This window comes from Sabethes cyaneus, chromosome 3, assembly GCF_943734655.1.
Source record: "Sabethes cyaneus chromosome 3, idSabCyanKW18_F2, whole genome shotgun sequence".
In the NCBI taxonomy this organism is placed as follows: Eukaryota; Metazoa; Arthropoda; class Insecta; order Diptera; family Culicidae; genus Sabethes; species Sabethes cyaneus.
Window position 1 is genome coordinate 244132656 of NC_071355.1, and position 72089 is coordinate 244204744.

General features: G+C 39.1%; 8 protein-coding genes across 8 annotated transcripts; 3 read left to right on the forward strand and 5 right to left on the reverse strand.

The window, feature by feature from the left end:
• Window positions 1-4109: 4109 nt before the first annotated feature.
• On the reverse strand, window positions 4110-4740 carry LOC128740990 (mantle protein-like). Its single transcript, XM_053836566.1, has 2 exons — window positions 4735-4740; window positions 4110-4655 (listed from the first exon to the last, which is right to left on the reverse strand). Exons 1-2 carry the CDS (start codon window positions 4738-4740, stop codon window positions 4110-4112), a joined length of 552 nt encoding a protein of 183 aa, XP_053692541.1.
• A 1198-nt stretch (window positions 4741-5938) lies between these two features.
• On the forward strand, window positions 5939-6552 carry LOC128740991 (mantle protein-like). Its single transcript, XM_053836567.1, has 2 exons — window positions 5939-5944; window positions 6016-6552. Exons 1-2 carry the CDS (start codon window positions 5939-5941, stop codon window positions 6550-6552), a joined length of 543 nt encoding a protein of 180 aa, XP_053692542.1.
• A 10886-nt stretch (window positions 6553-17438) lies between these two features.
• LOC128740992 (mantle protein-like) lies at window positions 17439-18157 on the reverse strand. Its single transcript, XM_053836568.1, has 2 exons — window positions 18080-18157; window positions 17439-18011 (listed from the first exon to the last, which is right to left on the reverse strand). Exons 1-2 carry the CDS (start codon window positions 18155-18157, stop codon window positions 17439-17441), a joined length of 651 nt encoding a protein of 216 aa, XP_053692543.1.
• Window positions 18158-26339: 8182 nt separating this feature from the next.
• On the forward strand, window positions 26340-26955 carry LOC128740993 (mantle protein-like). The gene is made up of 2 exons (XM_053836569.1): window positions 26340-26345; window positions 26422-26955. Exons 1-2 carry the CDS (start codon window positions 26340-26342, stop codon window positions 26953-26955), a joined length of 540 nt encoding a protein of 179 aa, XP_053692544.1.
• Window positions 26956-31766: 4811 nt separating this feature from the next.
• On the forward strand, window positions 31767-32379 carry LOC128740996 (mantle protein-like). The gene is made up of 2 exons (XM_053836570.1): window positions 31767-31772; window positions 31834-32379. The coding sequence occupies exons 1-2, from the start codon at window positions 31767-31769 to the stop codon at window positions 32377-32379; spliced, it is 552 nt and encodes a 183-aa protein (XP_053692545.1).
• Window positions 32380-33811: 1432 nt separating this feature from the next.
• Window positions 33812-34368, reverse strand: LOC128740997 (mantle protein-like). Its single transcript, XM_053836571.1, has 2 exons — window positions 34363-34368; window positions 33812-34303 (listed from the first exon to the last, which is right to left on the reverse strand). The coding sequence occupies exons 1-2, from the start codon at window positions 34366-34368 to the stop codon at window positions 33812-33814; spliced, it is 498 nt and encodes a 165-aa protein (XP_053692546.1).
• A 929-nt stretch (window positions 34369-35297) lies between these two features.
• On the reverse strand, window positions 35298-35910 carry LOC128740998 (mantle protein-like). Its single transcript, XM_053836572.1, has 2 exons — window positions 35905-35910; window positions 35298-35843 (listed from the first exon to the last, which is right to left on the reverse strand). Exons 1-2 carry the CDS (start codon window positions 35908-35910, stop codon window positions 35298-35300), a joined length of 552 nt encoding a protein of 183 aa, XP_053692547.1.
• A 7008-nt stretch (window positions 35911-42918) lies between these two features.
• Window positions 42919-43531, reverse strand: LOC128740999 (mantle protein-like). Its single transcript, XM_053836574.1, has 2 exons — window positions 43526-43531; window positions 42919-43464 (listed from the first exon to the last, which is right to left on the reverse strand). Exons 1-2 carry the CDS (start codon window positions 43529-43531, stop codon window positions 42919-42921), a joined length of 552 nt encoding a protein of 183 aa, XP_053692549.1.
• Window positions 43532-72089: the final 28558 nt, after the last annotated feature.

Genomic DNA, 72089 nt, shown 5'->3' on the forward strand with positions numbered 1-72089 from the left:
CCGTTAATACGATTATATCGAAGTATCATTATATCAACTATAGCAATAAAGAGTCATCAATTTTGGTTCAAAGTCCGCACACGTTCTGGTAGTAAATCAGCATTGGAGAATTGGAGTTGAGCTGCGAGTCACACAGAGAACTGAAAACGGGAACGGCGTCATCGAAGAAATTATTGCACTTAGCTGGAGGGATTTTGGGAGCCCCGTTCTGTACACTGTAATTGGACATTAAAGTGGGTATGAAATTTGACCATTGGCTTGAAATTTGGTTCGTTATTAAGCTTAAATTAGACTTAAATTAGTGTTAAACTAGTACAAGTAGTTCGTCATAGAAGTGGCCTTGAAATCCAACATGAAATTGGACTGAAGTTGGACTTGATTGGGACTTCAAATAAGATCAATTTGTAATTACCGCATTAGTTCAGTTTGAACTGGAAATTAGACTTGAAACCAGAATTGAATTACACTTGAATTTAAAAGAATTAGAAATTTCAAAAATTTGAAATGCCAGTGCCCCAGGCTGAGCACGTCAGTGATCATAAACACAGTATTTCTTTCTCAATTCGTTGTGAATGCGAATTACCGCTCTGATTCAAACTTAGAACAGTCTCAAACTTCGAACACTTCAGAATAAAATACTCGTTAGTATCGCTAATATGATAAAATATTATACTTATTGTATTCCCACTTCGCGATTATTAGGTGAGTGCAAGATATATATGTACTAAAGCATAGTTCAAATACAATATTTCATGCATTATTTCAAAGATATTAGATAAATAAAAAGTGTTCGAAGTTTGAATCACGTTTTGAGGTGTGATTCAAACTTCGAACACCCACGGATAATATCCGGGTTTTCCGGATTTTCCTACGGGAAAATGAATTATCTGAATTGTAAAGCTGTACAAAGTTAACTTGCTTTAGATGTGGTACATAGAGTTTGAAAATATTAACAATTGACTACAGAAATACGGATTGACTCTAATTATTGAAAATTTTAAATCATACTGTTAGGTGGATTTAAAAAAACAGTGTTTAGAAAAATGTTGAAATTTCACTTATTTAAGTTGAATGACACTAAAAACATTAATTCTTTTCAGAGTAATACAAGTGTTCGATGTCTGAGACTGAAATATTCGAGCTTTGAATGTCGACCATGAAAGTGTTCGAAGTTTGAATCAAAACCGAACAGCAGTTTTTTAGTGTTTTTCAATGTAAATTAACATCCTCATTTTTAAAATTTTAACACGAAAATAATTAAATTGTCATGCTATTAAACCATTTATGGGAGTAGAATATAGATGTTATCGAACATTTTTCTTTGAAGAAAGTTTCAGCATAGCTTAAGCGTTCCAAGTTTGAATCAGAACGGTATTTCCCATTTATTAGTTCGATTGGAAAACATTCCATCCTCTGCCAACCACACAGACCAATCTGTAAACTAAAATAACTCTTCCAGGCACGGCCTGCTGCGGTTTACAGTAAGCAGCATCCCGAAAGCAACACCACGCTCAATATTTGACGTATCCGGAAAACCCGGAACAGGTGATGTGTTGTAACCTCTGGTTTGAATTTTCCACATGAAAGCTTCCCATTTTCCTAACGCAAGGAATGCGTATACGAAAATTCATCCACTCACGATGCGATGCTGATGGTTCGGTTGAGAAAGGACGCTAATTTTCGAGTCAGAAATTCCTCCAGCAGCCCGTGACTGTCGAAACGGAGCCGTAGCTTTCCTCGCGTTGGGAGGTGGGAGTGGGGGGAAAGATTGAATCGGAAATAAATTTTGCGGAAACTGACCACAATATGTGCCAGTGCTAGTGTTTTGGTTTTAAGAACTCTTGAAGGTGGAATTTTAAGCCAAAGCCATAACCATAGATTGGGTGGATTGTTTCCGAAGAACATTGAACCTACCATACCGTTCCATATTGCATGAGCTGGTGGCCTGGCGTCCGAATGAAATTACATACTATACAGTTTGGTTGGCGTTTTTGGTGTTAAACATCCATAAAATATTTATAGACGGTCGCCAGGAGGCGGACAAATTCTGTGCATTATTCAGATTAAGTGTGTTTTAATGGACACTAGTGTGTGTGGACGTGAAAGCGAAAGTCAAACCGGCAGCTCGAGCATTTGGTATCGAATTCCGAGCTGAATTCGAGCGACAGATTTGATTTACGAGTGGGGTGCTAGAATGTATCATTTCCTTACCATTTCCCACTTGACATATTCATCATACATATTCAGGACCGTTGGATGTTGGTTGGGTGGTTGGTTGGAATGGATGGGTCGAGATTTCTTTCCTAAAGCTAAAGGTGGAACTGGAGCTTTGTTTCGCATCTGTTTCGCTGTGGCCAAAGAGCCAAACCTCTCGCTGGCTGGTGAAAAATATCTCCAGCCGGGCGGAAAGCAGTAAAAGTGCACCACACCGCCTCCGCCGCCGCGCCGGGGGATGGAATTTGTCGGTGCAGAGAGTTTTATGATTTATATAAAAATGTCACTATTGCTGAGCAAAGTGCTTGTTTGTGATGGCACGGGGAAAAATGGTGGAAAAATTCTGTTATTTTATGAAGCTGGGCATGCAGCAGGAAGTCACGTGCTTGGTTCAGTTCATCTTCAAGGAAGAAGATAGAATACCTTGTAGTGAAAATGCTTCAACAACTATATCTTTAAAAAATGTTCCACTTTCCAACTCAGACTGATTCAATTTGCCTTGAAAAAGTGAGCTAAATATTATTGTAGATGAAAAAAAAAATCGGTTATGATATTTTTAAATACAACAAATTGGGGTACATATTGGCAGAATACCCGCAAAACAACCCACAGCGGGTCGAATAGCGCCAAAACTTTCTACCGTGCACTCGTGCTCGTCTATCTTCGACTTTTCGGCTAACAACAAACCACCACTACATCGTGATAACAGATCTAATAAAGCCTACATTAGCGCAAATGTTTACGACTTTTCCCCGACTGCCAGTTCCGGTTTCCCAAATAAACACACACTGAAAAAGCCACCACTAAACTCAAACAAACCCAAACACACACACACACTCACACAAAGACAGCCGACTGCGTCGGACGGAAACGGGAAACTATGCCATTCCCGGTCGCACACATTCACCGCACTTCCGAGGATGCCGAGGGAAATGTTGGCAGTAAAAAATTGCCCCCCAGAGTGGATTGTTTGCCGCAAAGAAGGTCCTTCCGTGGGTTTATTACTAATGCGTGGTTTTAAGGCTTAGGATTAATGATTGGCTGCCTTACCATTCGACTCCCGTAAATCCGATCCAGGGGCCGCCGCGCCGTAGCCGTTCCAGGCCAGTTCCCGCTGGCGTGACGGCGTATGATAAATGTAATTCATTACAACTATGATTTCGGGTTGCGTTTGACTTTCGCTTTCACCTTCAGCCTTGCAGGCGATTCGGCGGATGAAGATAAGTTTTATGGCGACAAATTTGTTTCTTGTGATAGCGTCCTTATTCGGAGTAGATGGCAGAGGGGGATGAATGATTATAACCTCTTGAAGTACGTATTTACGAGCGGAGTTAAGAAAATGAGCCCCAACTGAAAGGAAACTCATTTCTCCACCCGGAGTGGGACACACGTTGGAGAGACGACCGACTTTATCAAACGACTAGCAGAGCAGTGCTGATTTGCATATCAAAGTTCTAAGGAAAGTTTCCCTATCCATCCGGAACGGAAAAACATAGCCATCTTCATGGGCGAATGTCTCAATTCTACAATTTGATATGGTAAACAGCGGAATGAGAGTTTAAAACTGCTTAGCTTATTAAATATTTAAACTTTTCTTGCTTGCTTTTACCGAACACAGCAAGAGCACGACACATATCCAAACCCTTCTCACGAACGAAAAAGGGTATGCTGTAAATGAACATAAAATGTGTAAACATTTAACATTGAGCTTTTTTCCGAGCAGATGGGGCTGTGAAAAGTTTCCCCATAGTTAGTACGTGCTGCAAGTATATGTTCACTGAAGGTCGTGGCGTTTCACCCCCTTTTAACCACAAATCGTAAAACGCTGTGAAATAGGTAACTCCTTGTTTTGCATTTATTTTTTCAACAAATCATCACATTATTAGACAAGCATCTCAGAATAGACCCCAGTGTTTCTTGTGTTCCTTGATGTGCACAGTCACTGGGACGTGCTTCTCGACGTACACTGGCTTCTGGACGTACACTGGAACTGGTTTTTCAACATGAACTGCGTACGGTTTCGGGACCTCGACGTATTCCTTCTGGACAACTGGAACTTTCACTTCCACTGGGTATGGGACTGGACGGTCAACATGAACTGGGACCTTCTTTTCGACGTAAACCGGGACGTTCTTCTCGACAACCACGGGGACCTTCTTTTCAACATGAACCGGGTATGGAACCTTCACTGGAACTGGGACGTGCTTTTCAACTTCGACCGGGAATGGAACCGGGACTTTCTTGGTGATGGTGGTAGATACATGCTTCAGCTCGTGGTGGTAATCATCGTGGTCGTAGAGTCCGTGATGGTTGCTGTCATATCCGAAATCGTCATGATCGTTGCTCAACTCCCAGAGACCGCGTTTCTCCTTCTTGCCGTTGGAATCGTCGACTGCCGCACAGGAAACGAGGGCCAAAGCCATTGAAAAAACAATAAACGCCTGTAAGTTGAAGTCGAAAGAATTAATAATTTGGCCGATAAATTTCACGATTCAGTGATTATTTGTTGCACTTTATTACCTTCATGTTGGAAGCTACAGTTTCGATGGTACTGCACTCTTAACCGATGAGATGATTGCAAGCGAATGATATTTTTTGACTGCACGGCAGGTGCTTTTATATGTGTTTCTATAATTATTTTAACGGGAGAGTTAGGTTTTTAAACTCAGACGAAAACTTATGCAATTAAATGCCTCTGCTGCTTTGCCAGAGCCTCATCACTGTGTGATGAATTCAATAAAGGAATTTCGTTAATCCTTCACAGTTCACTTAACCTGCCAACAGCCGGCTTCGTTGGATTTTCATTATCAGGTGAAGGTCGAACCTATTTTGGCGGATGCACAAGGTGTTACGTGTTCAGATAATAAGGTCACTTTTATCTTCTATGCTATGTAAGATAATAAATTATATTAGAATTACAATATAAATGATCTTTTCTAGATTGTCAAACACAAAACTGTTCGGATTTTTTGTTATGTCAGTGAAGATTTTAATTTCAATTTCGAAATATTTAGTGAGTGCTCTATGAGAGCACTCTCCCTCCCATGAACAAAACAAATATGTCTCCATAGAAATGTAAGCAGATTTTTTCAACAATCTAGAAAAAAATAAGAAGTGTTCATCAAATTTTCTATACAAAAAAAAACGTTTCAAAGAAAAGTCAGAAAATCTATGTTCTAAATCAAGAAAAAATTCTAAAATATTTTTCTGTTATTCGATAATCTTTTCACATGAAGAAAATTTTATCATTAAATTTGCCAATTACTGAAGTTTTCTACTGCAGAGGGAAACTGCATCCAGATCATATTTTTGTTTATAATTTCATAGATAAAGGTTCTGTTTTACGATGTTTCATTCATGAATTATTGAAAAAGAACTAAAAATCAATCTAGAAATATAAGAGATCAACGAATTTATTATATACTGTATTCGTTCATAAGTCCACGAACCATATCCGTGCACTTTGACAGCAATCAAAATAAAACAAGGTAATATTTGAATATAATACTTTTGTGGGGAAAACATACTCTTAATAGATAGTACTTTAAATTAAATCTATGGTTGTTGTTCTAATGTTGCCAACACACTCTTACACTTATCTTACATCTTGAATTCATCAAAGAGACACATATAAAAGTGCCATCGATGCAGCCAAAAGGCATCATTCGTTTGCGATCATCTCATCGGTTCAGAGTGCAGTACAATCAAAACTGTAGCTTCCAACATGAAGGTAACAAAGTGCAATCAACCTCCACTGAATCATGAACTGTATCTATCAATAATTAATTCTTTCAACTCCAGGCGTTTATTGTGCTATCTATGGCTTTAGCCCTCGTTTCCTGTGCGGCAGTCGACGATTCTAACAGCAAAAAGGAGAAACGTGGCCTGTGGGAATTGAGCAACGATCATGACGATTTCGGATATGACAGCCACCACCACGGCCTCTACAACCATGATGAGCACCACCACGAGATTAAAACCATTACCAAGAAAGTGCCGGTTCCATTCCCAGTTGAGGTTGAAAAGCACGTTCCCGTTCCAGTGAAGGTCCCATATCCAGTGCATGTCGAGAAGAAGGTCCCAGTCGTTGTGGAGAAGAAGGTCCCGGTCTACGTCGAGAAGAAGGTCCCAGTTCATGTTGACCGTCCAGTTCCATACCCAGTCGAGGTGAAAGTTCCCGTTGTCCAGAAGGAATACGTCGAGGTCCCGAAACCGTACGCAGTTCATGTTGAGAAGCCAGTTCCAGTGTACGTGCAGAAGCCGGTGTACGTCGAGAAGCCAGTTCCGGTGACCGTGCACATTAAGGAGCACAAGAAGCAGCACTGGGGTCTGTTTTAAGATGGTTATGTTTAGGCGTGACGGTTTGTTGAGAGGGTAAATAAAAAACGGATGTAAATATTTAATTGAATAGTCTTGTTTATGTAACGTGTTACGTGTTAATTCTCATTATCACATGACCATTTTGTATTTTGTATAATATTATTAAGATTTGCATTAATGAAGTCTACGTAGCATATGAGAGATGGCTCAATTGGGTCCAAGGTTAATGTCTTCGACAAAGTTGTTCAGTAAATCAAGGATTTTTCATTGGATATTTTGGAATTTTCTCACTATGAGTCACTAGCATACATTTAATTTTTTTATATAAGCTGTATCTTGCTGTTGCGGAGGCTACATACGAAACAGTTTCTAAATTAATAGCTTGCATACTTAGTACCAAAGTTAAAATATTCTGGCAAATACATTTGTGAATCAATTTATGGTTAGGTGTCATTAGACCATTGTCTTAGTCACTAGCATCTGCACCTACGTCCAGCACTGCTAGGCGAACTGCAAGGCGATTGTATATTCCTGCAGTTGTCTGCACCATCACGGATCAGACTTGACCAAACTTGGATACCTTTGTCTGAATTACCCTGCCTTTATACCAACAATTCCTTGGAAAACTTAGGTCAACAAAAATCACAATGCTTCCTATCTGTATCTAACAACTGCTGGCAAACCATTTACGATTTACTCCTTCTGGTAAGGTCAGGGATATACTTAGCCAACAATTGCTTCTAAAAGAAGTTGACCAGCGCTTGCGATGACTTCCAGGCACTCCTCCGGAGGTGATTTTTTGTTTTGCTTGATTAAAGTCACTAACAGCTTGGATCATTCGTGACTTCTGCGGGGTTGCGATTTGAACCCGGGTTCTCGGCGTGAGAGGCATGAATGCTAACCACTATGCCGGGACTGACCCCTCCGGAGGCTGATGTTATCATGTAATATGTTTCGTGCCATCTTTATCTCAACTCTGGTGTGCCCCAAGGCAATAATATGGGGCCTTTGCTATTTACACTGTTCTTTAATGACGTAACCTTATTGCTGGGTGTAGGTGTAAAGCTAGTATATGCCGATGATCTGAAACTGTATTTTGTTGTAAGATCGATCGATGCTTGCCGCCGATTGCAAGAGCTGTTGGATATATTTGTAAGCTGGTGCCGTCGAAACTGGTTACTCATTAGCATCGCTAATTTCTCCGATATTATTAGAGAAGCAAAACAAAAATATTTTTCGTTGGGGGCAATATAGTTGCCACTGTCTTATAAAGGGTTAAATGTATAGTTTTGAGTGTTGAATTAGTATCAGAAAATTGCACGAAGTCATACATCACGCATAGCATAATAGATCATCGCATGCGACGGACACGGTCTGTCCCATATAGAAAACAATAACGAAACAGATATTTCGGGTCTCTCTGGGACGTTGTTGAAAACGATTACAGTATTAAAATGTATTCCCCGGTAGAACTCGCGGATATTTACCTTTGTTATGGCTTCGCTAATTATGAAGCGACGACAGCCCAGCAGGAATATCGTTGTAGATTTTCTTATAGTCGGCTACCTAATGCAAGTAAGTGAATACAAATCCAGAAGTGTTTGTTATGTTAAGTGTAACAAAACGTTTAACGTAACGTAATGGTCTCAAGGCAAGCACAAGGTGAACTTCGGCACAGCCCCATATCATGCTGGAGGTGTGGAGCATGCTAAACTGGGTAAAAATGCATTCTTTCTACATTACAGGTTTAAGAGCTGCTACCTGCGAATAAACCTAAGTGGCTTGAGATTTACAGGATTACGCAAGAAAAAGTGGAGGTGAACCCTAAATTTATTGCCGTTGTTGTTTTTCATACGTGGCAGATTGTGCTCGTCGCATGCGGTGATCTAGTGTGTTATGCGTGATGTATGAGTTCATGCAGTTTTCCGATACTAATTCAACACCCAACACGATACGTTTAAAATTAAATTGCAACGAAACTAAAAGAGATAGGCGCACGAAGCTACCTAACATTCTGTATGTTCTTAAATGGCGTGAAATATAACTTTCGTTCAAATATGATGTCGTATATCTCAGTTGCAAATGAGATATTCAAATCAAATTGATTACTGGGGAAAAGATTTGTACGGTTTTCATACGAGACTTGCCTTGCCTTGGAAAATGTCGTAAAATGACATTTGTCTTGTGGGCCCGCAAAACGGTTGCATTCTTGAAAATATCATTGATTGGTGATGATAAGTCAATTTATGACACATTTATATTTAATTTCTCCGGATCAAAGAAGGGTCTCTATTTTGACACGGTTTCGATTTTGACAATGTATACGACTCTAATTTGTTCCCAAATTCGAAATCCTACCGTGTTCTCAAAATTTGTATACGTAAGATCCGATATTGTTTTTAGTCCATTCAACAAGCCAACTCTAATCAAGCTTAAGTCATAATAACTGTCAATTCAATTCACAACATCCGGTTGATTGAAATGATTGAATGAAGCAAATGGAAAAACAATAACGAAAGTCCATTTACTTCAGACTTCGGATTGCGTTTCACTGCTCAATCAATATTAGTAGCACTCCAGTCGTTTTCCCCACGTCCACCGGTAAACTCCCCTCTGGTTTCCAAAAACAACGCAATAAACAAATGTATGTTTCTTGCCCCGTGCCATCCAAATCATTAGGCCCAGAGGCCCAAGCGAGAAAACATCACGTTCAATCTCGTTGTCAAGGATCACTACACGGCAGGACGCATACGAGAAAGCTGGAAACGAATAAAAAAACAAGGAACTTGTTTCCCCTGGGGGATTTTCTTTAGTCCTGATTCAAGACTGTGCTTGTAGGGCTAAAGTTCAGACGGTTAAGATCAACACACCGAAGCAAAAAAAAAAACAACATAAGCAAATCTTTCATTCAATATTTACGCTCTAATGCCGAATTGTGCTCCCCGAATGTGCAACAGTTTCTCTATGGAAGCGATTGTGGCAGAAAATTATTACCGTTGATAAGGGCCATAATCCGAAGGACCGCTCACTGCTAAAGCAGCAAGGAATGAGTCCAGCCAACAGAGCGGAAGTGAAAGGAAACAAATAGCCCCGAGCGAAGCGCGCCGAAGAATCGCCTGAAAAAAAATGGACGCAGTGTCCACCCGGAAGTTTATCTTCGACCAACCGACCGACCGTCCGCCCGTCTGCCTGTCAACTTGCTGGCAACACAAGCATAAAGGAAAAGTAAAATAACTTTGCGTTGCACCCGCCGGAACCGGGGAATGGAAAATCGAAACAAATATCAACACCTTGAGTGTCGTCCGACCGACACAACCGGTCCGGTGGAAGACGATATTGTTTTTCGAGCAAATATGCAGTACATTTCCAAAACTCAAAAGAATGGCACTGTATTGAGTTCGAGTTTCCACGGGACTTCCGATATGGCGAAACGAGTTATTTATGGCCTTCAACTTTTCAGCGTACCGACTTTTCCACTTGATTTGACACGTTTTACTCCTTCCCCCGAGGACCGAACCGAACCCGGGGAAATGGTTTAACTTTTCACACTCATTCTTAACGGTAGGTATCACTGCAATGATGGGGAAAACTTTTTCCCGGGCGTTTTTCTCATTTGTGCATCCCGTTCTACGTGTCTTTCACGTCTCGGGTGTGTGTGAATGCACGCGGAGACGGGATCGAGCAAATGAAACAGAGGCAACATAATTAATTACCTTCACTTGTTTGGGTGCTTCTTTATGAGCTTTTTTCTTCAAACCATTTTCCCTTGTTCTTTAGCTCTTTCCGGCGGATCTGGCTGGCGGAATGACGTCTTAATAGGTGTCATGTTTGGGTCGGCTTGGTTTGTTTGGCTTTAGCTTATCCTCGTGTTCACTCACATGAAATAGTTCCGACAAACAAAATTTAGATTTTTCACTATTTCAGAATCGATTTGACTTTTTCCTTTGCAAACACAATAAAAATTAGACAGACTAAACCGGGCAGAAACGTCAAAGTGATGAAAACTGCAAGGCCTACTGCGCAGTTCTTCAACATCATAGGAAGGAAGAAGCAACCACCAGGGCATAAAATAAACATGTTTTAATCAACATCAGCCCGATGCTTGGCACGTCATTCGAATAACTGCACATGAAAAAGGTCAGCTGTTGTCGATTGTGTGTGTTGGGTCTGTAGAGAGCGGTTTCCAGGTGAACCGATGACAGATCTTCTGGCTGGATGGACCAGGCCAAGGCTGCGTACGATAGGTCGGTGGTTTCCGTAACCGCACATAACCTTCGCTTTATTCTGTCGGCTCGTATTTCGCAGCCTGTGTCACATGTGGAACGGGCGGAAATGGTGTCATTAGCATTTATTTGTTCCGCTCCTGGAGGGAGACACAACAGACAGTTCTGATGGTGGGTCAAATGGGGTGCGTCTGAGCGACCGATGCATATCGGAGCCAAATTAAACACATTTTGTGAAAGTGTCATGTGGTCAGAATTTTGGCTCCATGCAAGGCCAAAAGACAATGAGGCTTCCGGATGCGGTAATTTGGACAACGATTAGTTTTCGGGGGAGTGGGCGTGCATTGTAATACCAAATTAAGCCACAGACCAGAGCTCTGTAATATGTATGTAATGACAGACTGATGAATGATAATGTAATCAGATATTTTGGGGTTAGAGGCCGATGCAGGATATGAAATCAGCGCAAATCGAAAGCCCATAGTTTTGATTATTAAATCTGTATAATAATTCAATTTCAATGATTCGATTTAACAGTTATGTTATTTCGGTAATTGGTTTTCAAACCACTGTCTGCTAAAAATAGTAATCTAGTCTCAGTGATGGAGCAATTACCTCATGCCATGGCACTTATAAAAACTTTCCCAGTCTTAATTGAACATCTCATTTCTGTAGAACAGTTCTTCTGTTGTTTGTACTTCAAACTCCCTTAAAATGGTTCCATTATTTAAACTCTGCCCACCATTATTCACTAGCATTCAGTTACCCAAAAGTTTCTCGACAGAACAATAAACACTCTTAGTATTATTGATAAACTCCTAACGCAACTGCAATTCGCATCCTTCAAAGGGTTCCGATTAGCAAGAGGCTATACCGTCTAACCTTCAGATTGAAATTCATCACGTTCCATGCCAACCCCTACCCGACCCGACCCGACCAACAAACAACCATCAACGACCAAGCGAGTGATGGACAAACTTTGGACCATATTCATAAATTAGTCACAGTGGTGACATTGAAGCCGCCCGAAAACATCGGGGCATCCCGGGCTCCCGGAAAAACCGGAACAGTATTTTCTCTTTCCGGTTACGACAGTGAACTTGGCCGCATCCTGCCGGCCTGACTGCCTGCCTGCTTGAGTGAGATATTCGGTCAGTTTATGTGTATAGCCTGCTCCTGCGGGCGCCATCGCATCGCATCGGACGGGAATCGTTCGCCGTACAGGACCAGATGGCCGTTGTTGTAACACACGTCGCCGTGAGCTTGCTTGGTTTGCGAGGAGCAGGGGAATAATTTAGGTTTAGCTGCTGTTTTAATGTTTGTTTGCCAGTATCTTCCGCACTCCGATGGTTAACCTTCGATCCAGCAACAGAGAGAAAGAGAGAGCAAAGCGAAAGTCCTGGGGCTAAAAACCGCACGCAGACGGTTGCACTTCATTGTTCGTGTGCTCATATCGAAGTACCACCCGGATTGGACCGGTGAGGAGGAGAAGCCAGCGGACAAACATAAACAACGTCCTTTTGCGGCGAGTAGTGTTTGGGGTTTCGACGATATGAAGTAGATTCCCCCGGAGCTAACTAGGTGTTCCATCAGTATCACTAGAACTGTTGGCCAAGTTCGTGACACGGTCGGTTGAAAGGTTTAAATCTCTGACTCCTGTGCTGTTTATTTTGTTGTTAGCTCTGTGGACAGTGGCAGTACTTTCGACGAAGTGAGCATCGTTTCGGAACATCGGAGAAAACGAATAAATTTTCATCCGGTTATTCTTCAGTAAATAAAATTCTGGGACGGGTTAGAACTATTCAGCAGTATCTCCATTAAAATGATGAAAAATTATATCACGTTGAAGTTTGGTAAAGCCGTTTTCTTTCAGTAAACTGTTGTCAAATACTTTACCATGAGAAAAACAATTCCTCAAGCGATTGTTTCACTGAGTTTTCTTTCCCCAGTTAACTAAATGAAAGCAACTAATGTGGAAAATTTTGGGAAGTGCTTTTTCCAAATAATATCATTCCTAAATTGTTACGTTCAAAAGTTATGAATTTTTGAGATAAGCAATGCCCAAGAAAATCGGAAAATTTCGTTCGCTTGTTCCATTGGTTTTAGCTGCACAATAATAGAAGAAGCGAATCTCAAGCATAGGTAAATGCTTGTTTGATGCATCGCTGGCCGTTATCGTTCGTATCAGCGTGCAGACTATTAAGCCCGATCACTGGTCTATCCATCGTATCCTTGCCGATCTAGGCGTTCATATTCCAGATGACGATCTTGATGTCCAGCGACGAACAGCTGTCGTACGTTTCCTCCAGCTGCGCTTATAACACTTCCATCTCATCATCGGTTCTACCTTCATGTGGGACAGTACATGTTTATGATGGTGTAGATGAAGAAACGACCATTTGTCCTCAACATATACATTCTCTCGTTGATCGCTTTCAAGTCCGACACGCGACTCTGCAATCTGCATTCTACCTCTAGAAAGCCCGTTCCTAGCTTGTTGGTCTCTCCACCGCTCTGGTAAAATTGGCACTAACCGCCACGGATATTCTACACCTTCTCGCCTTCGCGCAGTGCCACGATGGAAAGCTTTCGGGATTCTAACTGATCGAGCAGCAAATTCCTCTTCTGTAGGATACCCTTACCACTGCACTCTTCCATTGTTTCAGCTCACCCTTCAGCACACAGTCAGAGATTCGGCAGGTTTAATCTAGACCCGTGAATGGAGAGTTAGAACCACATCCCCGTCTATCGACTTACAACGAGTCAGCGTGTTAAAGATAGACGAGGAACAGGACTGGACTTCTGCTAGCGCATCATTCAGCTCCTGTTCCTCTCCTTTTCTCATCTCCGCCTCATCGTTTCTTTGTTTTCCGGCAGAGAGAGGCTGCTCGATAAGAAATGGTCCACTGCATCAGTGACCGGCTTAATGCAGTAAGGGAAAATTACTGTGGAGGGCGCCCTGGTGCTCTACAGGCTCCGTTGCGTTGCGTTAAGTGTTTATAGAACCCCCTCTTCGGTACGGGTCGCATCACACCTTGGATTAGGGGTTTATCCATTCAGGTCTTTACATAATAGCAATGGATAACAGCTATTAAAACCATCCTAATTTTGGTGGTTTGGGACCCTCTGCTCTGGTTGACAGTAGCTTCAGGTTCGTCTGAACATGCCTCTACCGCCACCCGCGAAATTCAGCGATCTGCAGTTTTAGGTACCAAGCATCCGTTTCACGTCCTTATTTCATCGCCTTTGTCCATGTCGGATATTTCGAGTCGATTTTTTTTTGACTTTTCGTAGCAGAAATATTTACGTATGTTGCCCTACTAGGGCCACGCTACTGAGTCTCGAGTTGGAGCTCCTTCTTAGGTTTAGTGCCAAGGCAAACTATTTCCTAATTTAGCCGCCCGCTCCGGATCAGACGCGGTCGTGAGCCGCTCGTAACCTAGAGTACAACCGCGCACTTGGTTAAGGAATCGTCAAGCCACAAAGAGCCTCTCTGCCATAGTAAGAGACGCTCAAGGCTGACAAAGGAAGAAGAAGCGCTAAGGTTGCACGTATTACGGCTAGTACCCAAGCAACAGAATGTAGGTTCTTCTTGTTTATAACGAGAATTTGTCATATAATTGCCTATTCGCGTCCTATTCAACTCAAATTATTAACAATATCAGCGATTTTTATGACACACAATGCAAAATTATTTATTCCCTAATATTTCAATTTGTTGACTATCATACGCGATCAACCAATTTGAGCTAAGATCTATTTAAATGCTTTTTTTCATCAAAGAATTTCTAGCAGCCAAATTTCTTACGTTTTTTCGTGCGACGAAGAAGAAAATGTCGACTAATCGTAACTCACGCAAGGCATTGTCGTTATTCTACAGCCAGGAAAACTTGCCTGACCTGCAGAAATCTTGCAGAAAAATATTTGTCATGCCGTCATACACCAATACATGCACGTTAGCTTCGTAAACATTGTTGTGATTTTTAGTTCGGACGATGAAAAATTTTGATGGACGGATTTTAAAACAATACGACGAATTTAAGAAATAAAGTCAGTTGCGTAATTTCAATAAAATGCTTTACTAATCGCTTTTTAGTGAAGAATTCAAAGTGCACGGATCGGAAGGTAAGTGTGTTTGAGTCAAATCAACACAAGAACTTTTCGAGTATTCAATACATCCACCTTAAAAAGGGTGAAAATTAGAGTAGCTTTGCTTACTACGACGGAAATTAGAAAAAAACCCTACCTTTTCTTGAAAATTGCAAAATTTCAATGACGCGTTGATTTTATCCTCCTATTATATCAATATGCAAGATAAAATTTAATGCGTCTATGCTGCAAGCCAAAGGAGAATGCTGAAAATTTGTTAATTATTCTTTGAGATGTTTTATTATGGTAGCTATAAACCAAATTGATCTGAATGATCTGACAGTAAAACTTAAACTTAAACTTTAAAGTTAACATAGCTGACGGACTGATTTAGTTTTTTACCAGAGCAAACTGTATGTAGCGAAATGCACAAATGGTTTTATTACTGCTTTCAGCTAATAGTGTGATTCTTAAGGAGGTCATAAAAACCTTCTGAAAAGTGGACCACTTAGTCGGAAGGAAGTTTTATAGTGATCATCAAAAAGTTCTAGTGGAATAGAAGGTTCTCATAGTTTTATTAGTGGTTTCATAAAATTGGTCATGAAAACCACTGAAAATGTTAGTTCTAAATAACGATGTCAATGTTACTGTTCAAACTTTCTTGAATATCCTCAACTATACTATGGATTAATATGTTCAGAAACGCACATTTCCACCTGTCAAATATGCACCCTGGCAGACTGCAAAGTTACGACGCTTGAAGTCATCGAAATAAGCAATAAGCAAATAAGTCTTAGGAGGCTCTTAAAATATGGTGGTCTAATGCTGCGCGATCGTTACAAGCTGACAACTAACGCGTACAGGCGTAAGAGCCACCGTTTTTATGCGTAACCTACAGAGTAAACTGATAACAGTGAATCAACGAGCAAAAAAAAGAATTCGGCTTACCTACAGCGATAAAGTACCCAGATAGAAATTTGGGTTTTATTACACTCTTATCATAGCATTTAAGACCAAAATTGGTCATGAAAACCATCATAAGAGTACAATAAAACTCAAATTGTTGCTTGGGTACACAGACCAACCGGGAACGAATGCAAATGAAAATTGTAAGCTTTTCTTCGAGAAGTTTTTCAGTGAGACAATGTCAGCTAACCAAATCTTCTTGGCTGCTAATAATGAGCCGCTATCTGGTCAGCTTTACAATTTGTCTTTGTCTACCGGCATTTATCCGACGTTATGGACAACGGCATTTATGTTTCCGTATCACAAGAAAGGTGGTAAAAAAGATATCAATAATTATCAATTGTTATTCGAAAAAGTCATTGTGGGACGAATCTCCTCTAATTTACTACTTATGCTACGGATACCATGTCAAGGTGCTTCCAAACGAATGCAATCTACACCAACCTCTCTGCTGTTTTTGATTAGCTGAATCAAGAAATTGTGATTGCCAAACTCGACAGAATGGGACTTGACGGCACCTTTCTGCTTTCAGCTGAAATCCTACTTGGCTGATCTGGCTATTAAAATCGTAATTTCAATATCCAGTGAGTTCCTTGCTTCGCCTGGTATTCCACAAGGCAGCCATCTTCGCCCGCTCTACTTCGTCCCAAATTTCAAACTTTTCGCTACGAGAACCCAGGCTTTTCTTTGCTGATGATCTCGAGGTCAAAAAAGTAGCAGACGCCACGTTCCAGCAACTACAACTGGAGAATTTTTCAAGATGGTGTAACAAAAATAGAATGGTGCTCAACATTAGCAAGGGTTCAGTTCTATCGTGCTCCAGGAACTTAACTGATATAAAGAGAATCCTGCATCAAAGAGTCCACCGGGGAGTTCTCTTCGACTCGCAGGCTAGCTACAAGCAGCGCATCAAGTGCTGTTTCGAAAGACAAATAATGCAGCAAACGATGCCATCGTCGGGCTTTAACGAGACTTCAGTCAAGTATCAGTTGGGTCCGATTTTCACCTTACTCGTAGGAACGAGGTAGGCTCATATACTGCCTCTACTCGCATAACAGTCCCGTTTTCTACAGACTTTCCTAAGTAAATGTGACTGTTACGCGAGTAGTGAACGAAAATGTCAATGGAAATTTCAAAGCAAAAATGTTATTTATATCAATTTTCACAGTCGACCCAACAATCCAACAATCTTTAGCATTTTAACTTACAACCCCTTCCAGTTTCACCGTTATATTCTGGCGAAAACACCAATTAAAATTTAATATTTACAGAGATGCAAAACATAGAAAACTTACTTACCACTGTTGACTTCTACAGTTATCCAGACTTCTATAACAGCGCTATCTGGATTGGGAAATGAGAATAAGTGAGGTTGCTCGGTATATTTTGCCTACTTTTGAAATGATTACGAATCGTTGAACTTCTATCGAAATTTTAACCTGTCAAATTAGTCTTATGGTTGATTTACGCCCGGTGGTTGTCCATTAAGTGAATAAGTACTATAAACATCAAATAATTTTAATAATAAAACTGAAGAATAATTAAAGAAAAGCCCACAATTGCTTTTGAACATTAATTCTGCATTTATTTACTTAACTAATTAACACACTATCACGATCACGAGCTTCAAAACAGACCCCAGTGCTTCTTGTGCTCCTTGATATGCACGGTCACCGGAACTGGCTTCTCGACGTACACCGGCTTTTGTACGTACACTGGAACTGGCTTCTCAACATGAACTGCGTACGGTTTCGGGACCTCGACGTATTCCTGCTGGATAACGGGGACTTTCACCTCGACTGGGTAGGGAACTGGACGGTCCACATGAACAGGGACCTTCTTTTCGACGTAGACCGGGAACTTCTTCTCCACAACGACTGGGACCTTCTTTTCGACATGCACCGGATATGGGACCTTCACTGGAACGGAAATGTGCTTTTCAACCTCAACTGGGTATGGTACCGGGACTTTCTTGGTGATGGTTTTAAGCTCGTGGTGGTGATCATCCTCGAAGAGGTCGTGGTGGTGGTGGCTGTCATATCCGAAATCGCTATGATCGTCGCTCAACTCCCAGAGGCCGCGTTTCTCCTTCTTGTTGGAATCGTCGACTGCCGCACAGGAAACGAGGGCCACTGCCATGGATAACACAACGAACGCCTGCGCAAGGTTGACGAAAATAGCAATTAGATAGTTGATAAACTGTGAATGATTTATTATTTGTTACGGTTTGGTTACCTTCATGCTGGAAGCTACAGTTTCGAATGTACTGCACTCTGAACCGGTGAGATGACCGCAAACGAATGATACTTTTGGATCGCACGGTTGATGCTTTTATACGAGTTCATAGTATTATTGTTTCAATGCGTAAGTTCGATGTCCGACCCAAACGAAAATTTACGCAACTTGAAAAGTCTACTTCAAAAGTTAATGAGCAATGGCTTCAAAAGAGGAATTTCTTTTGTGGTTCATCAGGTTTACCGGCTGTTGTCCATCGGTTTGTTATTTTTTTAACAAGTGAAGTGAAGGTCATCTATGATATAAAAAAACAACTTTACAAGAACAAGCATTCTACTGTTTGTATTGAAATTTTGATCACAGTTTTCAGAAGGTATAGAACTCATACCAAAACTTTATTTTTAATTCAAAAGACCTGGCTATTCAACTATTTTACTAGAGTTAATTTTTCTCTCTGCCATACCAATAATATTGTTTTAATCTCTTTCCGTAATGGACAGCCAGGCCAATAATTATGCTATTAAAATGAATCTTTTTTACGGTTAATTAACCGGAATAATGCTCCACAGTAACGGACGGGCACAGGAATTTTCCTTTACAATCCTCAATCGTCCGGTAGCTATACGGATGTAGGTAACGAACAAAGACCCCAAGCAGAGATTAACAACAAAGCTAGATTAAATCGCGCAGCATGCTAGCCTCCCCGTCCCCGCTTTCGAATAGCTAACGAAATCCGGGGGATGCTGGTCAGGGAAGCAGCATCGGTGATTCTGAAACGTATTAAACGGAAAGGCACTCTTCACCGACCGACGACCGGGAGAAATGGTTAGCTCGCGGAAACCGCAGCATTTTCCGCGGCGTGCTACTTTGTCGGGAAAATGGACTGCCTTCAACCGATCGGGCGACCGACCGCAGGGTGAGTGAAAAGCAGGAAGAGGTTGCGGTTGCGGAGTTAAGTCAACAATGCTTCAAGGAGGAAGACGTAATTTGTTCTTCGGTTTTGCCATCCAAAACGTGTAACACAAACACACGGATTGGGGGGAGAATCGGCAGCTGCAGCTTTCCGGAAAGGGGGAAAGCAGCAGCAGAGTTTGGGGCAAAATTCTGCAGCAAATGAAAAAGGTTCGTATAATTGGATCTGAAAGGGATGAGTGTAATAATAGATATGAAATTTGTATTTAATAAAGCCATTTTCGGAGCTGGAGCGTGTGCTGGAAAACGAACAAGGGAAACAATCTGCCGCAATGCAAACTTCGGATGAGTAGGACTGCAAAAGCATTGCCGAGCTGGGGTCGAACCTGGCACGTGGAATCCAAAGTTTTTGCCGCGTTGCAAACCCGAGAGGCGGGGAAGCAAATTTATTCCCGGGCGCCGCAGGGTGCAATCTATGACGAGCCGGAAGATTCATGCTTTTATCGCTTTGAACATAAATTCCGTCGTCTGCTGCTGCTGGTGCTGGTCCTGGTGATACTGTGGCTTGCCATCTTCTCCTCGGGCAAGCTAAACTGCCAGCCGCAGCAGCTCGCTCTACATAGCTGGGTGTGTTTGTTGATTCGATTTTTGCCGCTTTTTCTTCTTCTAGGGAAAAGCTTTAGTGCGTACACCCGCCGCGCGCCGTTCGTTCGAGGGATTTTCATATGTAATGAGATGAGTCGTATATTTTCAAATGAGGATAAACGTGATGCAGGTAAAACTTTGATGCATTGATTTTCTTTTTGATGATGATGATGGTGAATCTAAGCTATCGTACAGATCAGTTCCATAACCTACTTTACCGTTGCTTCACATAGATTGGAGAATTTTCATTCTAGATATAAGAAACGCAGGACTGGGAGAGTCGAAATGATTGCCACACCGTGGTAATGGACCACTAATCGCAAGATTAGCATTACACTAAGTGTCAAAAAGCTCACCTCTGATCACTAGCGTGGTCGGACATAAACAAAATGTGAAGCAATAGACCATCCAGAAGAACGTTTTGGCGTGAAAAATTGGAGAAATCGTACGATGGCGAATCTATTATTACTTATCACAAAAATACCGGCCGATTCGGTAGAAAACTGCGGACCTTTGGGTGCGATTGGATTTAAAATCATAGTTGAAATTGGACTAGAAATTGCCCCATTCAATTTAATTCAATTCAAATGCAAGCCAATAAGTATTAAAGTTATCTTAAATGCTACTTTAAAACAACTTTGGTAAGATATACGGCAATTTTACTGCTAACCCTGTTATAGTGCTGATAATGCTCATTTGCAGCTAATGATCGATAATAAGAATTGGAATAGAATTTTGGATGCCAATTTAAAACAGCTATAGGCATTAAAAAAAACTAATAAACAGCCACGTGCAGTATAAAATACCAGATATATCAATAAGCGGTTGATTAACGCTAATTGGTTACCTGGGTAGACTTGAAACTGAATTGAAATAGACTTGGAAATTCAGCATGAAATATTATTTGAAATTGGAGTTGAATTAGACTTGGATTAAAATTGGCCGCACAGTTAGCTCCGGGCTACGATGCTGGTCTAACAAGCCAGTCGTCGGCCGCTTCGAACCTCAACTGGACGGAGCCGCTATTGAGTCAATAGGATCTTCACACTAGCCCCGTAGTTTTCCTGTACTCTAATAACCGGCTGCGAAGTCTGTGTCGATAAAGAAGGGTCAAGTTATTAAGGACGTTTATACCCATAGTTTTGCATTTTGGTTTTAATTTAGGCTTGGAATTACAATTAAAATTACACTTGAAATTGGACTTGCAATCAGTGCTTAAATTCGTCGTAAAATTTTAACTTTTTCCTAAGAAATTAAAATTGGAATTAGATTTGAAATTTGGCTATAAATCGTGCATTCAAATTGAACCTGAAGCTGGACTTATTTTTTACTTGTATTTTTACCTCTATTTGATTTGGATAACAACACAATACTAGGCACAAAGTTTCACTTGAAATTAGGATTGCAACTTTTCATCTTATTCTTTTATACGCTTTACCTCTTTTCTAGTTGGTATTTTCTCTTTGCTAGTCCTGTTCTTCCACTTTTTGATCCGTTTTTCTCCTTTTCTGTACCGTTTTCTTCGATTTCACTCTCATTTTTCTTCCGTTGTACCTCTTTTTCTCTCTCGTTTTCCTTTTTTCTGTACCGTATTACATTTTTCCGTTTCTCTTTGCTTACTGTTCCATTTTTTCCTATTTTAGTACTGTTGTTTGTCGTTTTTAAACTTCTTTCTAGTTTCCCTTTGTTTTGTTTCCAGTTTTTATTAACTCTCTTATTCACTCTTTTGATCTGCTTTCTTTCGTGTTTTTCGCCTTTGTCTGTTCCGTTTTCCCTGTTTTTTATCCGTCTTTTCTGTCGCATTCATTCTGTTTTAGGCTCCCTTTTTCCTCTTTCTTGTGGGATTTTTCCTTTTTATTCGGCTTTACGTCTTGTTTTTTCTTCACTGTTTTTCTGTTGTTGTTTTTTTTGTCCTCTTTTTGACTTTTTCCGCCTTTCCTACATCGGTTTCCTTTTTTCTCTCTCTCGCTATTTCGTTTTCTCTTTTGGTTTCACTTGTTTTCTGTTCTCTTTTTCCTTTCTTGTCCCGTTTTCCCTCTTTTTCTCTCGTGCTGCCTTTTTCTATGCGGTATTCTCTGTTTCTCTTTTTCTCTGTTCTTTTTTGCTTTTCTTTTTTTATTTCTTTAGTTTGTTTTTTTCTTGCTAATTTTTCTTCTTTTTCTATCCGATTTTCCTATTTTTGTGCCTTATTTCTTCTTTTTTTCGTTTTTCTCGTTTCCTGCACCGGTTTTCTTTTTTCTCTCTCACTATTTTTCTTTTCCTTTTTGGTTTGTCTTGTTTTCTGTAAAATTAAAAAAGAAGAAAACTTATCCAATTTAATTCTACTATGTATATTTTTTTCACGACAGATACGTATTTCGCCTGCGACTTGCAGGCTTCCTCAGTGTCTATTTTCGAACTGTTCGAAAGTCGTAGACGAAATACGTATCTGTCGTGAAAAAAATATACATAGTAGAATTAAATTGGATAAATTTTCTTCTTTTTGAATTTTAGGTTTCTACTAAGACGCTCCAAAAACTGCAGTTGTTTTCTGTTCCGTTTTCAATTCTTGTCTCGTTTTCCCTCCTTTTCTTTTTTTCCTGTTCCATTTTTCGCATTTTTCCTGAGTTTGATTGTTGTTTTTCATTTCTTTTCCATTTTTTCCCATTCGTTTTTCCCAGGTTCGTTTTCTTCTTTTCCTGTTTCGTCATTGGTCGTTTACAGTCTCGTTTCGATTTATCTTTTTATCGGTTCAGATTTCCAACCTCTTCTGCGTGCTGCCGCTTAATATGTCTTCCTTTTCTGTCACGTTCTATTTTTGTTTTCTGATCCTTTTTGTCTTCCACTTTTGGTTTTTTTCTCTCTCTGATCATTTTTTTGTTTTCGTGCCCCCATATTCTTTCCTCTTCTTTATTTTCTATTCCGTTTTTTTCTTTTTTGTTCCGTTTTTTCCCCTTTTGTGCCGTTAGTCTCCTACATTTTGCCTCGTTATCCCACTTTTCCGTACGTAATCTACATTTCCACTTTTTTGTATTTTTATGGCCTGCTTTTTCTTCCAATCAGTTAATTTTTTCTTTCGTTTTCCTGTTTTTCTGTTTTTCTGTTTTCGTTTTCGTTTTCGTTTTCGTTTTCGTTTTCGTTTTCGTTTTCGTTTTCGTTTTCGTTTTCGTTTTCGTTTTCGTTTTCGTTTTCGTTTTCGTTTTCGTTTTCGTTTTCGTTTTCGTACTCTTCTGCCTCAAAATCATCGGCGTGCCCAGACTTAAGCAAAATAAATTTTTTTGTCGTTTCGTGGCCTGTTTTTTCCTTCCAACCAGTTAGTTTTTTCTTTCATTTTCCTGTTTTTCTGTTCATGCGTAGTTTTTTTTTCTCTCTCTCGCGTTCTTTCTCTTTTTCTGTCTCGTTTTTGTCACGTTTTCCTTGCTTCGTGCTCTTTTCCGTTTTCTCTCCTTCTGTCTCACAATCATCGCCGTGCCCAGACTTAAACAAAATAAATTTAATTGGGCTTAAAGTCATAGTTAAAATCTTCCATTTCTTTTCTTCGTTTACTTTTCTTCGTTTTCTGTCTCATTTTGCCGTTTTTTGTTTCTTATTATTTCTTCCATATCCCGTTTTACCTCTCATTTTTTTTCTAGTTTTTCCATTTCTGTTCCCTCTTTCTCTCGCTCTCTCTCCATTTCTTCTTTTTTTTTGACTGCTGTTTCCTCTTTCTCTGCTCCTTTTGTCTTCCTTTCCTGTCCGATTTTCCGCCCATTTCCAGAGTCCTGATTTTTCTCTGTTCGTTTTTTTTTTCTTCCATTTTCCTCATTTTCAATTTTTGTCATTTTCTGTCCCGTTTAGCATTTTTTGTCCCGCTTGTGGACCTTTCTGTCGTTTTCACTGCGTTTTTTTGTTGTTTTCTTTTTTCTTCTGTTTATTTAGGTCCTGTTTTTCCTCCTTTTCTGTAACGTTCTATTTCTCATTGCCGTTTTATCCAATTTGTCCTCTGTGTTCATTTTTTATTTCTATTTTTTTCTTATACTATTCTTATTTCTCCATTATCCAGCTCTAGCTTCCACAATATCGCTAGCTGCCCAGTATATCTTCGGTTTCATTCTCGTTTTCTTTATGGTTTTTGCTTCTTTCCCTTATTTTTCTTCATTCCTCTTCATTCATCATATTTTTCTGTTTTTTTTACTTGTATCTGACTGTACGTGGTCAAAACGTAAACTCTTTTTTGGAAAGAGGGGCAATGTCTGATGCGAAGAATGATAAATTTGATGACCTGAAAAACTTCGGTATATAGACCAAATATATTTTGAGTCACTTAATGGCAGGTATATTGCTCGCACCCACGCTTTTTCGGGTGCTACCCGAATGTTTTACTGACTAAACTACTGCCGGCCGTTGTATTAGGTAGTCTAATGTTGTTTTATTCTCCAAATTCATTTTGTGTACGTACTACACACTCGTCTCGGCGACGAGAGTCATTTTTGTATGATTCCTCTTTGTGTTTCTGCCGCCAAGAAGATATATGTATTTCCCGTGTTGGGGCTTACCACTTACTTACTTTTACTTTACACCAAATCAGAACAGAGAGTTTTCAAAGTTTGATTAACTACCTCTAACACTGTCGATATTCATCCCAATCAGGTGATGCATTCCGTATGAAAATCAACACCTGATTGGGAACAGAATTCCCAATATCGCAGGGCTGAATAAGTCGCACAACAAATGTTCGGAGCGTTCAGGCAGCTAGTTGCCTCAAGTTTACCAGCGAGTTTCAGCTGATACTTATAAGGGCAATGTCCTCTTATCAAACCGGTGTATATACTCAAGAGAAGTTGAGAAGTTTACTAGTTTATAAAACGTTTTGATTGCCGGGCATTACAAAGCACTATTCCTGTTAGACTGTAAGTATCTTTAGTTTTTCCCAGTTCCTAAGTTCCATTTTAAGGGCACAGGAAGATAGTCCGAAAAGTGTTCGGATCCTATGAACTGCATGGATGAGCCTTTCTTCGCCAATTGTTCAGCAGTTTCGTTTTCTTTAATTCTGCAATGACCAGGAATAGAGACGAATAGAGACTGACAATATTGCGACAGGAAAGTTTTTCCAGCAGTTGTGTGCATTCTCACACCAGTTTAAAGTGTGAGTTTTTGATTTTGAAGCTTTCAGTGTTGCTTGACTATATGAGCAAATACAGATATTTGCTTTTTTGTAGTTTCCTTAAGTTTCTTTGTAGATTGATACACATTCTAGTAGGCATTGCATATATTTATGCTTGAAATACAGTGGGATGTTTTTCCACTAAAACTGAAACGTCAATCCTGTTATACCAGCGCCAATGTAATCTTGTATTAATCTATCTGTGTAGAAAACCAGTGATCCTGATCAAAAATCTGGTTCTCTGGCATTCCAATCAGAGCGAATAAAGTCAAGAACACGACGCCGAGGAGATAGAGTTTTACTACGCGGTCAGTGCGATAGAAACAGGCAGTCTGTTGCCGGACGTCGCTGGGGAAAGTTCGAGTTTAACTCTTTTTTTTTGGTAATTGAGGAAGTATATGGTGCGAAGAATTTAGGAAAAGAATTTTTAAATTTAGGATGAATTAGGAGAATAAAAATAAAACTAGGCATTAAACCACCTAATATAAGGGTGCGATAGTAGTTAAGTCAGAAAAATATTCGGATAGCAAAATATTGGAGACAAACAAGAAAAAAATACATCAAAAAATTGCCACGTGACACCATCTCTTAACACATAATTAGACTTAAAAACTGGAAAAGAATAGGTTTTAAATCGGACTTGAAGTTAGACTTAAAATTTGACTTGAAATCGGCGTTTTGAAAATTTTTTTGAATAAAATTAGAACTGAATTAATAACTGAACTTCAAACTTGAACTATTTTAACGCCATTAATTTACTTATCGCAAAAGTGGTCGCAAAAAACAAAAATTAATTTGCTTTACTCTAAATCTTATAAAGAAGGTGGGGCACGTGCCCCAGCGTGCTTCAGCCTGGGCACGCCAGTGCCCCTGATCGGTGACGAAATTCACCGATAAGCAGCTAGCTCCAGCTAGCCAGCCAGCCAGTCAGTTGTGTCTCCAATTTCGTTACGCCCCACCGACCACGGCGCACGCACAACCTCGATGCCTGTTGTTGGTTGAGGGGGCTGATTGCGCAGAAAGGAGAAAACTAATTTTCCGCTATACTGATAACAATTTTCATTTCGCTAAATGTGGTGTCATTCTTTCGTCGCCTCCGAATTTTAGCTCCCGGAGCGGGAGTGAGAAAAAGGAACTGGATTTCAATGCTAAATACTTTTCATCTCGTGCCTGAGGCGGTAGAAACGAAAATCATTGCGTTAATGATTCTTTCGTTCTAAGCGAATGGAGCAATAAATTTTTATTCTGAACTGTCTTTTAAAAATTTTAGCAATGTTTGCTAAATTTTGTCAGCAAAAATCAAACAGTTTGCATTTGCCGTTGGAGTTCATTCCATAAGCAATCAGTCACGTCGACCTTCATCTGGCAGTGAAAATGCAATCACCTACTTACCAAAGTTGTGTACCTTTTCCGAGGCCAACACTTATTGATGTGGGTCAGCTCTATGAATTACATAACTGTTCGCCGTTTTCGAATTTGACAACGAACTTACGAACTTGAAACAATCATAGAAACACATATAAAAGCACCTGTCGGGCAGTTAAAGAGCATCATTCGCTTGCAATCATCTCATCGGTTCAGAGTGCAGTACAATCAAAACTGTAGCTTCCAATATGAAGGTAACAAAGTGCAACAAACAGTCACTGAATCGTGAAATTTATCTATCAAATCGTTATTTGTTTCAACTCCTCACAGGCGTTCATTGTGCTATCCATGGCTTTGGCCCTCGTTTCCTGTGCGGCAGTCGACGATTCCAACAGCAAGAAGGAGAAACGCGGCATCTGGGAGTTGAGCGACGATCACAGCGATTTCGGATATGACAGCAACCATCACGGACTCTACGACCATGATGAGCACCACCACGAGATTAAGACCATCACCAAGAAAGTCCCGGTACCATACCCAGTTGAGGTTGAAAAGCACGTGCCAGTTCCAGTGAAGGTCCCATATCCAGTGCATGTCGAAAAGAAGGTCCCAGTTGTAGTGGAGAAGAAAGTCCCGATCTACGTCGAGAAGAAGGTCCCTGTTCATGTGGACCGTCCAGTTCCCTACCCAGTCGAAGTGAAAGTCCCCGTTGTCCAGAAGGAATACGTCGAGGTCCCGAAACCGTATGCAGTTCATGTTGAAAAGCCAGTTCCAGTGTACGTGCACAAGCCGGTGTATGTTGAGAAGCCAGTCCCGGTGACCGTGCATATCAAGGAGCACAAGAAGCACTGGGGTCTGTTTTGAAGCGATGATCGGGTAGTGTGTTAAGTTATTAGGAAAATAAATGCAAAATAATGTTAAAAAGCAATGATGGTGTTTTACTGTTTCGCGGAAATAAAGGTCACTGGCGAAAATCGTCTACAGTAGCTTTCTCCCGCTTATGGTCGTCAGGCAGCCCACTAACTAGGTTGCTTGTTAGTTGGTTGGTTGGTTGGTGCGATGGGGCGTCATTCCAAAAAATCTTTCTCGAAAAGTGGTCAGGTTTTGAACGATCAATCGGAAAATCTTCTACGCGTCGACCCAAATGAAGAAAAGTATTGATTCTTGAGGTTGCACTGTTGAAAAATTGCAAATAATGAAGTTATGTTTAACCAGAATTCTCGCTTCGTGATTGGTTGTTGGAAATGATATCATCAAAGTGGTAACGCGTTTTCACGCTTTCCAAGATATTTACACCAATTGATCGGAAAATCGAATATAAAAATATAGAAAACTATTGATAACTCTAATTCGGTCTTACTATAAATTATCGCTTCGTGATCGGTTGGAATAATTTTCCTTTATTTTCGTACAAACCTTGGTACAATTCAGAAAGTTGAAGGAAAATTCCATTTATAATTCGATACTATAACAAAGTTACAAGAGAATAAAATGGAATCCTACCCTTTCTCGTTGATTGCTAATTGCTTTGATAATTCCTTATTGTGATATACCGCCAACGGCAACACGAGCGGTGCTGCAGTTATTTTAATGTCAATAATCGTCACATTTAGAAAATGTCTGCTGTGAACAAGTGATAGCAATTAAAACCAAATTAAACACTAATTCGCCGCAATAAATGCGTAGAAAAACGCATTAAAACCAAACCTAATGTATTGTTTTAATAAATATTGCTGGCCCAATAAACTTTAATCTTGTTTGTTGTTTGTTTAGATTATAGTTACTTTAACCAGTTTTGGGTCATTCGTGACTTCTGCGGGGTTGGGATTTGAACCCGGGTCCTCGGCGTGAGAGGCGTGAATGCTAACCACTACGCCGGAACTGACCCCTAACTTTAATCTTCATATAAGCACGTTTTCATCCTTAAAAGGATAATTTTTGGTAATCGATAAAACTGTTAGAAATTTAGGCATTCTTTTCACTTTTCTTGTGGCAATACAACAATTGAAAGTAGTAACATTGTATACGTCCGATCCTCAATATATTCTAGAGTTATTTTTAACTCTAGTTAATTCTAATTTAACAAAATCAAGAACGCAAACTATTCCTTTCCTACAACCTTACAGAAATTAAGGATTGTTTTTATACCAATCGTTCCACCACGTTGAAGGGATTTTACCAATTCAATCCCATTTTATCAACAGCACATCTTTTCATTACACTTTCAATGCAACGCAAACCTGCGCATAAAAACTATGTAAAATAAAATAATAATTTAGTAGAAGTGGCATAATCACCAGTTTCTGTGAAGCAAGCGCAGAACCAGAAAGTTCTGTGGCTGTCGGCATCGGCGCCAGTGCAGCCGTCAATAGGTCCTTTTAAGGACCGGCGCATAATTGAGGATTTAGTTGAATTTTCTCAGTCCGTTTCCAACTAAACAAGTTATATTTTATAAAGCGTTGTGATCTATCCGCCAAAGGTTTGGCAAAGCATATTACCAAGGCAGAAAAGAAGTAAAGGGTCGTAAAGTGTAGCTGCTGAGACATCGCGGTTGGCTCGTTAGAACAAACTTACTAATCTGTTCGCTTCTTGGTGCTGTCGGCTAAGTTGACCAAAACCGCCGTCTCCAAAGGTACCACAACGATCGACAAATCTACCAGCTCCAAGTAAATGTGCCCACTCCGGCTTTCTATAACCATCCAACAATTGACCATTTTCAAGGCCAAATATGTAAATGAAAATGCCATTGAGTTTTCTCACCAACTCATTTGGCCTTAAATAATGAAGATGGGATTTGCAAGTATATGACTTCGTTCATAAATCAACAGATATCTACTATCATTTCCATAAAGAATGCTGGATTCCAGGTGGTGGTGAACTCTAATCTACTCTACCCAAACCATTTTGATTACGAGAAGTGGAACGACCAGCAGAAACGTGAGAACTGAAATGTAGTTTGCCAATTAAAAGTCCTGTGTTCTGCCCAAATCAAATTTATTTCATAGTAGCTTAGAGCTAGTGCGACCACTAGCTGGTTGTCCGTCATATAGGCAAACAAAAAACGAACAGCTTCTCATTATAGAAAATTACTATACATTAGTTACAATGCCGAGAAGCCGAAAAGACGAGACGAGCATGTCTTGTTAGTCGTCTGTGTTAGAAAAATGCCACAGACCATTGCTTTGAGGTTTTTGACGTCAAACTGCGTTTGTTCCAGAGTTTTATAGTTCCACCTATTATACCAGTGCCTAGTGCAGTCTACAAACGGTAGTTGTTAACTGGCTCAAGGAACGTTTTCAAAACAAATATATTAGACAAGTAATAATATTAGACGTACAAGTTTTGGTTAAATGAATATAATACAAAAATAATCTGCCCTATAATATACAACATTGCTTCGCATTCGTCAATTGCTTCGAAAATAGCTGATAGCTGAAAGCGATAAGTTATTAGAGATGGTCGGGTATGAAAATTTGAATACCCGGACCCGACCCGTACCCGATCAAAAAAAAAAATTAAAAGCCCGTACCCGACCCAAACCCGCGAATTATTTTTTTTTTTTCAATACCCGAACCCGACCCGAACCCGGCGGGTACGGGTGCGGGTTTCGGGCAAATTTTCCCCTACCCGACCATCTCTACTCTGTATTTCTTGTTTTCTACATCGTTTCATACAAGACTTCAGTATCGAATATATCCTCGTAATTATCGATATAATCGGTTGAGGGGGAAGGACGGTTGCTTCTTTCTACTGACTCATTTTACGTTCAGGACATCAATTTGGTTTAATTTCAATGTTGAAAAGATAAAATTGATTGGAGATGAAGGGTAGTTTTACACTTCCAAAAAATTTTTTTACTTTCAGGACATCAACTTGTTCTAGGTTTAATCGAAATTTCTGTAAAACCCGTTGAAAAATGGCTGAGCTATAAGCAAGCAAAACGGTTTACTGGTGCAGTGTACGCCTTGAAATTTGCGAACTGTTATTTAACTTCTTCCAATCACGTTGATTATGAGAAATGGAACAACCAGCAGATACGAACAAGCCAGATTGATGAGCCATAACGCATTTTGCAAGTAGCAAGTCGTATGTCTCATTCTGCTCAAAGAGAAATTTGTTCGGTTGTAACTTTTAAAACCAATAGAGGCTAGGAAATCGTCCGTAGTGCTTCACTGGGCCAAAGTCCCAAAGGCAGGTGGCCAAACCTAATCGAATTCCATCAATCACTTATTAGCGCACCAGGTTAGTTGAACCAGTGACGATCAACTTTTGATTGCAGCCCGCTGTGTTGAAATAACGTAGCAAACCTATGACTAGAGATCTTCTAATTTTCAACATTATCTACCGAATGGGTGATTTATTTCTATTCAAACAAAAGCTTTAGTATTGATTTTTGAAAAGAAACATCTAAATGAGCGTTAGTTTACAGATTCTCCTTTATTTCCATAACCTCCAACTCAAACATTATTTTCAAATCAGATGTGTGTGGAAGCGAAGACGGGGTCTTCCAGCCTGGTACGTCAGTCAAGTATATTCACTATTCCGAACTTTCGATGCTTGATGTTGCCTTATGTCCTAGCTTTTCGGTTTCTTGGCCCGATACGACCTTCACTGATAGCGGTCCATTTGATTGTGGACACTAAGTGTCCAAATTATGTACAGCTGCTGATGGGGTCCAAAATAAGTTGGTTACTCTATGTGTGCCACATATAGATTTTCGCAATGTGGCCTGTAAATGATCTTTAAGTGCCAAACAGTTATGATTTATGCGCACGCGAAAAATTTGCACGTACTACATTCATATGCGTATAATTTTTATGTGTATTTCTGGGAGGATTGTATTTATATGAGGCACATGATAATCATATGGAGTTTCATATGGAAATTTACTATTACATAGTTATGTGCAGAATATTTTGAGTGTAGGCCGTATGAATAAAACAGTTTGCTTTGCTTTTCCTGTGTAAATCTTATGGAAGAGTTTGCTCTAACTCTTTTATTCATACGGCCTATTGAGTCGATTTTGGAAACAAATCATCCGAATCGTCATAATATCACTTGAATGTACATAACAGAATACTTTTACAAGCAATTTGTTCACAAGCGACTTAAAATTTAAAACAAGAACTCAGAAAAACCGAGAGCACCGTTGTAAGTAATTTTATTATTTTTATTTTGGGCATTAACAAAACTAACTTTTCAATGAATAAATTTGATCCCAGTAGTAAAGACATTCAAATTGATTAACGACATCACTTTTCATCAAACAACTGAGTCAATCAACAAGTTTCATGACTGATTCCAAGAGCAATCGTTTGTTGAGATTCATTCAAACGAATCGTAAACATTTATCACCACTAACCAAATATTTTATATCAGAAACGACCTTCACCCGATAATGAAAACTAACTGTAACAAACAGCAGCCGAAAGACACTGCAAACCGAAAAAGAAATTCGTCTTTTTAAGCCATTGCTAACTTAATGAAATCCAATTGAATCAGCAGACTTGTCAAATTGCACAAATTTTGGTCTGGGTTGTTCATCAGCCACTTGCACCTTGAAACAATACTATAAACTAGTATAAAAGCGTCAGCTGATCGGTCAAAAAGTATCATTCGTTTGTGATCATTTCATCGGTTAAGAGTGCAGTACCATCGAAACTGTAGCTTCCAACATGAAGGTAACGAACAGTGAATTATAAAATGGATCAACTAATCACTGTTTTAATCTACTTTTCAAAGGCGTTCATTGTGTTTTCCATGGCTTTGGCTCTCGTTTCCTGTGCGGCAGTCGACGATTCCAACAGCAAAAAGGAGAAACGCGGTCTCTGGGAGTTGAGCGACGATCACAGTAATTTCGGATATGACAGCCACCATCATGGTCTGTACGATCACGATGATTACCACCACGAACTGAAGCACGTGTCCACAACCATCACCAAGAAGGTTCCAGTACCATTCCCGGTTGAAGTTGAAAAGCACGTCCCAGTTCCAGTGAAGGTCCCATATCCAGTGCATGTCGAAAAGAAGGTCCCAGTTGTTGTCGAGAAGAACGTTCCGGTCTACGTCGAGAAGAAGGTCCCAGTTCATGTTGACCGTCCAGTTCCCTACCCAGTGGAAGTGAAAGTCCCCGTTGTCCAGAAGGAATACGTCGAGGTCCCGAAACCGTACGCAGTTCATGTTGAGAAGCCAGTTCCAGTGTACGTGCAGAAGCCGGTGTACGTCGAGAAGCCAGTCCCGGTGACCGTGCACATCAAAGAGCACAAGAAGCACTGGGGTCTGTTTTGAAGTGTTGGTTAAGTATGATAATTTGTTGAATGAATAAATGTGAAATGAATGTGAGATAAGCAATGCTGGTGTTTTAGTAATTTACATTGATATCAAAGCTTTCCCATCGACACAACAAAACAAAACAACCAGATGACGAGAAATCAATAAATCTCAACCCTTTTTCGACGAAACGAAATTATCGAAACGAAAGAGGGTTCAACCTTTCCTTCCCCTTTGCTGTAATAGCATTACGATGCTAATCAGGACACCCACGCGTGAATAATCACTGACCCATTTCCGTCGTCGGTACGTCGGGCACCTACACCGGTGAGGTGACCTACCAAGCCGTAAGAGTTGCCTAAAAACTTGCTGCCACACAATCAATCCGTGTCAGCTTCCGCCACACTTACCTGGCCGGGTAGAAAAAGTTCGTCGAAAATTTCCGTAATTTACCTTCATGTTATTTTATTGTTCGCCGAAAACTGCGGCTCTAGAGTGGCAAGGCAGAGTCGGTTAAATCAGTAACTGAAGGTATTGCGAAAGTTCCTGATTCGTAGCCGGATTCAGCGAGCTCGTTTTTTAATAATAGGTTTCATTCATCCTTTTTCCCAAAGTGAGTAGGTTGGGAAGAATGCTTCCAATTCGAGCGTGGCAATGTTGATTCTGTAACCCACCTCCAACCCAGCGAATCTGAAACCCCTTTCCTGAAGTCTGAGGCTGCAGCCACAGACCAAAGGAATGCTCACGATTAACTTAGTCTTGAATATTATTTCAAATTGCACAATTACTTTGAGCATCCCAAACCTTCACAGGAAGCGGGCAACCCCACCCTTTGACCATCATGTCAGCAATCAACCGACAGTACAGGGCAATAAAATTTATATCGCTCTCGATTACAATCTAAACATGCTGAGTAGGGAGCATCTCCGAGAGCGGAAGTGCTGCCGATGACAGAACCGAAATCACTTCTTGATGAAGTGTAGGTACGGAAATTCTTTTCCGAACCAAAGTCGGTCCGTCATTTGCCTGGAGGGGAGCCAGAACCACTGTGCCAACGAACTACGCTTGTGTTCACACTTTCCGGAAGTGCGTCTGTTCCCTCTTCCTGATGCTGATGATGATGGTGATTCATTTAAGATATAATTACTTTCTTGCATCATTATCCCACTTTTTTGCTGCTGCTGCTGCTGTTCATTATGCTCGAGGAAAAGTTGCCTCCCGAAGGGGCTAATTTCTGATTCAGTCAGGTTGAAAATTACTTTCCAATGCGTTTTCCCGAGAGTGTCACCCCGTGGGGGTGAGCTTTGGTGATCCAGATGGGTGGGAGCGCAACTCATTTGCATGGTAATTAGGTTAGTGCGGTGAAGATGGAGCTTAAGCAGACAGTTTCGGTTATTTTCTTACAATAGGTTGAAAACATCTTTATTAGGTACATTATTTGCTAATTGATCTAAAACAATTTTAGAATAGGCTTCTTGTGCTTCTTAATATGCACGGTTACCGGAACGGGCTTTTCAACGTAGACGGGCTTTTTAACGTACACAGGGTAGGGTTTTTCAACGGGGACTGCGTACGGTTTCGGGACTTCGACGTATTCCTTCTGAATAACGGGGACCTTCACTTCGACCGGGTACGGAACCGGCCGGTCAACGTGAACAGGGACCTTCTTTTCGATATAGACCGGAACTTTCTTCTCAACGTAGACTGGAACCTTTTTCTCCACTTCCACTGCGTAGGGGACCTTCACCGCAACAGGCACGGGCTTTTCGACCTCAACCGGATACGGGACTGGGATATTCTTAGTGACCACTTTCTGTTCGTAGCCGAAATCGACGTGATCGCTTTCCAGCTCCCAGAGACCACGTTTTTCCTTCTTGCTGCTGGAGTCTTCAATGGCCGCACATGAGGCAACGGCTAAAGCCATGGATAACACTACGAACGTCTAAAAGAATAAAAGTTGCAATAAAGCTCAATAATGCACGGTTTCGATTGATTTGTTACCTTCATGTTTGATGCTCGATGCGGCGATGAAGTCGGTTGAATAGATCGGCGATGAATGATGACTTGTTGTCAGTTTGACGATGGTTTTTATTCAATTCTTTTGACCGCTGAGCCAACCAAAACGGCGTTGGTTAGAAAACCGAAGACGTTCAATTTCATAACTTCCAATCATGGATCATTTCATTTTATGCTTTTTACTTGCTTTGATCAGAGCTTCGAACGAAATGGTTATTTCCGACGATTTTCGAATTGTTCACATAAACCTAGGCCCCCAGGCTAAGTAAAGAGCCACTGAACCGATTACAGTTCTGCGAAGGTTGCTGGGTTGGGTGGTGTTAGGTTGGTTTAGCACAAAACAAGTGCAATATAAATTAATTGTTAAGCCTAATTGGCGATCAGGTTGAAAAATACAATTTAGAACTGAGTGGCGAAGGGCGCTATAACTTTAATCGCGTCCCTTCAAATTCATTTGAAATCACTTTACGTGATAATCACAGCTTTAAATCTTTCAACTGATCATAGAAAATATGCTTAGCAAAACTGCGATCTTTCAGTCAAAATGTCATTCATGTCAATCAATTCTGCAGAAACCTTTATCTCTGGATGTTACTGAAAAGAACATTTTAAGTAATAATTGATTGGTTGATTAGACCACCACTCTTATGGTGGCATGATCGAAAGGAGCAACTGTATCTCGAAATAAGAAAATTTTGGCATTCGACCGCCAAAGTTTTATGCTTGATTGTGATCTGTGGCAGCCAATGCAATTTTCAATCGTTTTCGATCAATGGAACGAACAAACAATGATCCAAGTAAACCATGCTGTGAACGGTTGTCATAATTTTTCGCAAGTGTTTTTATATGTCGTATTTTTTTTCTCACATTCATTTCACATTTATTCATTCAACAAATTATCATACTTAACAATCAACATTTCAAAACAGACCCCAGTGCTTCTTGTGTTCCTTAATGTGCACGGTCACGGGGACGTGCTTCTCAACGTACACCGGTTTCTGCACGTACACCGGAACTGGCTTCTCAACATGAACTGCGTACGGTTTTGGGACCTCGACGTATTCCTTCTGAACAACTGGAACTTTAACTTCAACTGGGTATGGGACTGGACGATCCACATGGACTGGAACCTTCTTCTCTACGTAGACCGGAACGTTCTTCTCAACAACAACGGGGACCTTCTTTTCGACATGCACTGGATATGGGACCTTCACTGGAACTGGCACGTGCTTTTCAACTTCAACCGGAAATGGTACTGGAACCTTCTTCGTGATGGTTGTCGACACGTGCTTCAGCTCGTGGTGGTAATCATCATGATCGTACAGTCCGTGATGGTGGCTGTCATATCCGAAATCTGTATGATCGTCGCTCAACTCCCACAGGCCACGTTTCTCCTTTTTGTTGTTGGAATCGTCGACTGCCGCACAGGAAACGAGGGCCAAAGCCATAGAAAATACAATGAACGCCTGTTTAAAGTAGATTAAAACAGTGATTAGTTGATCCATTTTATAATTCACTGTTCGTTACCTTCATATTGGAAGCTACAGTTTTGGATTGTACTGCACTCTTAACCGATGAGATGATTGAAACGAATGACACTTTTTGATCGCACGGTTGATGCTTTTATACGAGTTCATAGTTATTGTTTCAAGGTGCCGAAGTGGCCGATGAACAGCCCAGACGAAAACTTGTGTAATTTGAAAAGTCTGCTGATTCAATTGGATTTCATTGACTGAGCAATGGCTTCAAAAGAGGAATTTCTTTTTCGGTTTAAAGAGTCTTTTAGCTGCTGTCCACTAGTTAATTTTCATTATCAGGTGAAGGTCATTTCTGGTGTAAAATGGTTTACTAGCAGTGGTAAATGTTTACGATGCGTTTAAGTGAATTTCAATGAACTATTATTTTAGGTATCAGTCATGCAGCTTGTCGGTTCTGAGAGTACCTACCGTCTCAGCCAAGCAATATTTGAAAAAGGTATTTTTGGGACATTTGCAGAACTAATTATTATCTACAATATTGGCTAAAACTAGGCTGTATCTTTTGTGTTTACAATTCTATACGTCTGTTAAACCGCTGCCAAATAACCGTTCAATTGGGTAGTCAAACCAAAAAATCCTCGCTTTTTTATTGGCGACATGAATTTTCCTGTAAAATAATAAAATTGTTATACCTATGTTATAAAAGTCTTCTAGAGTCTTATAACTATGTCTGTTCAAATACCTTTGTGACCCATTGTGAATGATGATCTGGGAAACATACGAAATGATACCATTTATACTGATATCAAAAAGCAAAGCCTTGGGCTTAAACGCCTTTCTAAGACTTGATCCTTGTTTATCGACAGACTTCGTGGCCGGTTGAATACAGGACGTTCTATTTACAAACTTTTAAAATGATTTTGAATGTAGTGATGATGTAAATAATTCAATTACAATTTTTTCAGACGCTTACCATAGTCTGCTAGAGCAATATACAAAAACTAGGTGTGAAAAGGCGAATATAAAACCCAAACATTGTCCATAGATGAGTCATTACATGTGGTAGTGGATGAAACTTAAACGTAAATACCATAAAAAACTGAAAAATGATCCTCTCAACATGTTAAAACATGTTTTCAAAAAAGTCGGTGATGCTAAAAGAAAATGTAAAATGATCATTACAAAAACTTACTTAAGATCACTTGTCTTGCAAAATCTTAAATAAAAAATATGCAAAAATTTAAATAAATGGGACGACGAATTGACAAGTTTTGAGCTAAAAAACAATGGAGTAAAATCTTCTAATAACCTACAGCGAAATTTTCAACAACTTGTTTTCGCAAATTGAAACCAATCTTGCATGCAAAACTCCAAAAAGTAATCGAATAGATCAATCTGTCTTTTTGCGACCTGCAAATGTCATTGAAGTAACCGAGATAATAAACGAATTGCGGTCCAGACAATTTTCCAGCAAGTCTGATAAAAAACATTACTGCCAAATTTTCTAATATTCTTGCTTTTCTCTTTAATAAAATAATAGAGCGGAATATTACTCGAAGCTATCTGAAGAATAGACAACAATATGCAGCCATTGTGGACTCGCGAAGTTCTCAGCAAACATTTGATATTGGTGTCCCACAAGGTAGTAGAATCGGGCAACTTTTTTTCCTCATCTACATAAACGACCTTGGAAACCTGTTTCTTAAAGGAATACCAAGACTATTCGCGGCTGACACAGCAATTCTCTTTTCAAATAATGATGCTTCCACTATTATTTCGGATATGAATGATGATTTGTAGATTCTTATATAGTTTTTCGACTTTAATCTTTTGTCTTGAATTTAAGAAAAAATCAGAGGAGTTGTGTACAACACACGACCGCATAGGGAACGCAGCACTATGTAAGTCTCTTTGGAGCGATATTAGCATGTATCCATACCATCCATCCATCCATGTTTCCATACAAATGAAATACAAATTTCCTCATAACTCGAGAACTAATCAAGCAAATGGAACCAAATTTGGCATGTGGGCGCAGTTTTCGAGGGCAAGAATATTTTCTATGGCAAATTAGGACCCCTCCCCACTTTAAGAGGGGGGGCTTCCATACAAATGAAATACAAACTTCCTCATAATTCGAGAACTAATCAAGCAAATGGAACTATATTTGGCATTTGGGTGTTTTCGGAGGAAACCATTTTTCCTATGATGAATTAGGACCCCTTACCATTTTAGGAGGGGGAGCTCCCATACAAACGAAATACAAATTTCCTCATAACTCTAGCTAATCAAGCAAATGGAACCAAATTTAGCATGTGGGCGTTTTTGTAGGCAAGAATATTTTCTATTATGAATTGGGACCCCTGCCCACTTTAGGAGGGGGGGCTCATATACAAATGAAAAACAAATTTCCTCATAACCCGAGAAATAATTAAGCAAATGGAACCAAATTTGACATGTAAGTGGTTTTGGAGGCAAGATTTTTTTTCTATGGTGACCCCTCTCCTCTTTAGAAAGCGAGTTATGACCCATCTCCCCTCTAAGAGGGTGGGCTTCCATCCAAATGAAATGCAAATATCCTCTTATCTCGAGAACTAACCAAGCAAATGGAACCAAATTTGGCATGTGGGAGAGTTTTGAGTCTTGAATTTATTTTATGATAGTTAGAGACCTCTCACCCCTGTGGTAGGGGGATATGGACTCTCATACAAATAAAACAGAAATTTTTGCGAAACTCAAAAACTAATCGGACTCGAGAAATTCGAGACTCTTCCATAAAACATTAGTCAATAACAAGACCACAAAAACTATCTATAGTAACACGAGATCATTCAGGACGAGACGGCCGCGAGTGTTGCCGGTGACCCGCCGTCGGAAGCGCATGTTGTTGGGTTTATTTGTTTTCCTACGTCTACCTGGGTTTCCTGGAACGAGCGACAGCGAGTAAGGAGAGGATCGTGAAATGGTACTTTCTACAAAAAAGTTTTCCGTGAAATGGTACATTCCGCTTAAGGTGTTTCGCAAAATTCGGCGAATAGTTATACACTCATGGCGAATATTACTATCCGCTTTCTGGCTATGCAATGAGGGGACAGGGGAGTTGTTTTCTGCTTTACTGTGGCATTTTATACTGCACGTTGTTGTATATTAGCTTTTTGATTGCATAGGTGTTGTAAATTGGCATCCAAAATTGTATTCAAATTCTTCGTGTCGGTAATTAGCTGTAAATTAGCATTGTGAGCACTATAAGAAGGTTATCAGTAAAGTAGCTGTATATTTTGCCAGAATAGCATTTAAATAGCATTTAAGGCGACTTAAATGCTTATTGGCCTACATTTGAATAGCATTGGTGATGCTTATTGTTTACCTGGAATGCTTTCATAGTTACGTAACTGCCAAAATGAATCATCTAAGGTTGAATTCCTCAGAAACTTATAAAACTCGAGATTGTGACAAAGATCATACGAGATTCATGATTTATGCACAACACAGGTTAATTTGTGGCAATACGAAGTTTGTCGGGTCAGCTAGAATCTGAATAAAAAATGACTGTAAGTAGGAGAAAGCTCAAACTGCCCTGCTGGCTCGCTCTATCTTCTCAGGGTCGTAGCGTGTTCGGTGGACTCAGCATATTCGACTACTTGCCGTCTCAATCAAGCAAAGCGGAACAACGAAAGAGTATTCAAAAATAGAGTATAGAGTTCCATTTTAACTAATTTTTATTCTGGAGTTTCTACATTATCGTTACGGTACCGATCACGACGCGTTGGGTCCCACAGATTACATGCAGGACGACGATAGGGAGAGAGGGTACGTACCACGACCGCACTACGGTCGAATTGCGAGGCCTAGGAGCGATGCCAGGCCAGAACAATGGTCACAGATACAGATCTTGCGTCTCCGACCATTTGAAACATAGACGTCCAGCGTCAGCAATCTTCCTCAGCCCAGAATGGATAACAAACACTGCCTGTTAGCTGCCATCGTGGCTTTCGATTTCGATCTATCGTGTCCGTTCCGATCAGAAACATCCCGATCCCAACGTGTGTTATAGCATACGTTGTATCCTGATCGAAGCGAAATTTCTTATACGATCCGAGTCTGATCGGCATGTAGAATAGAAGCGAATACCTAACTCTATTCAAAGCCTTGGAATCAAGGAGAAGTAAGGAAGCATGGACTTCCCGTACCAAACGCTAACTATATAATAATTTTACAATTGTTGAAAGTCCTATCTTTACTAATGAAGGTTAAGTGATATTTTTAACCCTCGCGGATGAACTAATGGCATTAGGATCAGAAGCTAGTCAGCAATAGGCCAAGGATATAGCGCCTCGGAGTGTACGGCCCCAGAACTAGAAAATCTATAGCAATGGGAGATTGGCCAACAGTTTTCCAGGGTGAGACAGCTGCTATAATAGAATGTGCAGACGTCTGTCTCAAAAGGAAATACAGACATGCTAATATCTGCATTTTCTCTGACAGCCAAGCGGCACTAAAAGCGCTTAAAGCTTTTAAGTGTTTCTCAAAGCTTGTCTGGGATTGCATTTGTCTCTTACGGCAACTGAGCCAGGTGAACTCGGTAAATCTGTACTGGGTCCCTGGTCATTGCGGAATAGATGGAAATGAACTCGCAGACGAACTAGCCAGATGTGGTTCTAACTCTCCATTCACAGGTCCGAATCCATTCTGCGGTATCTCGGACTGTGTGATCATGAGTGGGCTGAAACAATGGGAGAGCCGAATGATTATGGCCAATAGGATGGCCGTACAGTCGCTCAAACAATCAAAGAAATTTATAATGCCTAGCATTAAGGTTACTCAGAAGCTGCTGAGCCTCAATAAGAGAGATCTCAGCACGTTTACCGGTCTGGTGACAGGACATTGCCCGAGTAAATATCATCTTCGGAATCTCGGTTTCGTGCAAGAACCTTTGTCGCCTGTGTAATACCGAGAGCGAAACCTCGGAACACTTACTCTGCAATTGTGGAGCACTAATAGGACGCAGATTGCAGTATCTCAAAAAGGCCCTGCTAGAGTCTAGGGAGATCTGGTTTGCGTTGCGCTGGTTGAAGTCGTACGGCTCTATGGTTTACCTTAAACTACAGTTCTTAGATCAGACACCAAAAACCGCACGATCCTGCACCTCCTAGCTTGGCTACTCAATTACAAATTGAAGTACAGTTGGATTTCGAATTTGGCATGCCTCGATTTTGGCAACAAAAGTATTCGTTTTTGGCAACACAAGATATTTTACTTCCAAAAATATGCTTAAACATCAATCAGTTTCTACATACATGCTTTAAATGACGAAAAAATGATGCCCTGAATATGTTCATGAAAAAAAGTTATGTGGTTTCGAACAATAATATTTTTATTGCCGTAGGACTACGTCTTACCGCAGGGTGTCAATAACTTATTTGCACCGGACGGATAGGTCTTGTCGGACTTTTTAAACATAAAATGGTTGCAATCGTTAATTAATGATATTTAGTCAACTTCTAAAGCATTTACATTAAATTTTTTCATATCGAAAAAGAGTCTCGATTTTGGCACGGTTTCGATTTTGGCAACATAGGTGACACGCATTTGTTGCCAAATTCGAAATCCTACTGTATTTCCAGGTACGGCCACGTGGAGGCGCTAGGTAGGGGCTTGGGATGGCCAGGACTCTGTTGAATACTTGTTCCTAGTTGCCTTCCCCATTTCATACCCACCCGACTTGCGTCGTGTACTGTGAAAGATATTTCAGATATTTAATTGGGCAAAATAAGACATACGAGTAAAAATGACTAAAATCCATTTTTTTTCCTCGATTAAAAAATTCTCTTCGTTTTTTTTTATCTTTTGTAGTTACGGCGCTAGTTCTTTAATCGTCCCATTCAACTATGTCAAATTTTGCTTGGCTGAGACAGTACAGTCAAATGAATGTCAAATGAATGGCTGGCGTCAGTATCTGGCTAAGCAATGAAGAAAATTTTCTTTTAAATACAATTATTACCGTCATAATATTCGGAAGAGAGGGACACCAAAGAAAGTTTCTCAATGTCATTTACGTCCTTATGAAAAAGTAGCCGAATATTGTACTAATGCTTCCACTGAGTGCTACTCCGAGCAGAAGCGAAGAAAGTCTATCAACGACTATCCACTATTTTCTAGAAAATTGACGGATACGAATTAGTGAAATATTTAAAGGATAATCCAGGTAAATTATTTATTTTTCCATTCAACCGTAGTTGTAAACAATCTCCTTAAGCCAGCTAACTTCGTCAACTGCATTTCAGTTTCAAGCCAGCTACTTTACTTAGTTTTAAGACTAGTGCTAAAAGGTACACAAAAACTGTCAAAATACCAATCATCAGAAGATGTGCAATTGTGGCCAGATGGTTCAACTGTTAGCTTAAGCTTTTGTGCCGTGAGCCAAATTGGGTCAGGATAAGAATGACAGCATTTCGACAAACAGCTTTTCAATGGCACCCAGGCAGAGAACCATGGCAGCGAGGAAAGCTGTTTCCGCGAGGGGGAAAGGGATTTGAGCTCCCTCGAGGCCTTGTAGAGCCAGTCACTTGTTTGCTCCGGCAGATTGTAAGAATTTTGGATACAGAACAGCTACCGCAGCAGGAGTGAAAGGATGACGTTATCCATCCAATTTACAAATAATTTTCCTCCAACTTTCACCACTTATTATCAGATATGCGTAAATTTATCAAAAAGTTTTCGTTGAAGAATGATCAGTGGCGGGCCAAATATTCACTTTGTGAGTTTCCCCGCAAATCTTGTCGATTTATGTTAAAGCCGCGTATGATACTATCTACGGTAAGGGGCCGTAGAAAATCATAAACGAGAACTATTTTCTCCGAAAAGCTGATCAAACTTGATATGAGCTACGTAAAAACGGTACGTAGTGCTGAGTGCCGTTTTGTAACGGTCAAGAATGAATAAAAATCTGATCAATTAGCTTTATAATATTAACAGAAAATTAGTAAAAATCCATCCATTGCTTATCTCACATTCATTTCACATTTATTCCATCAATAAATTATCCTATTTAACAACCAACATTTCAAAACAGACCCCAGTGCTTCTTGTGCTCCTTAATGTGCACGGTCACTGGGACGTGCTTCTCAACGTACACCGGCTTTTGCACGTACACTGGAACTGGCTTCTCAACATGAACTGCGTACGGTTTCGGGACCTCGACGTATTCCTTCTGGACAACTGGGACTTTCACTTCCACTGGGTAGGGAACTGGACGGTCAACATGAACAGGGACCTTCTTCTCGACGTAGACCGGAACGTTCTTCTCCACAATAACTGGGACCTTCTTTTCGACATGCACTGGGTATGGGACCTTCACTGGAACTGGCACGTGTTTTTCAACTTCAACTGGGAACGGTACCGGGACTTTCTTGGTGATGGTGGTAGACACATGCTTCAGTTCGTGGTGGTGATCATCGTGATCGTAGAGTCCGTGATGGTTGCTGTCGTATCCGAAATCACTGTGATCGTCGCTCAACTCCCAGAGGCCGCGTTTCTCCTTTTTGCCGTTGGAATCGTCGACTGCCGCACAGGAAACGAGGGCCAAAGCCATGGAAAACACGATGAACGCCTGTGTAAAGTAGATTAAAACAGTGATTAGTTGATTAATTTTATAATTCACTGTTCGTTACCTTCATGTTGGAAGCTACAGTTTTGGATTGTACTGCACTCTTGACCGATGAAATGATCACAAACGAATGATACTTTTTGATGGCCCAGCTGATGCTTTTATACAAGTTTATGGTATTGTTTCAAGGTGCAAGTGGCCGATGAACAGCCCAGACGAAAACTTGTGTAATTTGAAAAGTCTGCTGATTTAATTGGATTTCATTGACTGTGCGATGGTTTAAAAAGAGGAATTTCTTTTTCGGTTCATAGTGTCATTCGGCTGCTGTCCACTAGTTAATTTTCATTATCAGGTGAAGGTCACTTCTAGTGTAAAACGGATTATTACCAGGTATAAATGTTTACAATTCGTTCAAGTGAATCTCAACTAACTATTGGGCATCAGTCATGAAGTTTTTGGAAAATTAACATAGAAAATACAAGCAAACTACTACTAAACTCTACTACACACAGTTCGAAGCTTCAGAATGATTCTTAAGTAAAATCTAATAAGAAGACGATGCTATCAGGGCTACAAGTCACAGTCTCAAGCTATTACTTACCAAAAGTCTTCATCGAACACAACCCAGAGAAATAGTTAGAGAATTCAGTTCTGCACCATCATTGTGTCGTTTGCCTTTCGCCAAGAATCAAATGTTTTCGAAACGATATCCCCCCGTCCCGCTTGATCTGCTGTCAGCCAGTGTCTTCATCGTCGGCGCATTTTCACCGAAGGGGAGATTTTCCCGCTGTTCGACAAGCAGACGAAAATCAAACTTAATTAGCCGAGATAACAAGCTGCCATAATGCTGGCCGTTGCTTTTTAGGGTAAAACTGGAAGCTACAGAAACAGATTCGTTGATTGCTTCCGGTCATTTTTTTTCTCCCTTCCGGATGGTTCCTCCACTCAACATCTGTTGATTCTGCTCTGAGAGAGGGATTAAAAGTAAATACATAATGAATATTATCAACCATGCGTTTCATTTTCGTTCGTCGCCATAACAGCACTGTCCAACCGAGAAAAAAACGTGTCGATTGACAAATATTTGACTGAAAATTACAATTTGATTAAAACGGATGCCGACATTTATCATGCGGCATGTTTTCACTCATCCAACCAACCAACCAACCAGGGCTTTTGTTTACCATTTCCCGGCACGTCGTCGTACTCTCACGTTTCCAGGCGACACACGATTGAAAGCGAAAATTGCTTCCATCCCAACGACGGACGCAGCAACGTAACGCTGCTGCCGGTGACGAATGGAAACAGGATTCAATCAAAGCCAGCCCGAAATACGATTACTCATTCGATAAGTGACAGTTGCAATCGGATTCGGGTTGCGGAACTCGCGTCAGTTGGCTCGGCACCGACGACGGACGACCCCAACCGGGTCCTCCACATGGTCTGACGGAAAAGGGACGGAAAAGTTTGTATGCATTGTCCACAGTCAGAGCCAGAGCTTTGTTGTGCGTAGCATAGGAAACTCGTTTGCACTGGCGTGTCCAGGCTGGGGCACACAGTAAAATTTCTGTAACTCAGACGTTCGCAATTTTTAATTCAATCGATACGATAATTGCGTAAAAATAGATCCAGTTTCAAGTCCAATTTCAATGCCAGTTATAAGATACATTTCAAGTTTAGTTACTAGCCTAATTTAAACTAAATTTCTCGTTCAAATTCAATTCGAATTTCATGACCAATTTTAACACCGATTTCAAGTCCAATTTGATGTCTGGTTTGAAGTCCAATTCTATACACAAATCCAAGTGCAATTTATATCCAAACTATATCCAATTTTAAATCCTACTTTAAGTCTAATTTCAAGTTTATTTAATGTCCATTGCCAAGTCTAATTTCAAGTTTGATTTCATTTTCGCTTTTAAGACTAATTTCAAGTATAGTTTCAAAACCGATTTTAAATACAATTTCAAGTCCAATTTAAAACCAATTCATTTCCATTTTCTAGTCCAATTTTATGTTAGAAAAAAAGACAAAACGCGAGAGAGGAAAGAGTAAAAACTGGTATGAAAAAACAAAGAAAATCGAGAGAAAAAACGTGACAATGGCAGGGATAACAGAACATAAAAAGGAGAAATAAGAATGGAGATGAAGAAAATTGGCGAAAAAAGAGAGAACACGAGGCAAAAAACGTTAGAATTGGACAGAAAAAGAGGACGAATGGAACGTAGAAAAGCAGGACAAGAAGGAAGTGCCCTAAAAACCGTGAAAATGTCAAAGAAATGAGGATAAACTAGACAACTAAAGAGAAGAAAACGAGATAGACAAGAAAGACAAGAGGAGAAGATACGGGCTATGGAAAATGGAGAAACGAGAACAGAAAGAGGACAGAAAGGAAAATAAAACGGGGAGAAAAAATGGTAAATGACGGAACCTAAAATTAAAAAAGAAGAAAACTTATCCAATTTCATTCTACTATGTATATTTTATTCACGACAGATACATATTTCGCCTACGACTTGTAGGCTTTCTTAGTGTCTGTTTTCGAACTAAATTAGCCAAAACAATTTTACAGTTTTTATAGGAGATATGGGTACGAGATCTATGTGTGGGTTATAGTATAGGTAGACGGATATTACATTTGCCTGAGACTACCTGGGTAGGTATATACAATTGGTGTAGTAGGTAAACTAATTCTATTGTAAACTAATTCTATTGTAAACTAAATTCTATTGGTGAACTAGAGAGAGAGCGCAGTTTTTAGCCAGCAATTGTCTCGTCTGAGTGTGTCCCTGTATGTCTGTGTTTTGGCACATACTTTAAAAGCCAAGAAAACCCGTTTCCAGGGTCTTTGATTAGTAAAGTGGAGGAGTATTCTACTAAGACGCTCCAAAAACTTCAGTAAATGACGGAAGACAAAAGGGACAAAATGGAAAAGAGAAAACGGAACGTGACTGAAAAGAAGGAAAAGCAGACCATAATAAACCGAAAAACGAAACAGACGAATAAAAAAAATAACAACGATGAACGATCAAAAAACGAGATGGAAAAGAAATTAAAAAGTGAAAAACAGGCGAAAATAGGAAACGAAAAAAACAACCAAGTTGAGAAATGAAACAGAAAATAATTTGAAACGAGTCAGAAAGAAACAAAAAAAGAAAGACAAAATTCGGAAAGGAACAGAGCAAATTCAGAAATTGGGCGAAAAACGGGACAGGAAAAGAAAAAGAAGGAAAACCGAGAGAGCAAAATTGGAAAAACGAGACAAGACAGGAAATACGTAACAGAAAACAAGAAAAACCAGAAGAAGAATAACGAAAGAAAAATACTAGACTAAGACAAAGAGATCAAACCGATTATAAAACGAGAAATCTGGAAAAGATATGAAAATGGAACAGTAAAAGTGGAATGGAATAACAGTAAAAATGAACTAAAGAAATAGGTAAAACGGGAGACAACAAAGGCAACCCGAACAGGAAAAGGATGAAAGGGAGCCAAAACGCAAAAAAGACGGAAAAACTTGGTATTATAAAAGGAAAACGGCACAGACGAAGACGAAATACTAGAGGAAAAGAAGATAAAACGGCTAAAAACGTATGATTAATCCTGAAAAACGAAGAAAACGCGAATGAAAATGAAGATAAACTAGAACAAAAAAAAGGAGGAAAAACGAGACATAAAAGAAGCAAAACGGGATAAAAAGAGGGACAAACGAGAACAGATAAAGTGGAAAAACAAGACTAAATAGAGAATAAAAAGGGAAGACAAAAGGGGTTAAACGAAAAAAAAATAAACCGAATGTGGTAGTAAAGGTGGAACGGCTGGCGATAATAGGAGTAAGAATGAAACAGATGAACAAAAAAAAAACAAATGAAACGGGATAGAAAACGAGTTAAAAAGCGAAAAAAGACGAAAGTCGAAACCGAAAAAAGTTAACAGTGAAAGGGAAAAACGGACCAGAAAAAGAAAGAGGAAACACGGGCAAAGAAAGACGAAGAGGAAAAGGAAAATGTGAGAAAATGAGACAAAGGAAGAAATACGAAGCGGATAATAGGTGAAACCAAAAGGGAAAAGAAGAACAACGAAAGAGTAAATATAAATTCGACAGAAGAAACGAGAAAAATGGAAAAAAGAGGTTAAACGGGATATAAAAAGAGAAATATAAAACAAAAAACGGGGAAATGGGACAGAAATAGAAGAAATGAAAAACAGTAAAAACGGAATAAAAAAAAGAGTACTTATCTTTTTTAATTCTACTATGTACATTTTTTCGCGACAGATACCTATTTCGCCTACGACTTGCAGGCTTCATCAGTGCCTGTTTTCTTCAGTAAAAACGGAGTCAAAACCCGAATAAATGCGATAGAAAAAACGGCAAACGGAGGCATCAAAAAAGGAAAACGACACAGACGTTGACAAAAACGAGAAAGAAAGGAGATTATGGAGTTAGAAAACTAATATTAACTAAAAAAGGAAAAAAGAAAAGAGAAAAGTTCGAACATGTGGAAAAAATACCGAAAAAGCGATGTAAAAGTATCGGAAAAAACTAAAAATAATAGATAATAATAAAAGGACTAAAAATAAGTTAAATTGAAACAGGAAACAAAGAAAAATGGAACAATGGAGAAAATCAGACAAAAAAGAGAGAAGAATAACAGTTAAACGGCCGAAAGAAAAAGGTAAAACGGGAAATAAAGAAGAAAAAGTGGAGAAAAACGGGCAAAAAAGGAACAAAAAGCAGAATAAAAACAGAAAACCTGGAATCAAAAGAGGAAACTGGCACAGACGAAGACGAAAAACGAGGCGGAAAGGACAATAAAAGAGTCAGAAGAACATAAAAACTGAAAACAAGGAGAGGAGAAAAGTATGAAAATGGCAAAAATAACAATAAACAAGTGAAAAGCAAACACGACTGAAAATTAGTAACAATGAAACAGGAAACGAAGAAAAACGAAACAATGAAACAAGAAATACGAGAAAACGAGGGAAAAAAGAAACTAACGGATGGAAAGTGAGAGCAAAAACAAAGAAAACTAAGAAAAGGAGAAAAAACGAAACAAAAAGTGGAAAACAGGACTGGTGAAAAAGCGGTACAGAAAAGAGCTAAGGAGTGTGAGAGAATAAGAGATGTCAATTTTAATTTTAAGCATAACTTCGTGTCCATGCCAGGTTTGAAGTAAAATTTGAAGTTTAAATTAGTCCAACTTCAAGTCTAATGTCATGTCTAATATTAAGTTCAATTTCAGGCGCAAAAGGAAGAAAAGAAGAAGAAAGAACAGTAAAAACCAAAGAAAACAAAACAAAAATGAGGATAAGCTGGACAGAAAAAGTGAAAAGATTAGATGAAAAAGAGGAAAAGCAAGAAGAAAATTCTGTCTCGGGAGAACCGAGAAACGAGAACAGAAAAAGCGCCATCATAAGATAGAAAAGAAAATAAATTGGGGAGAAAAAAATGAAAACGGAGGGGCAAATGGGATTTAACGGAAAAGACAAAACAGAATGTGATAAAAAGTAGGGCATAACAAGCAGAAGTACGAAACAGATGAACGACAAAAAAGCGAAGAAAGACGAGAACTAGGAGAAGTTGAAGAAAGTTGAAGAAAGTTGGGACAGAAGACAATAAAAACAAGACAAAAAAGGAGGAAAAAAGCACCATAAAACAGAAGAAGAAAGACGAAAAATGGAACAGAAAAAATTCTGGAAAAGATAAGAAAACGTGACATAAAAAGACGAGAAAAATGGAGGAAGAAAAAATAATGGGCAGAAAAGAGGAATAACGAGAAGTGAATTGGGATAACGAGACAAGAAAAGAAATACCCCACAGAAAACAAGAAAGATAACGAAAAATAAAAAAGAACCGACAAAAAAAAATGCCGAAAACAAGAAAAAGAAGTCCAACGGGATAAAAATTAAAAGGGTAAACGAGAAACAAAAAACGGGAAAATGGGACAAAAAATATGAAATAAATGACAGTAAAAAATTTTAGTCAACAGATAAAGATAAGAATTTAGTCAATAAAGATAAGATAAGAATAGAAAAGGAAAACCGGAGAAGATAGGGAAAAGGGGAGCCAAAAACAAAATAAAAAGACAGAAAAACGAGGCATCAAAAGAGGCATCAAAAGAGGAAAATGGCGCAGACGAAGACGAACAATGAGAAGAAAAGGAGAAAAAAGTGAGAAAAATACGAAACCTGGAATAGGGATAAAAAATAAAAGAGAAAGGACTAAAAATGAAAAAATATAAGAAAAAACAGAATTGAAAATAAGTAAAAATGGAACAGGAAACGAAAAAAACGTAACAAGGAAACAGAAAACACGGGACAGAAATAGTGGAAAATGAGAGAAAAAACGAAAAACGAAAGTGAAAGCAAAAAAATAATTTGTAGGATTTGAGTTAATTTTTTTTTATAAAATCAGTTCCCTAAGGGCTCCATAGCCTGAAAAACTCGAAAAATGACTGTACGAGATGAGTTAACGATTCTAGCACGAAAAAAATGGGATTTCAAACACCGGAATTTCCGAAAATCAGTCAATAAAATTTTCTTTAATTTTTGTCTTTTTTCGTAGATTTTTGCATGGAAAATAATAACGTATATATTAAAAGCAAGAATAGATTTGGTTTTCACGTTAAAACTTCAAGTAAAATGCCTAAAAACCTTTTTTTGCTCGATTAAAAAATTCCCTTTGTTTTTTTTTCGATCCCCCCCCCCTTCAGCAGCCCAACACCGGAGGGACAAAAACTTTTTAAAATATTTGTAATGGCCTTAAAACTTTGAATTCATGTCCAATTTACGTACAATTTGAATTTCAATTTTAAGTCCAATTTTTAGTTCAATTTTCAGTTTAATTTGAATTAAAGCTTCAACCCCAAATTAGTCCAGCTTTAAGTCTAATGCATATCTAGCCAAATTGCAATTTTGACTTTAAATTCAGTTGTACCCGCATGTCCGGCGATGTCAACCTAATTGACCGGTAATAATAGTTTCACCACCCTGCGATTATTCCGGGATTTTTAGAGGCCGAATCAATTTTCCTTAAATGTAATGAGCCCCACCTTTTGTTTATGCCTGCGCACGCTAGCGCTTGTTTGACATTGATTTCTATCACCATAGTCGATAGTCACCCGTTTAGCATGAACCGAATGAAAAGGACACATAGGCTCATTGGTAGGCTCAACGAATCGAAACATGAGGATTGTTAAAGTGAAATCTATCAAATAATTCTCAATTTAACTTAGAATTATTGCATCATGCGTCGCCTTTGAAGCTACTGTTCGTAGACGGATCGAGACAATCTATTCTGTAGTGTCCTCTACAACATTAAACTGCATCTGTTGTGTGAAACGGGAAAACTGTTACCAACATGTTACCCGTTCCTATTAGTTCTGTCCCACCTGGAACGCACAAATAATCTAAATCCGGTACGGATTTGCTGAATCGAAATCAAATTAGTTCTGCCACAGGACAGGCAAGAGCTTCGGGGCTTTTTTCCAAGGCCCACCTCCCACTTTGCCCTTTGAACATCCCCTTCGTTCGTGTACACAATTGCAGACGCTTGTCTGTCTGTGACAGACATTACGACGATCTGGCCGGCGGCCCGGTCGGTCGCAGCACTAAAACATGCAATCAACATCAACACGATGTTACTTTAATACGGCAACCGAAACCGGACCCGAAGAGCGCTTCAAGTTAGCCGCCTCAAAAGCCCTTGACTTTGTGTAATGTGAAACAACAAGCCTCCAAGCATGGTGGTGGTGCCTGCGGTTGAACAAACATGAACACGGAGGACACTCGCTGGCTGTATCGTCCGCCGTCTGTCGAGGGCTGGACCTTGACAAGGACCGTTTGCTACTCATCTCACTTTCACTGGGCAGCCGCCTTTCCGGCCGACAAAGCATTGCCTCGGCCGATAGTCCTGTCGTGATAAACGAGTAATTTGTTCGCCATTGACAGCAATGGATGGACTGGATTACTAGTTTAAAACGCCTATGTAAATACTTGGTACCGCAAAAAACCCGGTGGACCACCGAGTGAGTGCGGGGTGAATGCTTTGTTCTGACACACCATAGCCATCGTCGTCACTGACGATGGTGCCAACCGGTTTCCGGTTTTCACCATTAGATTGGATTGGTTGACGGAGAAAAAAAATCCGTTACGCTGAAATGCAGCGAGGCGGAAAAGTGCACTCAGGTAATCGAATGATCTCGGCACTCGATAAAACAACGGTACACGCAAAGCACCCCTTTGCCAAGGGTACAAATTCGGAAGGTGATTTATTTTCAGTAATCCTACAGGATAAGTCGTTAACAAATGGTGGTATTATGGAAGACGAGCAAATTTTCCCGGAGAGTATGACAGTTGATTCCGGTTAGAATGCGTAGAATTTATTAACGATCAGGTCAAAATGGGAATTTTCATTGTGAATGAAAGTTGGAACCCACCAACAGGTCTAGCATTTATTTCTTGATATTATATCGATGTACATAAAGTGTTTGACATTTTAAAGTTCATTAGGTTCCTACTGGTTTACTGAAAATGAATTCAAATGGTTTAAAATCTAAAAATTGTACGAATTAGTTTACATAATAACAATTACTTACCAAAAAAACTGTCCATTTTCCTCTCCGCACTCTATTTCTTGATCTTTGTTTTCCACGTGTTGACCAATTGCCAGTGCAAACAATGATAACAGTGAACAAATCACCATCATAACCATCAATGCAAATCGAGCCATACCTGAAAACTGTGGTATGATGTTGCCTCCAGTTGTGATCAAACAATCAACCTACAATCTCCGGTCTCTGCTTTTTTAAATGCCTAAATTTCACACCGATTGTAAAGTTGACCGAGCACAATCAAATTAGTTTGAGCTAATCCACTGTAACTAATTGGTTTTCAATTCAACTTCAAGCGTACCACGATTATTAGCCAACAAACAATCTGAAAAAATAAATTTGCAATGCAGCAACCCTAAATCTTGTTCCATCGAAAGCAGACAGTGATAAGTCCTCGTTTTGCTTTTCACGAGTAACGATAGATGCATCAGGCCTTTGATAATGGCGATACAATTTCTCCAGCCCGTATCGGCTCTCTTAAAGATCAAAATGATAAGAAAAACCTTTCGATTTCCATCAATGGCCCTCCCGTTCCGTTCATTCTCGTACCCCCAAAGGTTTCTGGTAAAATGTCTTCCTCCTTTGTTCCTCTTCCTAGCGAAGCGAAAAAACCACAAGAAAAACCAACACTTGAAAGCAATATCAGCTTAGGTCGGCACTCCGTATGTATACCTACTACTACCGATACTGATTGCTATCCCATCAGCACTCGAAGGTCTTCCTTCACATGAGTCAGTCTGCCTGTTCTGCTGGTACGAAGGAAATAGATGAAAAAAAACTCATCTCTTCCACACGAGTGCACTTCCGGCGAACTGTGGCAAAGGCGGTACTGACATGATTTTCCGAATCGACCTGTAACCGGAGGAACTTATTGTTACGAAAGTGGAAAGTGCGGTGGCATTGTGCAAAACCTTCCTAACCTACTGCTGCTGTATTCTTGTTGATGAAATTCCTTATCATATAGACATCACCACCGCTTGGCCAACCACCACAATAGCAGCCTGGCGTTGTGAAACGAGCAAGGGAAATTGTTTCCTCACTATGTTCTACTATTTATTGCTTCCTTTCTTCGTTGGGTACTCGAACTCGAAGTGGTGTGAAAAGTACCATTTTCATTTGCTGGCTAAAAGGTTTTGAGTTACCTTAAAGAGCAAGAAAACGTATTTATTTTAACACCATAACACAACAATCATCATGTTCATCATCATCTTTTGCCTTCGTCGTCATCATTTTGAAACTTTTGCCTTTTGCCTTTTGCCTTTTGCCTTTTGCCTTTTGCCTTTTACCTTTTGCCTTTTGCCTTTTGCCTTTTGCCTTTTGCCTTTTGCCTTTTGCCTTTTGCCTTTTGCCTTTTGCCTTTTGCCTTTTGCCTTTTGCCTTTTGCCTTTTGCCTTTTGCCTTTTGCCTTTTGCCTTTTGCCTTTTGCCTTTTGCCTTTTGCCTTTTGCCTTTTGCCTTTTGCCTTTTGCCTTTTGCCTTTTGCCTTTTGCCTTTTGCCTTTTGCCTTTTGCCTTTTGCCTTTTGCCTTTTGCCTTCTGCCTTCTGCTTTCTGCCTTCTGCCTTCTGCCTTCTGCTTTCTGCCTTCTGCCTTCTGCCTTCTGCCTTCTGCCTTCTGCCTTCTGCCTTCTGCCTTCTGCCTTCTGCCTTCTGCCTTCTGCCTTCTGCCTTCTGCCTTCTGCCTTCTGCCTTCTGCCTTCTGCCTTCTGCCTTCTGCCTTCTGCCTTCTACCTATTGTCTTTTATTTTATTTTTTTTTACCCATCACTCAACAGTTTGGAAATCGGTGCTAGTTCAATGTCATTTCCAATTGTATTTTTCATAAAAATCAACAAAGTTCTAATGGGATAAGGTTGTATTTCCTATCAAACATTCATGCTAGTTGAGCATTAAGCCACGATACGATAAGTAAAGATTTTTTAAATCTATTGTTGTTTGTTTTCAGTGCCATGTACTATTTTCTCATTTTCATAGTTTTGCTCTGTTTTTGCTTATTCATCCGGATTTCTCAATGCTCACTATCTTGCATATCTGTTCTTTTCCATTACTGTTTACTTTCTTTAATTGCTCGCTGTACTCCCATTTTTCCTTGTTTTATTTAAGTTTCAATGCTTACTTTCGCTTTTTATGCAAAAAAAATTGATTTATGCCCCACAAATATCTGGGTTTGCCCCAAAATAATTTGTACTGGCCTTATCTAATTGTATTCGCTTCATTTTATTTCTATTTCTTGGTTTTAAGACAATGTATTCGTATTGAGGGGTTTTCCAGATATACTGTTTCTGTTTCATCCCGTCTCTTTCCGTTGTGTTCTCGTTATGACACTGCCACAGTTAATATTTGTCAGCTTTCAACAGTTTATTTTCCTTCGAAGTGAATTAGTTTTTTTGCCCTATCTCCTCTATATTTTCTTTAATTTCTTCTATTTCTAATATCTTTTTGTTTATTTTTTGTATGTCAGTATTGCTTTCTCAAAAATTTCCACCTTTCATTGGTGTAATTTGCAACATGTTTTATAGCTCTCTCCCCCCCCTCCCTCTCTCTCTGTCTTTTTGCTCGCCTCTCTGGAATTTGGCTTAAAATAATTAAAATTAAACTTAAAATTGATTGGCTATTTGTATTCTGAACAAGGGAAAAAGGAGAAAACAAATAAGGAAGAGAATAACAATACAAACTGGCATGGAAAAAAGAAACACGAAAGAAAAAACGTGAACGAATGAGAGGAAAAACGGTGTATAAAAAGAGAAATAAGATGGAAAAGAAGAAAACGGGAGATAAAAAGAGGTAAAAAAGAGAACAGAAGAGAAACGAAAAAAATGAGAGAAAAGAAGGAATACCGATAAAGAAAACGAGAAAAAATATGAAAAAACGGGCCAAAAAATGGTGGAAAACAAAACGGAAAATGCGGAAGTATAAAACTGGAGAAACCAGAGAAAAGAAGAGAAAAAGAAGAATTAAAAAGCGAAAAAAGACGAAAGCCGAGACCGAAAAAAAGAAAAGAGTTGAAATGGACAGAAAAGATAGACAGGAAATGACGATAAACGCGTCAGAAGAAGAGGGTTAAAAAACGGTACAAATAATGAGAAAAGGAAGAGAGAAAGAGGAAACAACGGGCAGAAAAAAGGAAAAACGTAGCAATGAAACAGAAAAAATATAGAAAAGTGGTAAAACGAAAAGAAAAATTAGAAAGCCATAAAAACGATATAGATAAAGAGATGAAACGGAACAAAAAGTGGATAAACTGGACTGGAAAAAAGAAAAAACTGATCAGAAAAGAGGTTAAACGTGTGAGAGGATACAAAAAGCGAGAGCGACGAAAAATGTAAATCCTAATTTCAGGTACAACTTCGTATCTTATCATGTCGAAATTACACTTCATGTTCAAACTAGCCCAAATACAAGTCCAATGTTAAAATCAATATTAAGTTTAATGGCAAGTCACGATTTTAAATCAAGTCTAAATTAAGTCTTTAATTTAATTTAAGTCCAATTTCGGGTTCAGTTTTAAGTCAAATTTAAACTCGATTGCAAATAAAACTTGAACTCAATCGGATGAGTATTTTAGTGATAAGTAATAATAGATTCGACATCCTACGATTACTCCGTTTTTCCAGGCCAAAACACTGTTCGGGTCGGGTGCCCCTCCTTTTGCTTATATCTGGGCACATTAAAGCTCTCTACTCTCTACTCTCTACTTTCCACTCTTTATTCTCTGCTTTCTAGTTTATACTATCTACTCTCTATTCTCTACTCTCTACTCTCTACTCTCTACTCTCTACTCTCTACCCTCTACTCTTTACTCTCTACTCTCTACTCTCTACTCTCTACTCTCTACTCTCTACTCTCTACTCTCTACTCTCTACTCTCTACTCTCTACTCTCTACTCTCACCTCTCTACTCTCTACTCTCTACTCTCTACTCTCTACTCTCTACTCTCTACTCTCTACTCTCTACTCTCTACTCTCTACTCTCTACTCTCTACTCTCTACTCTCTACTCTCTACTCTCTACTCTCTACTCTCTACTCTCTACTCTCTACTCTCTACTCTCCACTCTCCACTCTCCACTCTCCACTCTCCACTCTCCACTCTCCACTCTCCACTCTCCACTCTCCACTCTCCACTCTCCACTCTCCACTCTCCACTCTCCACTCTCCACTCTCCACTCTCCACTCTCCACTCTCCACTCTCCACTCTCCACTCTCCACTCTTCACTCTCCACTCTCCACTCTCCACTCTCCACTCTCCACTCTCCACTCTCCACTCTCCACTCTCCACTATTCACTCTCCACTCTCCAATTTCCAACCTCCAATTTCCAACCTCCAATTTCCAACCTCCAATTTCCAACCTCCAATTTCCAACCTCCAATTTCCAACCTCCAATTTCCAACCTCCAATTTCCAACCTCCAATTTCCAACCTCCAATTTCCAACCTCCAATTTCCAACCTCCAATTTCCAACCTCCAATTTCCAACCTCCAATTTCCAACCTCCAATTTCCAACCTCTAATTTCCAACCTCCAATTTCCAACCTCCAATTCCCAACCTCCAATTTCCAACCTCCAATTTCCAACCTCCAATTTCCAACCTCCAATTTCCAACCTCCAATTTCCAACCTCCAATTTCCAACCTCCAATTTCCAACCTCCAATTTCCAACCTCCAATTTCCAACCTCCAATTTCCAACCTCCAATTTCCAACCTCCACTCTGCACTCTCTAACTCTGTCCTCTCCCAAGCTCTGTGTTTGCACACGAGAGAACAGTGGCGCAAAATTATATTCTCGACTGACTACCGCCCTTTGGGCCAGAAATTAAAATTTCGGGACAAATATATTTGCGGTTAAACGGCATGTCTCAGCTCAATTTGGTCTTCGGCAACTTTTTGAACGAAAAAATGATGCATCTTTTGAAGGGGTCGTTCAATATTTACGTGTTACTTTAACAACAATTTAAGTAATAACTTTTTGAGTAAATTTTTTTCACCTTTTTGGTTTCAAAATATTAAAGATAAACCAATTTCAAGTATATTTTCTGAAGATATGAAACGTCTACCTTTTACCCATTTTCAGCAATAGACCTTTGTTTATAAACGGCCCCTCAAATCACATTTCTTCTTGTAACATGTTTATTTCAACAGACAGCTCAATGTGATGTTCTAGACAACATTTTGCTCATTTACATTGGAACACAGACGCAAGGTGCAACAGGTGTTATTTGTAGCTAAAGTTATCAATGGAGAAATTGAGCTCCAAACCTGCTATCCATGATTATTTTCGCGTGTCACAACGACCACGCGCTCGACGGAATTGGGGCTAACCCCGTTTCACCGGACTACGTTTAAAGATAACGAACCAATTACTAAATACGTAAGGGTATTTTCTTATGGCCCAATAGCTTCGAACCCCTGCAGGATTTTAATAAATTGGGATTAAATATTATAATTTATAATCACAATAGCAAAAGGATTTTAGACAAATTTTTTGGTATGCCACAGAGACATTAGATACAAAAAACTATAGTCTTGTGGCAGCAAGTCGTTGAATTTTCTGCTATTTTGTTAGCAGAATGTGATCACCATCTTTTATTTCTGGGCATAGAAGATTTCTTAACACTTTCGACAAAACATTCGCTTTAAACTTTACAAAACAAAACATTTTAAAGTAAGGTCACGAGTATGTTGAAGTGCTTCGGTGAAGTCTCATCTCTTTTGCCACGTTCGCGATTCTCGGAAAAGTAGATCAATCGTGAGGAGAATTTTAAGAGGAACCTGCATTATTTATGAATATTAATTACAGGCAGTTCTTCTTGTCAGATTCCTACCTATACCATTAGAGCGTGCTGCTTTAACTTTGTCTAAATCGAAAAACTCATCTCAAGGAGTGTGCCTGCCATACAAGTAGTACTTTTCGTAATTAAATCTATTCCAGAAGCGTAATGAAAATCCTTTATATTAATTACATCGACTCACACACACACCCACACACTTGTAGCCATTCACACGAACAGAAGCTTATTACTGTGTGCCATCGAGAAGCATGAAAGGGGTCATAATCCACTTGTCTGAGCCTCATACTGGGACTGGGACTAGGACTGGGATGAGGACTGGGATGAGTGACGCACGGTAAGAAAACAGACAGCCAACAGCATTGGAAAGGTGCCAACCGACATCGGTCTTCGTTCCCCCGAGCCGAGCACACTTTTTCGGCAGGAGACCGGCCAGGAAAAAGGTAATTTCCCGCTTTCTGTTTCGGCCGACTGCCGGTGCAAATTGCTTTAAATGCCATAAGAGGGATAATCCCGTTTTGTAAGTAAACTTTAGTCTGACGACGCCAGTTCAATGGAACGGTAAGGGTGCGAAATTCTTAGATGCCTCAGTCTTAACTGTTTTTATCCGAAACAAACAAACAGCACCGGCAATAAAATATGTCCTAACCGCACCGCATACGATTCCACCGGTCCGGTTCTCTCCTAGCTAGGTTTTCAGGTTGTAATTTACGGGACACTCATTTCGGGTTGCCACCACAACAGACTGCTTTACCTATAACACGGGAGGTTATTAAATCTTGCTGCGTCGTCTATGGAGGTGAAAGGGATGCGATGCACGGTGCGCTGGAAAGGACGTTAAGTCCCTAATCTTCAAGTACATTCGGCATGACTTAACGGCGAAGGCGATGTGTGAAAAACCATTAGTAAAGGCGGCAATTTCTTGCGAAAGAAAGAGTCTTTCTTTCTCCTGCATAAGGTGATAATTGGGGTTACGTTGAGAAAAAGAAAATATTTTTGATTTATTTTTCGTATTAATTTAGAAAGTCCGCAATGACATTAAAGGCATGACGGGAAAAAATTTGTTACCAATAAAATGGTTGTCACAATATGTGAAATTGAGAAAAAAATTCGTCCGACAGTGAACGAAGAGTCTTGTGAACCGCAGGGGAGCCATCTTTGGTCGTTTAAAAAATTAAGAGCAAGTTAATTATCCTCTTCGACATTCAAAGTTCTTATCGAAGTCATACTTTTTTCCTAGCGTTTGCTGCTACTTAGAAGCAAACATAGACGTCATTAATAATTTCACAAGTTCTTGGACTATCTCGGAGTGCCCTATAACCCTGTCTTCCTTCATCGGCATACCTAAAATAGTACCAACAGTATAAAACTGAATCATTGTCATTAATTGGCAAATAAATCTTTACCGTGCTCTCCGTGCAGGAAATTCAACAGGACGTAGAGGAAACTCAAACGGGGCTACAACAAAGTAAATCAAATTAACCGACAATCAAACGAGAAACAGCTTTTGATACCTGGTTTAGCTTGCAACACTGCCACAGTACATAGTACGCAAAACACAATAAAAGCCACAAAATGAACCATTTTAAGTAAACTTAAGCTTTAAGACACTTTCCTAGAATGATGCTCAAGAGAATGAATAACGGATATTTATAATCCTAAACATGGGTCATGTCTGAATGCTAATCTGAACGCAAATTAATTCGTCATGGCGGTGTAAGAGCAATAAGGATCAAGCATGAAATTAATTTTCTTATTTATTGGTAGGGTATAACGCGAGAAATTGCAATGATTTTAACAAAACACTTAATATAATAAAAAGAAAACTGACCGCGATGCGTTAGGTGCCGTTAGACAGACAAATTTCCCTTATTAAAGTAGAGTAATAAAACCAGCACTGGCGTGCCTAGACCTAAATAAAAGATGGGGCACAGACCTTTCAAAAGCAAGTTTTGGACAGAAAATTTCCAAGCAATCGTAGGATAGCCGAATTTTTTTACGTAATTAATAAACTTATCGCAAAAACTCCGGTCAATTGGGTTAACAACTCCAAAGTTCAGAGTTCTACTTTTCTACTTTTTACATTAAATTTTATAGAGAAGATGGGTTGTGTGTTCCAGCCTGGGCCCACCCGTGAAATTTGAATTAGATTTGAAATTAAACCTAAAATTGAACTTTAGAATAGACATTAGATTATCATTTGGACTTGAAGTTGGACTTGAAGTTTTGTTTAAAATTGGATTAAAATTGGAAGTTGCAATTTGGCTTTGAGTCGAACATAAATTGGAATTAAATTAGACTAGATGTTGAGCTCAAATTAGACTTGAAAGCAGGCTTGTAATAAGAATTGAATTTGTCTTGAAATTGGTTGGGTCATCGGATATAAAATTGGATTTGAAATTAGACTTCAAATCGTAGCTGAAACTGCAATCAAATTCGACTTGAGATTGGCTTAAAAATGGGACATCAAATTGGGCTTGAAATTGAACTACAATTGTACTTCAAATTGTACCTAAAATTGGGCTTGAAATTGCACTTCAAATTAGTCTTAGTATTGTACTTCAAATTGGAGTTGAAATTGGATTGAGATTATACATGAAATTGTACCTAAAATCGTACATTAGATAAGACTTAAATTGAGCTTGAAATCAGAGCTGAAATCGGAATTAAATCAGGCTCGAGATTAGACATGAATTTGTACTTAAATTGTACTTTGAAATTGCTTAAATTTCAATTTAAAATTAAGAATGCAATCGGACACGCAACGGGACTTAAAAATAGACTTGAATTGTAACTAAATTAAACTCGGAATTGGACTTAAAATGGGACATTTAACCGTTATGTGTGCGACAAAAAAAACACCTTTAGCAGGGCGACAAGGGTACCCGGGTACCCAAAATTGATATTGTTATAACATCAACAATTTTAAACCGATTTCGACGAAATAGGTGTCATTTGAATCGTTTATTTATCTAGTTTTGAATCATTTGGCCATTTGGCCACTAAAAGACATACGGAGCCCGAAAATCCGGAATTCCGACAGAGTGTCCGCTGTGAGGAAGAGAAATGATTGTATTGCAGCAAAATCAGTCATGCGGATATAAAAACTCTAAAGATTCGTACAATGTACTATTTCATATAATGAGATGAATCAGGTCGGCCATTCCGAAGTAGGTTCCTGTGGGGTCATGGGTGGCCAGTCCAGGATTGGAGGTAAAACCTAGCAATATGGGTATCAAAGTTCTTGGAATTAGTTCGGTAGGTGATATTTTTTACATTTCGATGTATTTTGATTGGTTATTTCGAAAATGGTTTCTACGGGGTCACAGATGATACCGCAGGATTCAAGATAATGCTTAGCATTATCAGAACCGTTCAAAACGTAGAACCATCCGTTATACATTTGGTACCAGTTCCGAAATTATTAATCAGTACTAAACTGGCCATATCCGTTCAAAACATCTAAAAGATCCGCTAAACCAATTCTAATATTGGATTAGGCACCCAACTGGCCATCTGTAATCCTACAGGGACCCAATTCTGGAATGGCCAATGCGATCTAAAGTCACCAATTTATATAATAAGATGAAAAAAGGGTCCACAATGTCAAGCTCAAAACTAATAGCTTTACTGAAGGCTGATATTCTTTCAAAACAAGCGGCTTTCCACGTTTTACCGGACGTTGCTCCGGAATTACCGATTCCCGGGAACTACATGTCATTTGATGGCCAAATGCTTTATCTAATCAAAACTAGATAAATGTACGAATCAAATGCCACTGGTTTCAGCCAAATCGGTTCAAGATACCCAAAGTTATGAGCATTGCAAATCATGGGTACCCGGGTACCCTTGTCGCCCTCCTACGTAATAAAAAAATTCAAGTGACTCTCATTGCTAAACCCCTTTATGGATATGCACCAAAAAAACCTCAATTACTTAAGATCAACGAGTTTTACGATGTTGCAAAATTTCAATGACGTATGTTTTAAATTGAATGAGTTATAACTATTTTAAAACTGAAAAGGTACCCGGGTACCCTGTCGCACACATAACGGTTAATTGAACAGACCAAGTTAGACTTGAGATCGGAGGTAAAAATTGCATTAAATTAAACTGAAATTGAAAATAGACCTAAAATTATACCTTTCTCTTGACAAAATAGATTTGAAATAGGGCTTTAAGTCGAACATAAATTGGACTTTGTAATTATTATGAGACATGAAATTGCACTTGACTTTAAATTGGATTTGATATCGAACGTAAAGATGCATTCCGATATGGACTTTCATTTTGAAATTTCAAGTTCTACTTAACAAGTAAGAAATTTGACTTTAAACTGGACATGAGACCGGAGGTGAAATTGGAATTAAATTGGATTGAAAATGGGACATTAAATTAAATACAACTTGACATAGATTACTTAAAATTAGACATATAAAATTGGGTTTTAAGTCGGAATTAAAGCTGAAACAAAGTTTGAATATGGGCTTAAAATGGGACACTACGTTGGATTTCAATTGGACTTGAAATTTGATACATGAGATCTCAAGTGAAATTGAAATTCAATTAGACTAAAAAAGGGACGTTGAAAAAAGGGACAATTACACATAAAGTTATACCTGAAATTGCACTTGGTATTGGATTTCAAATCGCAGTTGAAATTGGAATCAAATTAGATTTGAATTAAGATTTAAAATGGGACACTACATTTCAAATCGAAATTAAAATTAGAATTGAATATGAATTTGGACTAAAAATGGAACACTAAAGTTGACTTGTAAGTGGATCTAAAATGGATTTTAAACTGCACTTTAAATTCTGCAATTCCATTTGATATCGGAGAGGAATTGAAACTGGAAAAAAATTGGATTTGATATAAGATTTAAAATGGGACACTAAATTGGACTTAAAATTGGGACTGAATTTACATTTGAAATCAAGTTTGAAATTCGATTCCAAACCGGAATTGCAATTAGAATTAAATATGAACTTGGACTTAAAATGGGACAGTAGAGTGGACCTCCAAATAAGACCTCAAATGGATTTGAAATTGCACTTGAAATTTTGCAATTGCACTCGAGACCGGAGGTGAAGTTAGAATGGAAGTTGGATACGATATTTCACTTAAACTGGGAGTTACAATTGGACACGAAATTGAACTTGAAAACACTCATGAAATTAGTTGAGAAATTAGGTTCGAAATCGTACTTGAAATTGGATTTCAAATTTCGAAATTGAAATGCAATTTGAATTAGGATATAAACCGTCGGACACTAAATTGGACTTAAAATTGGTCCTGGAATTGCACTTGAACTCACTTGAATTCTGGCTTGAGATATAATTTCAAATCGGACTAAGGTGGACTTCTAAATTATAACTCAAATGGAATGAAATTGGACTCGAAATATGACTTAAAGTGGGACATTCAATTGGAAACAACATCAAACTTTAAATCACACTTGAAATTAGATTTTGATTAGGTTTGAAATTGTACTTGGAATTTAAATCAGAGTTAAAATAGGAATTAAATTGGACTTAAATTAGGATTTAAAATGGGACACTAAATTGAGGCTGAAATTGCACTTGAAATCAATTGAAATCAGGCTTAAAATTTGATTTCAAATCGAGTAAGTAAACTTAAAACTAAACCTCAAATGGGTTTGAAATTGTATTTGAAATTCTGCAATTGCAGTCGAGATCGGAAGTGAAATTGGAATGAAATTGGGATTGGATAGAAGTTGAAACTGGAAATAAAATGGGTTTGAATTGGGACACTAAATTAAACTTGAAATTGGATATTCCACATAAATTTGCGCAAATTTTGTAATTCACACCATTTTTCTCGTAAATTTTAGATTTAACGCAGCTTTTTACAGGATTTTCGGAATTTAGGCCGTTTTAATTTACACCTCACGGAAGATACGCACAAAAAACGATATGAAGAAACTTCTTTGAAAAGTAACCACAAAAACGTCAAAAGATAGAAGATAGAAGACAACAAAGTTTTTTTTGTAACCAAATTTAAAGAAACCGTTGTAATGGTTGCCACAGTATTTGAATTTGAGCGAACCTACCTACATTCGGTGCACGGAAAGTCTTGCGAACCGCAGGGAAGACATCTTGGGTCGTTGTTTTTGCGTGAAAAAAAAGAAACAACTTAATTAATTTCTTCACTATTCAAAGCTCTCATTGAAGTCGTATTTTTTCTAGCGTTTACTGGTACGTTTATTAGAAGCAAACAGGAACACTATTAACAATTGCACAAACTTTTCGATGATCCCTGGATGCCTCATAAGCATTCCTAAAATGGTACCAACAGTAGAAATGATAATATACTCAAACTGAATCATTGTCGTTAATCGACAAATGAATCTTTACCTTGATCTCCGTGCAGGAAACTCAGCAGGACGTAGAGGAAACTCAAATGGGGCTACAACAGAGTAAATCGAATTAATCGACAATCAAACGAGAAACGAGTTTTGATACCTGGTTTAGCTTGTAATACAGCAACAGTACATAGTACGAAAAACACAATGTAAGCTACGAAATGAACCATTTTAAGTAAACTGAACCTTCAGAACACTATTCTGGAATGATGCTCATGATAATGAATAACGGATATTTATAATCCTTAAGCTGGGTGCAAATCTGAACGCAAATTAATTTGTCATTTCGGTGTAACAGCTGCGGGGAACAAGCATGAAATTGATTTTCTTGTTTATTGGCAGCGGATAATGCGAGAAATTGGGATGATTGTAACAAAACACTGAATAGAATAAAAAAACTGAAATCATAAGGAGAATAATACTTCGATAATAAACGGACAAGTTTGATAGATAATTTAGGGAAACAAGCCAGTGCAAAAGTCCTTAAATAAAGTATATTATGTTCATTATATAAAACAAGTTCTTATAACTATTGGTAGTTAGACTACAACTTCTAAAATTAAAGCATTATTTGCTACAATGCTGATTTTCTAAAATATAACACAACTATAGACGCAGTTGGAGCACACAACTATAGGCGCTCATTTCTATAGTTGCGCTACAATGTTTTTTCACTTAGCAACCTAGCAATGTATACGGAATAACACAATTAAAGGAACACCAAACTTAATTAAGGGAACATTAGCGCAACTTTTGGTACAATATCATTGAATCAGAAAATTAATTTTTTTCTTTATAAAGCTTCTCGTACAACGAATGCAATTGTCTTGCCTTGTGACAAATGCCTTGTGTTTGATAAATTTATATCCCACAAGCATTAATTGAAGCACGTAACTCAATAAACAAGAAAAAAGAAATTACATTGTGCTTAGCTGCGCGACTAATGGAGCGACTGCCCTACATTGTTTTTTTTATATTCATTTTTTCTTTGTGTTTCTCTTGTACTTTTTGGTTTTCTATTTTACTCACTCTGGTTAAATTGTAATTTCCTGGTTATTTCCCTAGTTTTGTTTTTTTTCGGTTTTTGTTTCTAGCTAGATTGAACTTTTACATTTAGTTTTCCATTAGTCTTGGCTTTGTATTCTCTAAGTAAATTTCACCACCCTATTTTTGGCGGCTTAAGCGCAGTACTTCGCCGTTTCTTGTATTATACCATACCAATTTCTTGTTCATTGTTCAATTATTTTCATGCTTGGTTCGTGTTGTTGTTACACGCTGTAATTTACACCGTTATGACAAATCAATTTGCCTTCTGGTTAGCTTTACCTCTCTGTAGGATTTATAAATATCCGTTATTCGTTCTCATGGGGGCAGTTTGCTAAGTTTGTTTGGAATGGTTCGTTTTATAACTCATCTAGTGTTTTTCGTACTATGCACTGTGGCAGTGTTGCAAGCTCGATCAGGTATTAAAACTCATCTCTTGTTTGATTGTCCGTTAAAATGCCATTTAATTCGTTTTATTCTGTTTTAGCTTCGTTTGAATTTCCTGCACGAAGCGCACGGTAAAGATTCATCTATCAATTAAGAACCATGTTCAGTTTAAAAGTACTGTTGTTGGTACAATTACAGGTATGCTGATGAAGTAAAGTTCGAAAAACGACAAGCGAGCGAAACTAGTGGAATGAGGTGTCAATTTGTAGATCGCGTTCAAGTTTGCCTTAAGGTAACATAGTGTATTGATTAACGCTAGGGAGACTAACAGGGCATTTAATTCAAAATATTCTCTTATAGCCCCCTTCATTTTCCTCCGACGACCCTTATTCACGAAAAGCAAGGTAAATATTCGCGTTTCGTTTAGTTCAGCTTGAGTATGTGTCTATTTTCTCTGTTGGTTCCATTTTAGGTATGCTGGTGAAGTAAAGTTCGAAAAACGACAAGCGAGCGATCCTAGTGGAAGGGTCTGTGTATTTGTAGATCACGTTAAAGTTTGCCAACAGGTAACATAGTGTATCGCTAGGGAGAACTACGAATGTTCAAAAGAAGTAGCCCAACTGAACTAACTTGTTCGTAAGTTTTCACAAAAGAACTACGACCCAATATGGTTCCACCGAGGAACGTAATATCAATTTTAGGCTTGTTTCCTGTTGCTGTTACACCGCGACGACAAATTAATTTATGCTCAGATTAACATCCACGGATGACGCTTCCTTACGATTATAAATTAAAAAGTTATAAAGCATGGTTCTAGAATGGTGTTCTAAAAATAAATCTTACGTGTAATCATTCATTTCGTAATTTATATTGTGTTTGAGTATCGGTTAACATGACATATAATTCAAAATCCTTTCTTATAGGTCCATTCGATTACTTCCGAAGTCCTTTCTCCACGAAAAGCAAGATAAAGATTTTTCGTGCAAATTAAAAATGATTCAAATGTCATTCTTAATATGACATCATTTGCTTATGCAGACAATGCACATAAACACGTTTGTTTGTACTGATCTAGCGTGTTTAATCTGTTTCACATTGCGTTTTCCCAACGATTAGTGTAGAAATCCAAACGGAGAATGAAATACTCGCTGCTTTCAACTGCCAACTGAATCAAACCACCAAAACAATAACAAAGAACAGGGCAGCCAGTTCACAAGGGTTCCAGCATATTTAGGGTTACCAGTTGTTCAAATTAAAAACCAACCCCGTTAGTTTGCATGAGGAATCGTTCAAACGAACGGGGGTCCACTGTATATTCCCAAAAGCCAGAAAATTCCTTTCTTACGATTTATTCCACTGATGATTTTTTGGTACAACATTATTTTTGGTGTGTTATGATTTTCAATATTTAAGTGTTATAAATGATTTTTTATTATTGATCAATCTCCGCTAAAGCCATAAGATACCTTTTTTGCAATTTTTTTATTAATGATTACGATAATGATGATGATCATGGTGATGATGATGATTTTTCAGTAAAAAAATTGATTTCATTGTCACAGGATTTATTTTTGTTTTGTTCGCCGATAGAAGGGATATAAGAATGGAATTTTGTAGCTTTAGGGAGGTGAATCAATACTTGTCAAGTATGAATCGTCATGTAGCATGAAAACTATAACATTAAGGTTTAAAATAAATCATTGAAAATAAATAATTTTTTTTCGCCCGGATAATCGAATCTAAAAACCCGGATAATCGAATCCCCGGATAATCGAGTCCGGCCTGTATATAATACTAGTTGAGCCCGAATCTTACGAATTCGGTAACTATAAATGTTTATTCAGATTTCAGAATTCAGAAAACTGCGGATACATTCTATTGGCCAGTGTTTGCGAAGATGTTCAATCTTTGTATTAGTTCTCTGAGTTCTTATATGGCATAATATAGCCCTAAGATGTTGTACATAAAAGAGTCATAGCCGGAAACTGAAACAAATAGCTCGCATTGGATTTTATTTAACTGAATAAAAATATTATCTCCACTGTGCTGATTCTATAGACATGCAAAATGGCTCTTTTGTGTCCATTGTCTGCCGCGAACCGATTCATATGGTCGGTGTTAAGCCAGATAGAACCGAGTGACAAAATTCTGACTTCGAAATCAACTTCTAACTCTGCCGGTTTGCAACATTTATGTAGTCTGAAGTAAAATGTTGCTTAAAAAATCCATGATCGTTTGCTGGCATTAACTCATCTTGTAAAATTTTGCACCGACCATGATATCACGACAAGCAATTAAGGTGAGTAGGCGAGCAGTCGAATCAAGCAGTTGGGTCGAGCACTCGAATCGAACAATTAAGTCTAGCAGTCTAGTCGAGCAGTCGGGTCAAGCGGTTCAGTCAAGCAGTTAAGTCGAACAGTTGAGTCGAGCAGTTCAGCCGAGCAGTCGAATTGAGCAGCTGAATTGAGCAGTCCAGCCGAACAGTTTAATCGAGCAGTTGGGTCGGGTAGTCCAGTCGAGCAGTTGAGTCGAGTAGTCAAGTCGAACATTTTAATCGAGCAGTTGAGTCGAGTAGTCCAGTCGAGCAGTTAAGTCGAGTCTAATCTAGTCGAGCTGTTAAGTCGAACAGTTGAGTCGAGTAGTCAAATCGAGCAGTCAAGTCGAGCAGTCCGGTCGAGTAGATGCGTCGAGTAGTCCAGTCGAGCAGTTGAGTCGAGCAGTCGAGTCGAGTTGAGTCGAGTAGTTCAGTCGAGCTGTTGGATCGAGCTGTCAAATCAAACAGTTAAGTCAAGCAGTTGAGTCGAGCAGATAAATCAAGCTGTCCAGTCAAGCAGTAAAGCCGAGCAGTCGAATCGAACAGTTCAGTCGAGCAGTCGAACATTAACTGCACGTGTTAAGCCGACCAGTCGAACATTTTAACCGAGCAGTTCAATCGAGTAGTTCAGTCGAACATTTTAATCGAGCAGTTGAGTCGAGTCGAGCAGTGGAATCAAACAATTGAATCTGTTCAAGCTCTCCAGTCAAGCAGTTCTGTCGAGCAGTCGAATCGAACAGTCCAGTCGAACAATTCAATCGTGCAGTCGCGTCGAGTAGTAAGTCGAGCAATACGATCGAGTAGTAAGTCAAGGAAATGTGTCAAGCAGTAGAATCGAGTAGTTAAGTCGAGTAGTCTACTCGAGCAACTAAATCGAGCTGTTCAGTCAAGCAGTCAAGTCTATCTGTCCAATCAAGCAGTTGAGTCGAACAGTCGAATCGAACAGTTCAATCGAGCAGTTCAGTTAAGCAGTCCAGTCGAGTAGTCTAGTCAACCAGTTCAGAAATCGAACAGTCCAGCAGTCGATCAGTGAGGTGACTAAGAATACAACCCGTTGCTACAAAAGCATGACGTTCTGTCAAGGACCTGTTTTTAGTTACCGATAAGCCTCCTATGAGGTCCTGTCAGAGACCTGGTTTGCGGTACAGACAAGCCTCTTATATAAATAGACTAGCTGACCCGACAAACTTCGTATTGCCACAAATTAACCTGTGTTGTACATAAATCATGAATCTCGGATGATCTTTGTCACAATTTCGAGTTTTGCAAGCCCCCCAGTGGACGGCGCTTCCGACGGCGGGTCACCGGCAACACTCGCGACCGTCTCGTCCTGAATGATCTAGTGTTACTATAGATAGTTTTTGTGGTCTTGTATTGACTAATGTTTTATGGAAGAGTCTCGAATTTCTCGAGTTCGATTAGTTTTTGAGTTTCGCAAAAATTTCTGTTTTATTTGTATGAGAGTCTCCATATCCCCCTACCACAGGGGTGAGAGGTCTCTAACTATCGTAAAATAAATTCAAGACTCCAAAATCTCCCACATGCCAAATTTGGTTCCATTTGCTTGATTAGTTCTCAAGTTATAAGGAAATTTGAATTACATTTGTGTGGGAGCTCCCCTCTTAAAAGGGGAAGGGGTCGTAATTCACCATAGAAAAAAATTCTGCCATCTAAAACTCCCACATGCCAAATTTGGTTCCATTTGATTGATTAGTTCTCGAGTTATGAGGAAATTTGCCTTTCATTTTTGTAGAAGCACCCCCTCTTAAAGTTGGGAGGGGTCCTAATTCACCATAGAAAATAACTTTGCCTCCAGAAACCTCCACATGCCAAATTTGGTTCTATTTGCTTGATTAGTTCTCGAGTTATGAGGAAATTTGTATTTCGTTTGTATAGGAGCCCCTCCCCCCTCTTAAAGTGGGGAGGGGTCCTTATTTACCATAGAAAATATTCTTGCCCTCGAAAACTTGCACATGCCAAATTTTGTTCCATTTGCTTGATTGGTTCTTCAGTTATGAGGAAATTTGTATTTCATGTGTATAGGATCCCCCCCTCCTAAAACGGGGAGGGGTCCCAATTCATCATAGAAAAAAATTTTGTCTCCAAAAACACCCACATGCCAAATTTGGTTCCATTTGCTTAATTACTTCTCGAGTTATGAGGAAAATTGTGTTTCTTTGGTACAGGAGCCCCCCCCCCTTAAAGTTGGGAGGGGTCCTATTTTACTATAGAAAATATTATTGCCCTCGAAAACCTTCACATGCCAAATTTGGTTCCATTTGCTTGATTAGTTCTCGAGTTATGAGGAAATTTGTATGGAAGCCCCCCCTTTTAAAGAGGAGAGGAGTTATAATTCCCCTTATAAAGAGGGGAGGGGTCTCAATTTACCATAGAATAAATTCTTGTCACCTAAAACACCCGCATGCCAAATTTTGTTCTATTTGCTTGATTAGTTGTCGAGTTATGCAGAAATTTGTGTTTTATTTGTATGGGAGCCCCCCCTCTTAGTGGGGGGAGGGGTTTCTAACCATCACTAAAACCTTTCCTGGCCCCAGAAAACCTCGACATGCATATTTTAATGCCGATTGGTTCAGTAGTTTTCGATTCTATAAGGAACATACGGACAGACAGACAGACAGAAATCCTTCTTTATAGGCATAGATAACATTATATAAGGCCATTGCAAAGTATTCTGAAAGTTTTTGTCCCTCCACCCTTCAAGCTTGGCTCTAAGAATCGGGGGGCAAAAAAATATTTGGTAAACTTGAGTAAAATTTTTTTTATATAAAATCAATTATCTGTGGGTTTTACAGCCTAAAGAATGGCCTTATATTACATAAAAAAATAATTATGTTATTAACAATAATAAACAAAAGCTTGTTATTACTATGCTATTTGTAACTTTACATGTTTTAAATTATATGGGTCATCGCAAGTGAAAAAAGTGTTGTTTATAATCTTTTTATATAATCTATTTATATAAGAGGCTTATGTCTGTACCGAAAACCAGGTCTCTGACAGGACGTCATTAGAGGCTTATCGGTGAATAAGAACACGTCATGCTTTCGTAGCAAAGGGCTGTATTCTCAGTCACCTCACTGGTCGACTCAACTGCTCGACTCGACTGCCCGAATGAACTGCTTGACTCAACTACTCGATTGGACCATTCGAATCGGCTAATTCGGACTAATTCGAATTACTAATGACAATACCCCCTTAATGTTTAATTGTATGAGTGTGTTAAATGATGCAAAATAGTATTTCAAGAAACTTTTCCGGAGAGACTTAACCTCACTTAGTTCTTACTAGATGTCCAACCGTTTTCAAATGAAACTGCAGTTGTTTTTGTAGCCAAATTACAAGAAAAAGATTCGATGGTTGACACAATATGGTGAATTTGAGAAAAAAATTCGACCGACAGTGAACAGAAAGTCTTGTGAACCGCAGGGAAGCCATCTTAGGTCGTTGTTTCTACGTGCCAAAAAATAAATAACAAGTTATTTAATCTCTTCAAGATTCGAATCTCTCACAATGGCCGTACATTTTTTCCTAGCGTTTATTGGTACACTATGGGTAGCAAATATAAAGGTCATTCATAATTTGACAAATTCTTGCATAAGGGCTTGTCATTTGTCGTTTCTCGAGCTTTACTTCATCAGCATACCTGAAATTACTCCAACAACAGTACTTTAAACTGAACATGGTCATTAATCGACAGATGAATCTTTACCGTGCTCTCCGCGCAGGAAATTCAAACTGAGCTACAACAGATTAAATCGAATTAAATAAATGCCATCTTAGCCAATAATCAAACGGGAAACGAGTTTTGTTACCTGACCGTGCTTGCAAAACTGCGACAGTACATAGCAGGAGAAACACAACGTAAGTTACAAAATGAACCATTTTAAGCAAACAAAAACTCTTTAGAACACTATTCTGGAATGTTACTCATGCGAACGAATAACGGATATTTATAATTCTTAAGGTAGTCATGCCTGAATGCCAATCTGAACGCAAATTTGTATAATTTTCTGGAACCAATTATTGACCTTTTTTTAGGAATCAATAACCAATTTGATTTAATGTACTTTAGCCTTCTCGTAAATCCC

Coding starts and splice junctions, on each gene's coding strand:
- LOC128740992 (XM_053836568.1), bottom strand. CDS start 18,157: ATGAACTCGTATAAAAGCATCAACCGTGCGATCCAAAAGTATCATTCG. Junction 18,012..18,079: donor TCTCACCGGTTCAGAGTGCA/GTACATTCGAAA, acceptor AATCATTCACAG/TTTATCAACTATCTAATTGC.